Source organism: Eucalyptus grandis, chromosome 11 (assembly GCF_016545825.1).
Source record: "Eucalyptus grandis isolate ANBG69807.140 chromosome 11, ASM1654582v1, whole genome shotgun sequence".
Classification (NCBI taxonomy): Eukaryota; Viridiplantae; Streptophyta; class Magnoliopsida; order Myrtales; family Myrtaceae; genus Eucalyptus; species Eucalyptus grandis.
The window spans coordinates 27,196,968-27,269,056 of record NC_052622.1 but is presented as its reverse complement, the minus strand read 5'-3'; the positions used below and the strand labels follow the sequence as shown (position 1 = coordinate 27,269,056).

Sequence of the window (72,089 nt, the reverse complement as noted above, 5' to 3'; positions counted from 1 at the left end):
CCGCAATTTCCTCTCCGAGGAAGATCACCGAAGAGATATCTCAGAATCACCGCAATTTCATCTCCCAGGAAGATTGCCCAAGAGACATCTCTCTTGAAATCTTCACAGTGATTAATTAAATCAATCTAGGATTAGAACTGATAAACCTAAATTAGGAAAATATACTCTTTCTTTTTATTAATCATTCTTTGTATTATATATTGGTTCATTTGTACAAAGATTTACGCAGCTCTCAATATAATAAAACTTTCTCAAGGCAATATTTTGCCGAAATCCATCTCTCTTGAATTTTCACAACCGTTTGGGTGAAAGTCGAAATGATTGATGAATTACCTATAGACAATATGATCGTGGAAAACAAAACGCCTGAGAGCTTAAAAGTTAATATCTTTCTATTGAACCAAAACCAAAGGAAATAGCTGGTTGTGGGTGAGGGGGATTCAAACCCCTACACCATGGTTCATAGCCACCTATCGACTCTAGAACAAATTGTTAATAAGCACTTTCCAACCCTTGATTAGAAACCATTGAAATCAAGGTCTAAACAATCGATGAAATTACCCATAGTTATCTCGGTTTCAGTTATGCTAACTGCTTGCATATGGGTAAGGAAGAGATGTGCCAATCGCCATAGAAAGAGAGAAACTAGTGGAATAATACTTAAATAGGTCTGTCTCCTTGGTGGCTCCTTTGTAGGTATTGAACTATGCCTTCTTACTTAAAAAAAAAATTTAAAAAAAAAAACTACAGTTAGCTAATGAAACATATTGCCTTACTCAAAGGATGTGACTAATACGACTACCCAATGCAATAGATTCATAATTTTTTTATGAACTAATGCTTTGCATCTTGTTGGAAGATATGCGAATTGTCTAGAAGATATGCGGATTGTCCGATATCTTTGATGGATCACGTTTTGTGTATATATGACAATTAAATATCAGGTTTAGATCTAGATTGATACTTTAGATCATTTACTTCCTTGCATAGAATACAACTTGTATTATATATCAAGTGATTTGTACATTCAATGATAAATCGAAAGAATACAACAAAAATTCTTTCTACATCGCTCTCCCCACATCCTTCCTTCTTCTCTTTGCCTTCTTTCATGGTATCAGAGTCTCTCGGTTTCTGAACACGCTTCCACCTCAAACTGCTGCTGAAGAAAATTCCCAACCTGCAAAGGGATAAACTTTTCGGCATTAGGCATACTGTCGAAGGAAGAAGAATTTAAACTCACCATGACTTCTCAGCAGGACTCCAATCTGGCTGCCGACAATAGGACCACCGGAGAAGAAGGTAGTCCTCTGGTTCCGCAGATCCAGAATCTCCTTGCGCAAATCTCAGTATCCGACCAACTGTTAACTTAGGCCCAACCTGTGCAGTGGCGGCCCACGTAGGCTCAGATCCAGTTGGGGCAACCCACGATGGGCCAACCATATCAGTGGATCCCATATCCACTTTATTTTGGGCCAAGCCCAAGATCCTCATTGCCTGTTTTTATGGGCCACCAGAGTTACGATGAGGGCTCACCAGCCTCGAATGGGGCAAGCCCAACCATTGGGATAAAGCAGACGGGCGAGTAGAGCGAATCGGGTATGGGACATAATCCCTACCCGGGATATCTCAATGCAGGTCATTCGATCGGGTCGAGCGAATCGGGTCAAGGGACGAATCCCTACCCGAATTTCATGCCCGGTTTCTTTCCCATTCCAACGGCGGTGTTCATTAGGTGTCCAGAACTAGGCGACCCTCTGTATGTCTCTAACGCCGACGGACCGGAGCTTCGACTGATAAGCCAGCAACTGACTGGAGCAGAAACCTATTCGAAGTGGTCATAGGAGCTCCGGCAGGTGCTAGTGACAAAAGATAAAGACGGGTTCCTCGACGGAACCGTCACAATCCCCTCAGATGAATGCCTAGCCCGACACTGGCGGAAGTGTAATCAACTCGTTCGTTAACTCGTTCGAACATGGATCGGGAATTGTATATCCCCAGAAGTCGCGGCTGGGCTTCCACCCACAGAGGATGCCAAAACTATGTGAGAAAACATACGAGAAATGTATGGTAAACTAAATCAAGCAAATATTTTTAATCTCATGCAGGAGATCAGTGAGTTAAAAAAAAGAAATACGACGGTCACGACCTGCTTCAATAGGCTATCGTCTCTCTGGAATCAACTCGAAGCGGTAGAAGAAAAGCTTGAAGGGCTAGAATCTACCATTAAGCAGTATAAACAGATCAAAGAACGAGAAAAAGCCACGCGATTCCTCATGATCCTAAACGAATCATACCTCACGTTTCGGTCACAGATCCTTGCCATGGATCCCATGCCACCGATCGGGCGTATATTCCAGTTGGTGATGCAGGAAGAGAGTCAGTGACTCGCATCAACCGAACACATGAGAAACAGTGAGAGCATCGCTCTCGCCGCCCGCCGTGAACGGAGAGATGCGGCCGCCAAGACAACCCTAGCTCGCAAAAGGGAGAGAAAGAACCCCTTAGGGCTCGGCGATACCGATCCACGCTACCTTAAAAAGGAGGGGGTGAACGGCCCAAATTCCACGCGAGGATTAGAAGGTTATCAAGGGGGCAAGATCGTGGCTGGATCGGACGGTGGACATGAGATCGCGTTTAAAGGAGTGGACGGCCAGATCTTCAAAAGAGCGGGCGGCCAGATCTTTGCCACGTCATTCAGGAATTTCGCAAAGAATTTTAAAGAAAAGGGTAATTTTTTTTGCGATTGTTGCAAGCGTGCTAATCATACCATTGACAGCTTGTTGGAAATTGCACGGAAAACCAAGAGATAAGGAGAAAAAAATTTCCACAGCTTATCAGGTCACTGGACCAACTAGTCCAAAAATTGACCAACCTATTTCACATGGACAATACCAATAACTCATGCAAGCACTACAGAAGATGGACATATCTAACAAAGGGGGAAGTTTCTCAGGTATTTCACATTGCCTAATTAACTCTATTTCCAGAAAGGCATGGATTATAGACTCTGGGGCAAGTGATCATATTATATGCGACAAGGGATTTTTTTCAAATATGAATGAAAGCTTATATTCTGTTGTCTCCGTACAATTACCCAATGGCAGTATTACTCATGTCAAAGTGACAGGAATAGTGAATCTCAGTTCTCATATTGTTCTCCAGAATGTGCTCTATGTCCCAGAATTCCAATTCAACCTAATATCTGTGTCTAAAGCCTGCAAAGAAAATTCATGCTGAGTATTTTTCAATGCTGATACCTGCTTATTTCAGGTCCTTTCGACTGGCAGACTTATGGGCTTTGGTAATCTTTCTGAATGACTCTATTTCTGGACGAGTTTTCCAAGTAATTTCAATTTTTCCTGCAATTCTTTGAATAAGAAATCATTGTGTAATTCCACTACCAATGATAGAGATTTTACTATGCATATGAGATTGGGTCACAGTGCCTCCTTTCCATATCCTGAGTGTCCTATATGTCATCTTGCAAAGCAATCATGTACACCATTTCCTTCTAGTACTTCATGGACTAGTGAAATTCTTGTATTAATTCATGTGGACATTTGGGGACCCTATCATACAAATAATCATGATGGTTCTCGTCATTTTCTTACGATAGTAGATGACTATTCTCGGCAACATGGATTTTCCCGATGCAATCCAAGAATCGTGTCTTTTCTCACCTGAAAATTTCATTATGCTATCCAAGAATCAATTCACGAAATCTATTCAACGGATCCGCATCGATAACGGAGAGAATTTTTCAGTCATGAATGCTCCCTGTTATTCAATTCTCATGGTATTCAACACAAACATTCATGCGTTTACTCACCACAACAAAATGGAGTGGTTGAACGAAAGCATCGCCATCTACTTGAAGTTGCTCGTGCCTTAAAATTTCAAGCATCCATTCCGGAAAGTTTTTGGGGAGACTGTGTCACCACAACGGATTATCTTATTAATTGAATGCCTACTCGAATCCTTGATGGGCGAACACCATTTGAGCTGCTATTTGGGAAGAAGCCTGAATTGAGTCACCTCAGGATATTCGGATGTCTCTGTTATGTTGCAAGAATGGAATCTCGAGATAAATTGAGCCCATGTGCATGGCGATGCATCTTCATGGGATATCCCAATATGCAGAAAGGGTACCGAGTTCTTGAGATTTCAACAAGAGAATTCTTAGTAAGTCATGATGTAATTTTCCATGAGAATGTTTTTCCGTTTTCTGAAAGTGTATCTTTAGATGAAGGCGCAGAGACAGTCTCCAGCCATCATAATTTTCTCTCCGACGAGACATCATATCAAGATCTCTCATACATACCAGTAGCACAGCCAAGGAGTCTTGATCCTCCTCCAGCTTTGGTTCCGCTGAATTTTGATACAAACTTGAATTCTTCGGAACATATTCAAGAAGATACAATAGAAGATTCCACTGCCAATGTGGAAATTCTCAACACTACACCAACTTCCTCACCAGAGACATCGCAGTTTACAACTGGAGTTGATTATCCTAGGCGATCTGGACGGGCTACAAGACCTCCAACCTGGACGAAAGATTATGTCTGTGCTACTCACAACTCTCCAGGTATTTAGTATCCGATCTCCTCATATGTCTCTTTTCATAGACTATCTCAGGAGCATAGATGTTGTATTAGTTGTCTATCCGACGACAAGGAACCATCCAGTTATGATGAAGCCTCCACTAATCCAAAATGGCAAGAAGCCATGAAGGCATAATTGAAGGCACTCACTGATAATCATACATGGGATCTTGTCCCATTACCACCACATCGCAAACCAATTGGATGCAAATGGGTCTACAAAATCAAGTATCGTGCTGATGGCTCTATTGAACAGTACAAGGCAAGATTGGTAGCAAAAAGGTTCACCCAAAGAGAAGGTTTTGAATATCACGAAACGTTCTCTCCAGTTGCCAAAGACGTTACAGTATGTTCATTCTTAGCTGTCGCCGCCATTAAAGACTGGCATTTACACCAGATGGATGTCCGTAATGCCTTCCTCCACGGTGATTTAGATGAAGAGATCTACATGGATATTCCTCAAGGCATACAGAGATAGGGGGAGAATAAGGTAGGTCGTCTCTGTAAATCCCTTTATGGATTAAAATAGGCATCCAGATAATGGTACGCTAAATTTGCCAGCGCTCTTACAACATCAGGCTTCAAGCAATCCAAGCACGATTATGCTCTATTCTCCAGAGTTAAAGGTATGTCATCTTTCTATTTAATGATTTACATCGATGACATACTTGTTATGGGAAATGATAGAGCATCCATAGAAGATTTCAAGGAATATTTGCATGCCACCTTCCACATTAAAGACTTAGGAGCACCAAAATATTTCATTGGAATCGAAATTGCACGATCTGAGAAAGGAATTTCCCTTAGTCAGCGGAAGTTCATATTAGAGATCATATCAGAAGCAGGCCTATCAGGATGCAAGCTAGCTGTAATTCCAATAGAGCATAACACTAAGTTGACCACCGCAGACTATGATAAAGGGATATCACGAGATGATGATCGTGTTCTTAGAGATTCGACAGGCTATCAAAGACTTGTTGGGAAACTTATATACCTGACAATGACTAGACCTGATATCTCATATGCAGTTCAAACACTTAGCCAGTTCATGCACCAGCCAAAGCGTTCTCATTTGGATACAGCCTTAAAGATTGTGAAATATCTGAAGAAATGTCCAGGACTCGGGATTTTTTTATCTAAAAAATGTGACATGGGGATGACAGCATATTGTGATGCAGACTATGCAACATGTCCTATTAGTCGAAGATCTATCACTGGATATTGTATTAAATTGGGAGAATCTCTACTTTCTTAAAAGACCAAGAAACAGGCCACTGTGTCTTTATCCTCAGCCGAAGTAGAATATCGAGCTATGGCCAAGGCCAGTTGTCAAATAGTTTGGATACGAGGATTACTTAAGGATCTTGGAGTAGAAGTGCATGGATCCACGAAACTGTATTGTGATAATGATGCAGCTCTTAAACTTGCATCTAATCTTATAGTGCATGAAAGAACCAAGCATATAGAAGTGGATTGTCACTTCACACGGGAAAAGATCCAAGAAGGAGTAATTGAGACAAGAGGAATCGGGACAACGGAATAGCTAGCAAACATGTTCACCAAGACCCTATGTCAGAGACAACATGCTTATCTACTAAACAAGCTAGGCGTCTTGGACATCTATGAGCCACCAGCTTGAGGGGGAGTGTTGGAAGATATGTGGATTGTCTAGAAGATATGCGGATTGTCCGATATCTTTGATTGATCACGTTTTGTGTATATATGACAATTAATGCTCCATTTGTTTTGCGGAAAATAACTTCCGGGAAAATATTTTCCGGAATTTCCGGTGTTCGGATGGCGGAAAATAAATGGTCAAGCAAGATATTTTCTGGTCAAAGGAAAATTTGCCCATCAAATCTTGGAAAATGATTTCCTTTTTGAAAAGAGGAAATCATTTTCTGGAGGAAATCTTTTCCCGTCGCGTGCTCTCATCTTTCATTACTCATCTCGTTCCCGCCCTCTTTCTCGTTCTGCCCTCTTTCTCACAAAACCTAGGGCTTTTAATCTCGTCGCCATCCTCCTTCGACACCGACGATTAGCAGCAGCGGGGCCGGCAGTGCTGGATCTCCGCCCTCACGAAGCCTTAGGTTTCTGATCTCGTCCTCCTCCTTCGACGCCGACGATTAGCAGCAGCAGGGCCGGTGGTGCTGGATCTTCGCCCTCACAAAGCCCTGTGATCTCGTCCTCCTCCTTCGACGCCGATGATTAGCAGCAGCGAGCCTCCTCATCCAAATGCTCGATCTCCGCGACTAGCCCTACTTCCTCTTCATTGATGGTCGGCCATACTCTTCCACGCGTAGTTGTCTTCAAGCGGCATATGCACGGATTGAAGCGTCCTCATAGATCTCTCCCTCTTGTTTGCATGTATAGAGGGTTTTTGGGGAGGATTCCATCGATCCTTCGATTGAATGCGCGTTGGGGAGGAGGAGGAGGAGTAAGACGAGACCCAGCGAAGATGCAGCAGCCTCCGCAGATGATCCCCGTGTTGCCCTTGTTTCCCCCGACCAAGCTCTGAATGTATTCTTGCAAGAGAGAGGCTCTCGGATGCTCTTAAGTTTATGGTAGGTTTCATTTTCTTTTCCCTATATTCGTTATTGTATGATTTTTCTTCCATTGTGGGATGAGGCCATGGACACATCCTCATCAATGTAAAAGAGTTACGAATATGAGATCTTTGGCCTGCTCTGTGCCAAGAAAAAAATTATCAACCATATCCGCCTAACCAATTTCTGTTCTTTCTTACATCTCGCTCTACTCCAGTATAACAGGCTCTGTTGATGCTTTTTACCTCAACAGTGAGAACCTTAAATTCTTCTGGGTCAAAGCCTATCTTGTCGAGTCATTGAAGTTGAGTTGTTCTTCTGCTACCAAACGTTCTTAATATTATGCTTTCTCTTTCAATAATGCTATAGAAAAGCTTACCAATCTTGGCGATAACATTAAAGCTTGATGTAGCGAGTCCAAGTCTGATGCAGATGTAGATGAATTAGTGTATTGCCTTCTTTTGGTGGCATTCCAGTGATTCTTGATCGAGTTCTGGGTCCTGTTGGGGAGTCTCTTCGCTCTTTTGGACCATTTATTACCAATCTCCGTGTGTGCTAGAATTAGTATCTTATCCTCCTCCTCAGTCCATGTCTCTTTCTGCGGAATTCATGGATATATGCCTATATCTGTAGACTAACATATTACTGTCATAATTATGATCGGGTATATATTATGGTAAGCCGTAATGTATGATTTCTAAATAGAACTTTACAATGATTAGATGAGTAAAAATTGAAGATTTGTCGCTCTCGCCATGTATATGTACATGTCCTTCATGTGGTGTCAGCCATGTGTGGTTTTCTGATTCTTCATCAGCTTTCTTCTTTTCTGTCATTCTTTTATATGATGATGGGTCCTATAATATTATGAATAACCAGTAAGATCGTATGTCTTCTCACTTTAACATTTCAAGAAATGGTGGATATTTCAGCAACTATACTCGTTTGCATGATTAATACATAAGTTAAATCATATTTCTTTGAAGATGATATATTTCTCACTTTAAACTTGATAACATTATAGATATCTACAAAGGAAATTGATTAAGCTAGACATCCACATTGACACGGACAAAGTAAGGTAATACATTCTTACAATCATCTGTTGTCCCCTATTTTTCTGGTTCTTCTAGTATTGTTGTTCTTGTATTTCATATGAATTTGTGTTTCATGATTATTATGTTCCAATATAGATGGATAACAAAATTCAAGCAGTGGTAACGGGTGCAGTTGCAGCGGTTATGACAATTATCACATTAGTTATGGATGATTATGATCATTTGGAGAATCGCATACCGAGAGAGCCTCATGTGAATCGAGATTATGAGAGAGAGAGAGTTATATATGAATCGTGTGTTATATAGTGGTGATACTCATTGTGTAGATCAAATACGGATGACGCCGAATGCTTTTTTAGACCTTTGAAAGATACTTGGTGCAAGTAACTTGTTGCGTTCTACTGTAAATGTTTCTATTATGGAGCAAGTTATGATATTTTGTCATATCATTGGACATAATGTGAGGTTTAGAGTCATTGGGGGAAGATTTCATAGATCAATAGACACCGTTCATAGATATTTCAAAATCGTCCTGGGCAAAGCGATTTTGAAATTATACAAGCATGTGGTGAAAGAACTGGCAATTCCACTCCTCCCGAGATAAGTAATAGTCGAAGGTTTTATCCATATTTTAAGGTATGGAATTTGAAAACAAGTCTATAAATTGCTTGAGAAGTTTCATTAGTATTTGGTTGGTAACTATATTGATTATTTTAGGATTGTGTTGGAGCAATAGATGGAACTCATGTACGTGCATCGCTTCCTCTTGAAATTCAAGGAAGATTTCGTGGTCGGAAGGATGAAACAACACAAAATATATTAGCCGTTACATTTGACTTGAGATTTTCTTATGTATTAGCTGGTTGGGAAGGCACATCTCATGATTCACGTATTTTGTCTGATGCACTTTCAAGGCCGAATGGATTGAACATTCCTAGAGGTAAGAAAATTGAATCTACACACATTATGTGAATTGAGATTAGTAACTTGATAATAAACTTATTTATAACTTGTAGGAAAATATTATCTTGCTGATGCTGGTTATGGAATCCAAAATGGCATCATCTCTCCCTATCGTGGTGTTAGATACCATTTGAAGGAGTTTAGTGATCGCCCTCCTGAAAACGAGAAGGAACTATTCAATTTGCGGCATTCATCTCTAAGAACTACTATTGAGAGAGCATTTGGAGTTCTAAAGAAGCGTTTTCGAGTATTGGGTTCAGAACCTTTTTGGTCATTTAGAACACAAGTCGATGTTGTCTTAGCTTGTTGTATCATTCACAATTTTATTATGAAAGCTGATCCCAATGACTCTATCATGGAAGAGATGAATAGAGAAATGGAATCTCAAAGAGAAAATCCAAGAATCCAACTTTCTCAAAGGGAGGAAAGGGAGGAAAATAGGATATGGGCATCAAAGAGGGATAGGATTGCACATGCAATGTGGATTAGTTATCAAAATATTAGAAGAAGCCAATAGTTTTACTTTTTATTTCTTTTGAGTGCTTTATTTTGAACATGTGCTTTTCATTTCTTTAATGATAATCATCTCTAAATATTTATTATATGTCCATCTTCGTCATATTTTTCTTATTCTAATGTTTAAAGTTGTTACGTAGTTATCATGATGAGTAAAAGTAAGGCAAACGATGAGAAGGTCAAGCAATTTAGATGGTCGAAGCCTATGGAACGTGTTTTACTTGAAATTCTCGCTGATGAAGCTAGTAAAGGAAACAAGCCTTCAAGTACATTCAAACCCTCTTCAATTACTCGAGTTGTCAATACAATAAATGAGAAGTTTAGTGTTTGTTGTGAGCCCGACCATGTTGAGAACCATTTGAAGACAGTCAAAAGCGAAGACGATTCAAACTGTGCGTGGCAAGAGTGGATTCAGTTGGGAAAACAAGTTGAAAATGGTCATAGCTGGGAAAAATGAATTTGATCAATATGTGTCGGTAATTTTTCTCATCACTTGCTCAATACATTCTTTTAGCCAATGTTTCACATAAGCAGTTTTATGTGTCTTTATATATTTACTCAGCATATAAGGGATAATTTCCTAACCATCTCAGTCAAGATTTTTAAACTTTAATGCGTTTGCTAACATGCTGGACTGAAGAAGAAGAAGAAGAAGAAGAAGAAGAAGAAGAGAGCAGATTATTAACTTGTTAGTCACCCCTGTTTCACTGAAGCCATAGGTTATCGTGTTGGTGTTGTTTCTGTTTTTGTTACAAGTGTAATGCATAATTTAATATTAACTGTCATACTAGCAATTTATATGTCTGGAAATTTTCTCAATGTCTTTTGCTGCTCCGATTTTGATTGTTGGGTATATCTGGAATGTGACTAGGGTTGGTAAAGTTTGCTTCTTTTCTCTTTATCTTCTGCAATTTAGGTGGTGAGAGACTAAGAAGGCACCATGTCTTTTGCAATTTAGGTGTTCACAAATGAGGTGCTAATTCTGACATTGATAGGCGTTTTCGAAACCTCGTGCTTTAGATCTTATTGATCTTGCATCTCTTGCAAAGATGGATTGACAATGTAATTTCTATTTAGGCGTAATTGTGAAGGGAAAATGACTAAAAGAACAAACAAATGAAGGGCTTCAAATGTGTTTTTGTCATAGCTTGAAGCCGAAGTGTTGTATGCTTAATAGCTTCTTTTCATATGTAGCTGTGGAACTAATAATTGAATGAATATTTGTGCATCTACAAGTCCATCCTTCTCATGAAAAGTATCTGAATAAAATGATTGACATGTATGATGAGATGGTTGTGGTGGTTGGGAGAGATATGGCCACTAGAAGCTTTGCTAAGCAGTTCGGGGACATCGATGCAACGGAAGTTGACTGCTCACCTGTCGACTTAGGCGATGACTTCGATGAGTTGATGAAGGGCTCGAAACATGTTCCTCTACTGTGCATTTAGAAAGAGGTCTCGCAAAGGCGAAAAGGTTCCAACAATGATGACAAGTATGTTGCACTTTCAACACAACTTGGAGAGATGGCCTCGGCAATTAAGTCATTGGCTCATACGGATGTGGATCACTCTCAAGTCTATTACTCTCAACTCTACAATGAGGTGATGAAAGTGGATGGATACGATGAAATTACCCTTGGATCGGTTTTTGACCATCTAATTGAAAATGAAAAAAATTGGAAAAGCATTCATGGTGAAGAGTGCGACTCTTCGCAAGGTATGGGTTGATAAATTTCTAAGCAAATGAGATCATCATTAGTGATATACTTGTCTCTGGATGAAATTACCCTTGGATCAGTTTTTGACCATCTAATTGAAAATGAAAAAATTGGAAAAGCATTCATGGTGAAGAGTGCGACTCTTCGCAAGGTATGGGTTGATAAATTTCTAAGCAAATGAGATCATCATTAGTGATATACTTGTCTCGGGTGTATGGTTGGTGATCGTGATTGTGATGGTGATCGAGAACTGATTTTTGATGCTCGTTGACTGCATCAACAAGCATTTTTGGCTAGACAACCTACTGCAAAGTAGATGAAGAGATAGGTGTGTAGACATATTATGGCTGCCAAAATTCCACTGATGTGTAATTTTATGCAAGGTGCTCAGTAGAAGTGTCAAGGTAACAGAGGTAACACAAGAATTTTGATAGCTTGATCTGATGAGTTTGCTGGTCAAAAGAGTATGAACTAAATGAGTTGCTTAAAGCAGGGGTGCTTTTGCCTTTATGAAATCCATAGGTCAATTGGGTAGTTATTATTGTCTTTTGGATTCAGACATTTAACACCTGTAGTCAAATAACAGTGTTTTGTAATTGACCCTCTGCTTGCCTAATTTATCTATGATGCTCTTATGGATTCATATGGAGAATTCGCCACTATTTACTTGCTAATATTCCACTGATGATTACCAGGATGGGTTCCACAAATATTGTGGAAGATTTTGGAACTACTTTTTAGCATGGGTAAGAAACAGATAGTGGCAAGAAGACCAAGAAACGACTATCCATGAGAACCAAACCCACCCCCCAACTAACCCAAGTCCCCAAAAAGAAAAAGAAAAGAAAAATTATCGGTGGGCTCCGGGTGCATACAAGCCCAGTAAATCTCGAGTGCGGAATTGCATGAGTTCCCACAGCTTTGATCAGAAGAGAAACAAGATCTGGTTTGTGTCGACGGGGCATTGACATTATCTATGAGCAATGGGAACCGCCGCCCCTTAACGTGAGTATTATTGATAAATGTATTGTAATATATATCGTTCAATTTCATATAAAAATTTTCGTTCGAATGAAAAAAAAAAAAATTGTAGAGACAAACTTTCCGATTTGCTTTGAATCTATGATTTCAACCCCTAGTTTTGATTGGCACAAAGAACCCTACTTTGCAAGAGTGAAACACCGTTCCAACTTTCCGATTTGCTCAAACTCTACAAATTACCTCAAATCTGATGACATAATATTTTAATTTACAAACGGTTTGAAGTAAAATCCTACTCATCAAATCTGCAAACTCGATGTAGGGGCTGAATCCTCTTATCTAAAATGGCAATAGATGCAAAAGACTTATAACAAACCATGTTAAACTATTCCCAAGCATAATGGTTAGAAAATATTTTCTTTACTGAACGTCAGAAAACATTTTCCGAAACATTTTCAAGTTTTAACCGAACATCGGAAAATAGTCATTTTCCTGGAAAATGACTTCCAGGAAAATATTTTCCGGAATTGGCCAATTTTCCGCGAAAGGAACGGAGCCTAAATATCAGGTTTAGATCTAGATTGATACTTTAGATCATTTACTCCCTTGCACAGAATACAACTTGTATTATATATCAAGTGATTTGTACATTCAATGATATATCGAAAGCATACAACAAAAATTCTTTTTACATCGCTCTCCCCACATCCTTCCTTCTTCTCTTTGCCTTCTTTCACATCTAGTGAGGGCTCTATTCCACTTTGAAATCATTTGCAATTTTTTAATCTAATTCAACGATAACTTTTCGATAACCCCACTCTCGATTCAATCAGGGCCTTTAAAAATCAATATAGATTTTTTTATCTCATGGGGTGCTCTCTTCGGTACATCAATAAATCTCAACTATCCATAGACGAGAATGAAATTTTATCGATAGTTGAAATTTGTCAAAATATCAAGGGAAGCATTGTGCCAAGCAAAGAATCTTCACCTCTTAAAAGTGACCTAAAGTTTCGTTTTGAGAGAAGTGCAGATTCTAATACATCTAGCGGAACCCTTCAACCCAAGCCTGCGGTGATGACATATATGGAAGGTCCTTGAACTCTTATATTTTACTTAATTTGGGCCTAAAAATCTTTCAATCTTATCTCCTAACTTTCGAAGTTGAATTGATGTGATCCTTCCATCATAATAAAGCTAACACCGATTAGTTGATGTGTTTGTTGATTGTTTTTTTGTCCATGCTAGCATTCACATGAAGCTAACTTGACTTACGAACACGAACAACGACAATGGCAAGTAGTGTGGAAAAGCAGCATTGTATTCGGTCGATCTTAAGTTCAAAAATTATATTGAAAAAAAGAAATTCAGAAATCATATTGAACAATGATGGAAAGTTTAAGTAATTCCTATGTTAATAATAGCCCTTTTATTTAAGAAAGGGCCCCTACTTTTGCATTTTCCAAACTCCTTTTAGAAGATTCACTAGCATTAATCTTGATCTAACGACCTACTTCATTTTACAGCAATTTTTTCCAATCTAATTATAGGATGATGGATTAATTGAAAGGACATCGAAATTACTAAATTATAATCAAAAGATGTTCCGTCAATTATGTTAATTAAATCATAAATAACATGAGTTTGGCGAGCGATAGAGTCACAGCGCGCTACACCAGTGCGTTAGGTCACGATCCTACAATCTCGAGATGTCAGTATCATGGCCATTAATTGGCGAGCATGCTTTCTTAGGCTCTCCCCACAAAAACATCGTCTAGTCTAGGACACGATAAAGCGGCATTGGCTGGAATTCTGTACTTTCATTCGACTAGAAACATCGAAATACCTATCGGCAAGCATTAAAGAAAACAAAAGAGAGCTCTCAAGAAGATGGAGGGTGGCGATAATTTGTACGGGGATGTACGTCCTGCGTACCCGGTTGCACGTCGATGCTGATCGCTAGCCATTCTCAATTTTCCATCCACGCCCGACGTTGATGTCCGAGTCACATCGAGCTCCTTCGTCTTCAAGCCGTCTACGTGATGAATTCATAGGGCCGGCCAAGAAAAAAAATGCAAGTGTCGCGATTACTCGGATACATTCAAATTCGGCGACGGTGTTGACTGGATCTAATGGAAATCATCACATCAACACACGCAATGAACTCTAGGCTGAACATCAAAATCGTCTACTAATTCTAGAACTACGACTTTATAACCCGGACTTGGTATGATTCTGAGTTTATTAAAAAAACAATCGTAAGGAAATGGTTGGAGGCAACATGGTGACGCTTGGGATCGCCGAAGGTCAATAGCCAGCTTGAGGATGAGGCTTGAGATATCAGGATGATCCAGGGATTAGGGTTTTCCGCATCTATCTTATTACGGTAGTCTCTCTTACCCTCAAAAACTAACTTAAAGAGTGAGACTTTCTATCTTTCTTTCACACTTGAGTCTTCTTCCACAATTGGTATGGGACAGACCTCTATCAGGCCTGGTTGAGAGGCATAATAACCTTTAACTCTCCCGCGTCATTATGATAGTAGCATTTGGTGGTCTTGGACTTCTTTTATGCAAAAAGCTAGCTCAAAGAGGGAGACTTCTCTTACACTTATAAATCAACTGTCAACCCCTTCTACAGTCAATGTGAGATAGCCTTAACAATTCTAGTCATTGTAGTCATGTAGATTAGGGCCACTAAGGGCGTGTATGTTTGTATTCTTTTTTTTTTTCTGTTCATGAACAGATTTTCTGTTTTTTTTGTTCCCTGGAACAAAAAAGAATGTAAACGCGTTTGTTTGTGTTTTTGTTCAAAATCTGTTTTTTGTTTCGGGAACAAAATTATAACAGAAATAAAAAATAAAAAAAAGTTATTTTTTTTGTTCCAAAACATTTTTGAAGCACAAATTTTATCTCTCATTTCTTTTCTTCTTCTTTTTTCTTTGGTCAGTCGCCAGCCTCGGCCATGGCCGGCAACCTTGCCGGAGGGTCGCCCGGCCCCGGCGAGGCCGAGCCTCGCCGGTGGCCGGGCTAGCTCGGCCTCGCCGAGGGCCGATGAGCCTCGCCGTGGCTGGGGGCGAGGCCACCGGCCCGTTGGCCGTCGCGCCCATGGCCGAGGCCGGCGAACGGCCAAAAGAAGAAAAAAAATAAAAAATAAAAAGAAAGAAAAAAAGGAAAAATAAAATAAAAACATTAAAAAATTAAAAGAAACAAAAAAAAAATACAAATTTACCAAACGTGTTTCTATTCATTTTTATTCTCGAACAAGTTTACCAAATGCGTCTTTTTGGTCAAAAATTGTTCCCCGTAACAGAAATAGTTTTTTCTTTTCTTCGCCTCTAACAATTTTTGAACAAAACATAAACAAACGCGCCCTAACAATACTAGAAAATCTAAAAGATAGACAATTTTTTCTCCACTCCTAATTTATACTTCTCCTTGCTTGGGTGGCTGAGCTTTGGTCGTATCCTCCCGCTCCCACCACCTTCCGCAACATCGCTTTGTCTTCTTCTTCTTCGCGTGCGTTCGTCCCACTTCTTCAACTATTCTCTCTCGCCCCGACCACCTTCCGCAACCTCGCTTTGTCGTCTTCTTCTTCTTCGCGCACGTTCGTCCCACTTCTTCAACCATTCTCTCTCTCTCTCTCTCTCTCTCTCTCTCGCTACGGTGCCGGCCTTCTCGAATTATGATGGTCAGAGAGGCTCTTTCTCTTCGTTCCCAACACGTCATGGACACCTGGGGAGTTGGTGTTTCGACGATTCTTCATCAACTGAAAAAACCGAGTCGTGCATCAGCAACTTTCTCCCAATTTAACAAGTTTCTTCATTGCTGCAGTGAAGATATTGGTTGACCATGGTCAGCGCACACCCGCCGTGACCAACCGCCATTCGCAAAGTTTGGTCCAGCCGAAGACATTCTTGTTATATCTTAAACGAATATTTTAGAAAATTAGATTACGATTTAGAATTATTTTTTTTGTGGGGGAGGGGGAGGAGGAGTGGTAAGATGTTTCTTTTTATCCCAATTGAAAATATCACTCGATTGACATGTCACGTAAATTTATTGCAATATTACGATTATAAACAGTACCTTGCAGGAAGGCACGAGGACTTTTAATGATGGGATGATCGAGTTGCCAACTGAAAAAATATTGCCTTACTCAAGAATGTGATTAATATGAAGTACCTAATCTGGATTGAGTAAATTCATAATTTTCTTGGATGAATTAATGCCCAAATTTGGTGAGAGACCTAATTTTGCTCTGAAATCAGTCGCAATTTTTTAGTCAAATACCACAATGACTTCCATAAACCAATTCAGACTCAAGTAAGGCCTTAAAAAGTGGATGTAAATCATTCATCTCGTACGGTGCTTGGCTTGGCACGTCAACAAATCTTAACAATTGATTGACGGAGATAAGGATTTATCGACAATTCTCAACAATTTTTCAATTTGATACCATGAGGCAAGCGAGGGCCGTGACACCCTTGCTAAATTTGGGCTCATTTTCCTATGCCAGCGACTCGCTGGCCATCACCAAGGCCTTGGTAAAATGTAGAGGAAAATTAAGAAAATCAGAAAAAATCAGAAAATTTTAAAAAATTTGCGAAAATCTTTCATGTTAGGGCTAGCTATATCACATAAGGTGACCATTGTTAACTAAACCATTACATTACTGTTTTCCGGCTAAACGTGAACGGAATGATTATATAGGAAAACCATCAAAAGGTTTGAGACCAAATTTGCTTAACTGAAAAGTTTATCAATGAATTAACCATTGTACAATAAGTTGATGACTTTTTGAATAATTTTCTCGAATTTCAATTTACCTACTTATTTTTAAGTGTACAGTAAATTAGAGTGAATTATACTAGTGTTAACAACCCATATGTCACCCATGTTATTGTTGGGTCCAAATTTGTTAGCAACCTGAACTTTGACACCAATATAAACTGATCTTAAACTTCTCTCATCTTAAAAGTGAGTTCAAAAAGTCAGACTTTCCCTTACATTTTATAAATGACAAATTGCTGCTTTCACAATTGATATGGGGTAATCCAAAAAGAAGTATTGGCTTGTTTGGCCACAATTCTAAAATCTCGGGATGTTAGTATCATGGCGATAGATATAGGAAGGACACACTAAAGCGGCATTTGCTCTTTCATTCGACTACACATCCATATACATATCAGCAGACAATAAAAATAAAAAAAACAAAAGAGAGCTCTCGAGAAAGATGTAGGATGGCGAAAATGGGTCCGTGGACGTGGCGATGTACGTCCTCTGTACCCAATCGCACGTCGATGCCGATCTTTAGCCTGCTCAATTTTCTATCCACGCCTTACTGTTGATGTCCTAGTCACATCAGCTCCTTCCACTTCAAGCCCTCTACGTGACGGAGACGATTAGGACTCGGTGCGAGGTTTGGGCACTCCATACGTCTCCACCCCAGCAGTGTGATAAGATTAGACTGGTCAAGACAAGATGATGATGTCACATGGTTCCTTCGATCAGCTCGATTCGACGATGGTGTTTACCGGATCTAATGAAATTCTCACATCAACATACGTGAATGAACTCTAAGGAGAATTTTGAAATCATCTTCTATTTCTAAAGATGCATTTGGTAATCATTTTGTTCTTGCGAACAATTTATACATAGAAATTATCATTTTTTATTCTATTGCTAGGACGAGTCTATGAGCATTTGAAAACGTTTAATAACTATCTAAAATTTCCACCTTCAGGATAGAAATGCATTTGGTAAAATCTTAAATTCTTTTGTGAATTAGAATTTATTTTAATTTTTTAATACTTTTACTATTTTTTCCCTCTTTTTTTTTTTTTTCCAATCCTTCTCCTTGTTCTTCTAGTCTATCGTTAGCCGTAGTGGCCAACGACCACTGGGTGAGGTCTGGTGACCTGACCAAAGCCTCCCAAGGCCAGAGCAAGGTCTAACGAGGCTCACTGGAGCCTAACCTACGGCTGGGGGAGCTCGCCTAGCCACTGGCGAGGCTCAACCTCGCCCAATTGGCACCAGGATGGCCTTAGCTCCGGCTTAGCGAGGCCGAGTCTCATGGTGGCAAGCGGTGATGCCCGGCAAGGCTGGCTAGATTTAGGCGAGGTCGAGCCTAGCCAACGCAAGGCCGACCCTTGCCAGGCCAGAGTGAGGTCCAACCTCACAAATGGCCAGGCAAGCTCGCCTAGTCGATCATCGGCCATCGTCGTGACTGGCGACCTACAAGGAGGAAGAAGAAGAGAAAAGAAAAGGAAAGGAAAAGAAGAAAAGGAAAAGAAAAGGAAAAGAAAAGGAAAAGAAAAAAAAAAGAAAATTGGGCTTGATTTTGAAATTATTCCCAAGCAAAGAAGCAACATTTTTCTACTTCTTCATTATGTTTCAAATTTATTTACGGGAACAAATTTGTTTCGATGAACTATTAAGTTACAAAACGGATTTCTATTCTTTTTTATTGCTAGAATTTTTTTTTCTGAAAAAAAAAAAGAAGAAGGATCAGTCACTATTTGGCCGCTTATGTTTGGTAACACTCTAAACAAAGATTTGATTATATTCTTTTGTTCCCTAGAATTTAAAAAAAATGGTAAATTTTTTGTTCTAAGAACAAAAATTGGGTTTTTTTGTCCCCGATAATAGATCTAGAACATAGTGAAGAAGTAGAAAAAAGTTACTTTTTGTTCTAAGAATAATTTCTTTTAATCAAGTCTAACTTTTCTTTTTCTCTTTTCTTTTTTTCTTCTCTCTTTGTTCTTCCTCCCAATTGGTCACTAGCCACGGCCGCGACCGTCAATGATGGCTAACAATCAACTAGGCGAGATCTGACAAGCTTGCTAGAGGCTCACTTGGCCACTGCGAACTTTAGCCTTGCAGATCTAGACAAGCCTCACCAATGGCTAGGCAAGGCTCTCCTTACCGATCGATGTGAGGCTGAGCCTCAATAGGCCAAGGCAAGGTTGAGCTCATGCCGCTTGGGCGAGGTCGAGCCTTGCTAATGGCCAAGCGAGGCTCAGCCTCTCCCAAATCTGCAAGGCCGAGGCTCACAAAGTGGCTAAGCGGGCTCACTAGACCTCACCAAACCGGTTACCACCACAAAGGAAGAAGGAGGAAGAAGAAGAGAAATTGAAAAAGAAAAAGAAAAATAAGAGAGGGAAATAAGAAAATATGACGAAAGTATTAAAAAATTAAAAGAAACAAAAAAAATTAAAAGTCCTATCAAATACATTTCTATTCCGAGGATAAAAATTTTGGGCAATTACCAAGCGTTTTCAAAAATTCAGAAATTGTTCCCGTGAATATAATAAAAAAATCATTTCTAATTAATAATTGTTTCCAAAAACAAATTGGTTACAAATAGGCCCTAAATCTACAACTTTGTAGTTTGGTTTATACATCTACTTACAAGATGGCCACTTCTCTTTCCGGAAAAATCCTGCCCTTTTTCTCACCCTCATCCCAAAAATTGTTTGAATATTTAAATATTAAGCCAGGTGTTTCTCTTATAGGTTAAACTTTAATAACTATAGGAAGCAGTCTTAGAATTTTTTTGTGGTATCTGAGCTTGAGGTTGTGTGTTTAAATCTCAACAAATCATTTATTGGCCCTTCTAATTATATTATTTCTATCATAGATTTAGGTCAAAGTCTAGTTTACACGAGAGGGGAAGTGCTAGATTTTGAATATTAAACAATATATTTACCTGATAACTTAAGTTTTTAGAATAATTGATAATGATTTCACAAAGTTTTTTTAAAATGACCCTTGACTCACATAACCATACCACTAGCCCCAATCTAACTCCACGGCAACTCCTCATGGTCATCGTTTTTGTTGCCTTTAAATCTTTCAAAAATGACCTTTGACTCACATAACCCTAACACTAGCCCTATCAGACACCACAACACCTACTCCTCCTCGTCATCGCCTTTGCCCCCGACCAATGTCTCCCCACCCCATTTCCGGGATTCATGATCATGTAATGAAGCTGTGTAATGAAGCTGTGACAAGTGACAACCATGACGGCTTTGTCGAGCTTGGGCGTGCGCGCTCACATACACTCACAACCATGCTGCCAAAGGCTGCGGCTCGAGGCAATGCGGCAGTGCTTGGGAGCGTCCAAGTTTAGTAGCAAGCTTAGAATAAGTTTAGAATTTAGGGTTCGGGGTTTTGAACGTCATTTTTTTAAGGAAGGTGTTTTAGTCATTTTAATCAAGTAGATTAGGGTTGCAGATATAACGTAATACTAGTAGAATTGAAGATCAAACGATGCAAAGTGAAGAGGGCAGAATTACTTCTTCCTCGCCTTTTCATTTATATTTTCCTTTTCTTGGGTGACCAAGTTTCGCTTTGGTCGTATCGCCCTCTGTCCACGCCACCTAATGGCTGCTTCTCCAACCTCACCTTGTCTTCTTCTTCCTGTACGTTCGTCCCCCTTCTTACGACTATACTCTCTCTCTCTCTCTCTCTCTACAGTGCCGACCTTCTCGAATTATTATGGAGAGAGATGCTCTTTCTCTTCGTTCCTAACACGTTGCGGACTCTTAGGGAGTTGGGGGTGTTGACGATTCTTCATCAACTGGAAACTGAGTCTAAATGATGGGTCAGCACTAGCTTGCGGGAAAAATGTTTCTTAATTGTTGCAGATATCGATGGAATATGATAAGCGCACACCCACCGTGACCAAAACCATTCAAAATTTTTTGTCCGGCCCGAGGCATTTTCGTCGTGTATTAACTATATGGTTTAGAAAATTAGACCCAGCTGCAGCTCTAGGTTAAGGAATATTCTTCTGGTGAGACCCAAAGATGTGATATTCTTTTTGACCGTATCAACTTGGGCAGAAAATTTCAGTAGCAGCCTGTATTATTTTGACAAATTTGATTCCCAAACCGATGTCCCCGTAACGATTTCAGCGCGAATTTCGTAATTTGTATGTAAATGCAAAAGAAAATTATTGATTAAGAGCAATAAATTAACATATGGCACTTAGAGGTCAGCACCGATTCAAGGTAAATCTTGGAAGTGGACTAGACCGGCCCTACAAAACCTGATTGTTTTTGGTCCGATTCAAATTTTTGGTACCAGCTATAACCGGTTCAGTGCCCGAATTTGAGTGCTGAACTGGACCGAACTGGAGAACTAGACCAATGATCCCTAATTCTGTCCTTTTAGTTTTACCTTGCATCATGTATCCCTGCTTTGCTTCGCCCACTTTTTCACAGTTCCTCGATGTAAATTTCTTGCTTGAACTTTCGTTTTGCTTGACTATGAGTTGAGTTGGACACTTCTTAATTGTTATATATATATATTGGTAAATTTCTTAATTGTTTTATATTTATGTTTGTTTTGTACAATACTTCTCGTTGTTTTGTTATTCTACTATTTTGTTGTAATTGTCATTTGTATGAACTATAAATAGGAGGATAAAGTTTGTCCTCTCAAGAAATAAGAAAAGAAAAAGAAAGAAAAAAAAAAAAGGGAATTGGCCAGACCGAACCAATAGGATCGGTTCCAAGATCTACTACAAGATAGGTTCTAAGTTTCAAAAATTGAGAACCAATGATAGGTTTCAAGTACTAAATCAAGGACCTTCCCACTTTGGAATTTACTCACCCTCATGTGACTGGGAGAGCAAGTTCTACAGCCATTGTCAATCAATGGCGTGCTTTTGATGTTGAGGGTGTCAAGAGCTGCTTCAACGGCGTGGAGGAGCAAAACTCGGTTCAATTGTCTAGGGGGGAGATAGAATTGGCCGACCATGGGCGTTGGTGTTCAGGGCGATGCTGTCACATGAAGATGAGACAAGCAAAACTCAGCTCGGGCAAAACCCTACTATCAATTGAGGATTGTTTAGGAACTAGATCACCACTATTAACGAATAAATTCGAGTTTGCATGGACTCTAAGACCATTAGTATCGGCTCTCATACCCATAAAGTTCATCCCAAAAGTTTTAGCCATTAAAAGACGCGCGAATGTGGTCTTAACAACAATTTGTCTATTCTGTTACATTAAAAAACTACAACACATCTTTAAAAAAAATTAATCATGATGCCGATCAGATCTTCGTTTACCCTTACAAGTTACATCGGTAGGATGTATTCAAAGCTCGAGAGAGAACTTCGAGGCCTACCAACATAGCATCATCGCACAATAATGCGGTATAAACAAACCCCTTGTTTTCTGATTTCTTGCCCCCGTCACTATCATCATCTATTATATTTTTTGATGTCAATTTGTAACATTTTTTTTTTAATGCTCTCAATCCTATATAATAATCCAAATCAGAACAACCTAATAAAAACAAAGAAAACTGACTGATCTTCCATCCCTAAAGAATCAATCATACGTTCCGTACCATTTTAAAGTGAAAAAGGCCGAAATCAAAACTCATCTCATCATTAATTTCGAAGATATACCCTCATCATGCAAGAACATATCCTACAAATCCTCCCCCAAACCGCCATTTGTGCCCCTCCAAGCACTCCACTGAAAGTCACCAATGTAGCATCGATCTTCCTGGCTTCTAATTTCTCTCCATCTTCATCTTTCTCATCTCCAATTCCTCTCGAACATTAGAAATCAAGCACATCATGGGGAAGAAGATAGTTTCGCACATCATGGGAAAGAAGATAGTTTCTTTGAAGAAGCTAGCGAAGAGGGCGAAGGAGAGAGCCCTATCGGCCGATCAGGACCACCAGTCGCAAGAGGTGTTGCTTAGGGAGCGCTACAGCGGGGAATGCTTGCCATCTTCCCCATCGTTGACGACCCCGACGGGTGCTTCGCAGTCTACGTCGGGGAAGAGAGGCAACGGTTCCTCGTGCCGACCGAGTTCCTGTGTCACCCGCTCTTCAAGATGCTGCTCGAGAAGGCGCGCAAGGAGTTCGGGTTCGAGCAAAGGAACGGCCTCACGGTACCGTGCAGCGTGCCGGCTTTCCGGGAGGTGTTGAACGCCGTGGAGTGCTGCAATGGGAAATTTGAGTTTGGTGAGTTGGTAGAGGAGTTTGTCTAGGTGATCTTTTTAGGGTTGATTGTAGCAAACGGGAAGATGTTTTGTTGGCCTTCTGTAGCTCATCTCCTGTCCCGTAAATTTACTTATTATAAAGCATTGTAACATTGTAGCTTCTTGACCAATTGCAATGGCAAATGGCTAATGACTTGGGTGAGGTACTAATGCCTAATCTAATCTTTCTCCTCTCTTGTTGCTGAAATTAATTCCGTCATTCATATCTTTAAGCCAATCTCCAATTCACTATAATTAATTATATTGAAAGGAGAAGAAAACGTACTTTGACAAGTAATTCGTTTATTATTTAGTGTTCTTAGTTTTTAGTCCATTTCGATTTCGATATGCACGATGTTAATGCACTTGGGAGGACCAGCTGTGAAATGCTCACTACCTCTTCTAACCGGACACGTCGTGCTTGTTTCCTCTCTCTCTCTCTCTCTCTCTCTCTCTCTCTCTCTCTCTCTCAACCACCAATCACCTACGTGTGTTTCTTTGACATCGTTCGAAAGGTCGTGTCATTGTAAGGTTCTGTTATTTTGTCTTGGATGCAAAAGTTGGGCTTCTGCCAGATTTCACCAATGATTTAATGCATTGATAGTTGCTATGTCATTTAGAAAGGAAATTTTGGTAAGAATTCTTAGGAAACATGGCATTCTCTTGTATATTTGCAGCCAAATGCTAAATGTGCAAATAATGACCAGAAAAAAAATGTCCATACCGGGCTTTTCGGTGCACTGAAATGAGTTATTTTGATTGATTTAAGGTTATCGGCGATCCCTCGATTTTTGACACAGAAACTCAAATTCGTCCTACCCTTTTTTTTACAAAAAAATATCCCCATACTTTTTAAAAAGTGTTGTCGTTAGTGATTCGATTATGCCTCTTCTTTTGTAGTTAAATTTGTACTGACATGAATGTTAGAATACACATATCATGTTGCGATTGCCCATCACCGCTACCATGGCTGTGAGCTCAAGCCCTAAGCTCACGGCAACTAGGCCATTGGAACTTGAGCTTGTGGCTTCCATTGCTAAATTTGGAGCTTGTCAATGTCGAGTTCGTGGTCGCGGTTCAAGTCATTAGAGCTCAGGGCTCGCAGCCATAGACATGAGATCTGGAGCACACGACCATGAACACTTGAACTTTGAGTTCGTTGTGGTCATGGTTACCGATTCTCGAGCTTATAGCGATAGTGGCTGCTGAAGCTCAAGCCTGGGGTTCACAGTCACAATATCCACTTGAGCTTGATGCTCATGATCATGACCACTTGAGTTATAGAGCTCACAACCATGGCCATGAGTGGGTGGTCGTGCACAATAACATGTCGGCGTTAGTATCACTTGAAATAATTAATCAATAGAAAATATTTTATTATCAGTAGCAATTTACATTTAATTTTTTTGTCAATGATAAAAATACTTTTCATTAATTCATTTTTGGAAGTAATTCAAATTATTATTTTTTGAAAAAAAAATTAAATCATTCGATCTGCGAAATAAACGTATCTTTTGTTACCGGACCAATCTAGGAAAATTAAGTAGCACTATTTTTGAATAGTTGAAGAACTCCTTTGAATAAAAATAAAAGAGGGGTAATTTTAATTGTCGAATAAAAAGCATTGAGATCAATGAACCTTTTGGATGAATAAGGTCCGTGCATCCGCAATTAGGTGTGATCATCTTGTCCAAGTTCACCTAAAACCTAATCCCATGGTCATCTTTAGTGAACCACATTTAAGTTGACTCAATCGAGTCCTAAGCCTTCGTCAAAAAGTGCAACTAGTTGTTTACATAAATGGTACCTAAAATTGTCCTCGCGGCACACAATTTGGTTATGACATTGGACTTTGATAGCATTTTTTATGGAATGCCTAGGACTCGATTGCAAAAGTTCAATAGTTTAGAACCCGATCTGCACTTTTCAATAAAGGTTCCGTACGAATTTAGAACAATCAAAAGGTTTGGGTATTTTAATTTTATTTGGTTTAGGTATTTTAATTTTATTTAAATGAACATTGATACCTATTTCATCAAATCCCATGATTATAGGTGATCGGTTCCCAATATAGTCTGATTCCAAGGTAGAACCGGGAACTAAGGATCGGATTGGACTATCGGTTCCAGTCCGGTTCAATGGAACCGGCCATTTTTTTGCCCCACTAAAGGGTCGTACATAATGAGAGAGAGTGTGACAAATCTTAAGGTATTAACGAAAATAACGATGAGTGAAAATTATTATGTTGTAGTTTGTGGTACTATCGATGAGATAGGATTCAATTTACATCTTACTAATTTTTTTAAAGAAATAATAAAAAGAGTATTTGTAATCGGTCTGGTTTAGTTTCCTCTTGGAATCGGAACCAAACAACTCAAACACTAGTTCCAATTTTAGGAACCAGGAACCGGATTGACTCTCCCAAGAACTAGACCAAACCACCAGTCTGGTTTGCTCCAGGTGGTTCTTGGTTTGGGTAGTTCGTTTTGTACACTTTACCCATGGTCAGGCCAGGCTTTATAGTAGCTTGGTACAGGCCCAACCCGAATTAAAAGGGCCTAGTAAAAGGAGTCAAGCCCGCACATTTAAACGGATGGGCTAGGCAGGCCCGTCAAATGGCTAAGCCCATTATTTTATCGTAGACATCTCCACAAATTGTTGAGTAACTGATAATTGTAGATTACAAATTTACAGTCGAACTAATAAATAGAGATGAATTTACAATTAGTTAAGATGATTTTTTTATTCATAATTTGAATAACCTCGTTTTTTTTATTATCTTTTTTTTACAATTGATTTGCAAGTTAGATTACGAATTGAATATATTTATGAGGTATAATCTCTAAAATAAGCAATGCATTTTTTTTTCATGAACGTTGAATTTCATGCTGGAACTCTAGCAAATGTGGGGCGAAAGAAAATGAACAGATACTTAAGGAGGCTGATGGAGTAGGGAGATATTGACGATCCGATGTCATCTATGTCTTTCTACGATTTGATTTGAAGGTAATTCTAAAAAATAAAAATAAAAAAGTGAGTAGAAAAAGATACATTTTTATTGAATATGTATGAGTAGATAGATAGGGTCAGCTCAAAGAAATAACGAAATCTTGTTCCATTCTAAAATTATACGGACCAACTTAAATAATTAAAATTCGAGGATGAAATTAAACATTGACTAGAAGCATAGAGGCCATTGAGGCATTATCCCAATTATAAACTATCAAACCAGTAGTGAATGATAACAAACCAATTATGAATGTAAAATGATTATATCAATAATGGGTATTCAATAAAAAAATTAACTTACCATAGAGTTGACATAATTGTGGATGTTCATGCCTAAGATAATTACAGTAGGTTATTGTTAATATAATATGATAATATATACCAAATGTAAAAAATTAATAAAAATTCGTTAGAAATTCTTAAGATTTTTACGAATAGCATTTATCATGATTGTACTTTGTAATCAAACTATTGTTTCAACCTTGTCGCAGAATAGCATCTCTGCCCGTAAGAATGCTCTGCCATCCCCAGATGGCCGAGTCCCTCTAACTGCAGATAGGAAATCCGTCGAATGAAAATACGGACCCTTGAATATTTGACCCCATAAAGAGTGAGGCTGACTTATCAATCTCTATGCTTGCTTTCCAAGCATTGCTCTATTAAATGCAGTAAGATCTCGAAAGCCCAACCCACCGTTATCCTTACTCTCTTTGAAAACTTTCCATTTTTGCCAATGGATACCTGCTCTATTTTGATCATTTCTCCACCAAAATCTAGCTATGCTTTTTTCAATAGATTTACAGACAGAAAGAGGCAATTTGAATATAGACATAGCATAGTGGGGAATTGCCTGAACAACAGATTTGATGAGAATTTCTTTACCTCCTTTAGAAATGTATTTCTCTTTCCATCCATCCAACTTAAGCATTAACTCTTCCTAGTATCCAAGAAAACATTTCCCTCTTTGAGTGACCCCAGTATCCCCAAATACTTACCACACTTCTGCAACACAGGTATTCAAAGTTCTCGAGACATGTTTTCCTGTAGGGAAAGAGGGCAATGCTTATTGAATATCAACCCTGACTTGTTACGATTTATTTGCTGCCCTGTAGCCATACAATATTTGATTTAAAAAATTGGCTAAGTTTTGGCATTCATGCACGTTACTGGCTAGGAAGAAGATCGCATCATCAGCAAAATATAAATGGGACAAAGTAGGGCACCATCTATTTAACTTAATACCCTTGATATGTCTCATACTAACGGCTTGAGTAATAATAGTGGATAATAGATTTGCCATCATAATAAAAATATATGGAGATAATGGTCCCCTTGCCGGAGTCCCCGAGATGGATAGAAATAAGGTAGTCAAGCTCTCCATTAAACTTTACATTGAAAGATGCGGTTGTGACACACTGCATTATCCACCAAACCCATTTAGGATGGAACCCTAGTTTTAGAAGGTAGTCATGAAGAAAATCACATTCTACTCTATCATACGCTTTTTTCATGTCTGTTTTTAGAATAGCATAGAACTTGCTTGTCCTGTTTCTAGTTCTAAACTAGTGAAGAACTTCTTGGACAATTAGAATATTATCCTGAATTTGTCGTCCACTCACAAAAGCCGACTGTTCCTTAGAGATTAGAAAATTCAAATAGGGTTTCAGACGGTTAGTAAGCACCTTAGAGATGATTTTGTATGCAAAGTTGCATAGGCTGATTGGGCGAAATTGGTCCAGCTTCTTTGGTTGAGATATTTTGGGGATCGGTGTGATAATTGTCTAATTGAGACCTGTAGGCATTATTCCCAACATCAAGAAATTCTACACTGAACAAAAAAGATCATTTTTGATTATGTCTCGGTGTTTTTGATAAAATAATCCATTTAAACCATCCGGCCCCGGGGGCTTTAGTGGTTCCCAACTGAAAGGTGGCCTGCCAAACCTCCTCGATAGTAAGCAAAGCAGTCAATTGGTCATTGATGTCACTAGTGACAATCTCATGGCATTGATCAAGTAGCGGTCCATATTCCCTTACCCCTTCAATTGTGTATAACTGAGTAAAATAGGTAGACGTCATATCTTTAAGAGTTGGAATATCACAAACCCATTGCTGATTATCATGCAGTAACATGGTTATTCGGTTTCTCTGCCTTCACTGAACTATGGATGCATGGAAAAAGCGTGTATTCTTATCGCCCCATTTCAAGCATTGAATTCTAGATCGTAAGGCCCAGTACTGCTCTTCTTGTTGCCATGCCCGACAAATTTCCTCTCTCAATTTTGCTGCCTCTACTCAATCATAGTGATAATGTTGCTGGTTGATTAGGTCTTGTAACTGTTGTTGTAAGGTCAGCACCGTTGTATATCCATTTGAGAACTTTGTTCTACTCCATTTAGTTAGCGCTGCTGTGACATTCTTCACTTTTGGAATAAAACCAAAACCTGATATACTTAAAGAATTCCATGCATTAGCGATAACTTCGCGACATTTGTCATCCTCAACCCAGTAAGCCTAAAAAATAAACGGCTTCTTTCTTTTTTGAGAAGTTGTTTCAGTGTGAATCAAGAGAGGGCTATGGTCGGAGCCCATAGCCGGGAGTGAATAAACCTCTGCCTCAGGAAAAACTAAGTGCCAATCCATAGTACATGTCACCCGATCTAATTTTTCCTTTACTAGCTCATCCCCGTCTCTGTTGTTCATCCACGTGTACTTACAACCCTTGCTTCCTAACTCCGTAAGAGCACAATCATTTAGGACAGTTCGGAAAGACATCATCCTAGACGGGTTAGCTGGTCGCTTTCCCACCTTTCCCAAGGATAAAGTATCTCATTGAAGTCTCCAGCACATAGCCAAGGTAAAGTGTTCATAGAATTTATATGCAGAAGCTCATCCCATATAGACTGACGCTGTTGATAATTAGTAGGAGCATGAACAAAAGTTATGCGCATAGGTCTGTCGACCTGCCCACCTCTACAAGTTACATCAAAAAAGTGAGGTGTTGAGCAAATCACTTGTATAAAAAACCTGGTCGTTCCAAAACAGTGCTAATCCTCCAGCAAATCCAGCAGGGTTCATAATAGATAAATGTCTGAACTGCAAACGGTGTTGGATGTTTTGCGGCCATTCGTCAGTGTTCTTGGTCTCCAATAAGAATACAATATCGGGCTTTTCTTTGGCCTTCATGGCCTTAAGAGCTTGAACTGTCAGGGGATTGCCAAAATCCTGACAATTCCAGCATATCATCCTCATTTGTCAGTGGGTGGCTGTTTAGGGTCAGCCACCAAAACCCAAGCTCCTACTTCATGTGCTTCATAGATAGGTGTTTCCATGAGACTTGACTCATCATGTTCCTCTATACTCACTCCCTTAGTTTTGTACGGGTTGTATTGTTTTAATTTTTTGGCAGTTCAACTATTGTTTCAAGATTGAAATAGATGGAAGTGTGTCATAAATTCTTCTATGCTGGTTTTCCAATGAAGGCATTTAAGGATGCAAATGATAGTCATTTTATTTTTTTGACATAAATTATAATTAGAAATAGATTATTCTATTTATTCAATGAATGAATTTTTAAACAAAATTACACATTTGATAATGATACAAAATTTATATTTTCATAATAGAAATAAAATTTCTCCCTCTCAAGTGACAGCGGGAGGTGATGAGTGGCAAAAGGTGAAGGATTGTTGGCGGGAGATTAACAACTATGGTGGATGGATAGGCGGACGATTGGCTAGTAGGGAGGGCAAGTAATGAGAAAAGTTCATGTTTCTGATTTTCGCTATAGAAATATAAAAGTAGAAACTTTTTATCTTTGATTTCTGTTTCAAATTTATTTTTAGACTAAAAATTTGTGCTAGAAATAGAAAAATGAAATCAAATCACCAAATGAATTTCTTTTTCAAATCAATTTCTGAGAACAGAAAAATAAATCTGGTCATAAAGAATACTTATCATGCATGCCAGAAAATTCCCAATTTCAAAAAAAAATAAAAATTGCAACCTTTAAGACAAGAACATTAATTTTTTTTTTTAAAAAAGAGCAAAGATAGCTAGCCGCAATTGAAAAACAACAGAGGCACGACGCACAGGACTCGCTCGAGGGCCGCAGAGAGGAGCCTCGCGATTCTCATCAAACGCGACGCGGGCCGTCCGATCAGGCCGCATCGGCCGTCGGATGAAACCCCAGGGGCGAGGGCGCTTTTCAAAATTCAAAAACCGGCCCCGTCCCGCTCCTCCCCCTCGCATTTCACACCCCGAAAACAAGCACAAACTCTCTCTCTCTGCATTTCGCGTATCCGCCCGCGTCGAAGAGAGAGAGAGAGAAAGTAGAGAGAGAAAGTGTCTGTGTGCAGCAGATCCGGAGAGGTTGAAGACGACCGAGAGAGCAGAGTAGCAACCATAGGTTCGTTCGATTCCCCCTCGCGCGTCCGCTTCAAGATGTCCGGCCGCCACGAGAAGGAGAAGGGCGTCAACGTCCAGGTCCTCCTCCGCTGCAGGTACGCCCCCGGGGGCTTCCCGTCCCGAGATCCGGATTCCGTCGGGGCTCCGTTTTCGGTTCGATTTTAGGGCCGCGCTCTCGTTCGAGCAGTTCGCTTCGTTTTTCCGATCGCGCTGAGCCCCCTCTTTTTTTTTTTTGTATTTTTTTTTTTTTTTTTTTTTGCGTGCTCTGTGTTTTTAGGCCCTTCAGCGATGACGAGTTGCGGAACAACGCGCCCCAGGTGGTGACTTGCAATGAGTACCAGAGAGAGGTCGCCGTCTCGCAGAGCATCGCGGGCAAGCACATCGATCGGGTCTTCACCTTTGACAAGGTTCCTTCTTCCTTCCTCGCTTTCTCTTTTAGGTTTTCTCGGGTTTCCCTGGCTAATAATCGAGCTGATTTTGTCCCGGTTCCTTAATTAGCTATGTCGTTGTGACATCGGGTTGTGGTCGGGTCGGTCCGAGGTGGTGTCATCGATGTAGTGTTAGTGCAACAAAGTATGAAGCTTCTGGTAGACCTCCCCTTCTAGGCTTGACAAGGGTGTTTCCTTTGCAGTCGCTGGCATTAGATTTACAATTGTTTGTAATTTCTTAATTTGACTGCTTATCTGATCTAATTACGCGTTAAGAAGACTCTAGTATTTGGTACGGAAAGGCCTTTTTCATGAGTGGATTATTGTCAAATTTTTAAGTGAGTCCTAACTATTAGCTATTTCCTGGTTGTTCATAAATGTGTGGAAGAAGTGGCATCATCCTTCGTCCTTTTCCTTTCAGAAACTGGGGTGTTTAAAAAAACAAATATTGGTTTAATCTCTGTTGACCGATTGCTGTGAAGATCACATTTAACAGACGATACATTAGATTTCGCTTTGTATGAATCGAAGTCTCAAGAAAATGGCGCTAGAGTTTCATCATTTTCTGCATCTTCTGAAAACTCGGCTTTTAGTTCATCTTTATCACGATCAATTAATAATTATCAGTTCAAGTATTTTTTCGTTCCCTGCTTGTGTGGAACAGGTATATCGGTAGGTATTGTCTTTTACTTGATGGTCACGTGCTTCATCTTGCTTCTTGCATGCAGGTTTTTGGTCCATCTGCACAGCAGAGAGATCTTTATGACCAAGCAGTAATTCCAATTGTAAATGAAGTTCTTGAAGGCTTCAACTGTACCATTTTTGCATATGGCCAAACGGGTACTGGAAAAACATACACAATGGAGGGTGAATGCAAGAGAGCGAAGGTATTACACTTTTGTGTTTTCCTCTATTATGAAGTTTCTGCTTTCTGCAAAAATTGGAATCCTAATCTGTCTCTATTGTGAAACATGGCAGAGTGGACCCAATGGAGAATTACCTCCAGAAGCAGGAGTCATACCTAGAGCAGTGAAGCAAATTTTTGATACTCTGGAGAGCCAAAATGCTGAATACAGTGTGAAGGTGACATTTATAGAGTTGTACAATGAAGAAATAACTGATCTTCTAGCACCTGAGGAGCTTTCCAGAGTCGCTTGTGATGATAAGCAGAGAAAGCAGCTGCCCTTGATGGAGGATGGAAAAGGGGGTGTTCTTGTTAGAGGTATAGAGGAGGAAATTGTGACAAGTGCTACCGAGATCTTTACTTTGCTTGAAAGGGGATCCTCAAAGCGTCGTACTGCTGAAACACTGCTAAATAAACAATCAAGGTAAAAATAAAATTCTTTTCTCTGACTATGTTGTCTTGGTTCTTCAATTATACAATAAAACGTTGATTTTGATTTTGATGTAGTCGGTCACACTCTTTGTTTTCCATCACAATACACATCAAAGAAGCAACACCAGAAGGAGAAGAGCTTATTAAATGTGGCAAACTGAACTTGGTTGATCTGGCTGGATCTGAAAACATATCCCGTTCTGGTGCTAGGGAGGTAATGCTCCATACATTCTGCACATGATTTGACTGATGTGCAATATTTGTCATATGACTCATCTGTTAAAATATCGTGCATCATTTGACAGGGTCGTGCGAGAGAAGCTGGAGAAATTAACAAAAGTTTGCTTACGTTGGGAAGAGTCATTAATGCTCTTGTGGAGCATCTCGGTCATATTCCATATAGGTACAAAGTGATTCCAAAATAATATAAAATCTGACGTGTTACACTTGTTCCTGTCAAATGTGGCTGATTGAGATTACCTTTTCTCAGGGATAGCAAACTCACTAGGTTACTTCGGGATTCTCTTGGAGGAAGAACTAAGACCTGTATTATTGCAACAGTTTCACCCGCAGTCCACTGTTTGGAGGAGACCTTGAGTACCCTAGATTACGCGCACAGGGCAAAGAACATTAAAAATAAGCCTGAGGTCTGTTTACTGTCACCCTTATTTCATGATTAGAAAATTTTTCTCGCAGGTCAATTTTTTTTGTTCTTTTCATAGTCTACCTTTTGAGTTGCTTGGATGATCCATGCTGACCCTTTTCCCCTTTTTTGCTGTTGTTGAGTCAGCTTCTGGATGAAATCAACATAATTGCACCTAGATTATCTTCTCCTCATTTTTTTTTTCAGATGAAGTTGACAATTTTAGCTGTTTTTTGTTCTGGTTTGTCTCCCTTTAGTCTATAGGCATGATATTCTAGCCTGCAATATTCATATTGTTTGAGCAAGTATGAGCTTCTATTGCACCAGTGTTCTTGATTTGTTGAATAAGGAGCACCTCACATAGTTTTGAGGAGTTTCAACACCGTGAAGATGGTTTGCATGTGAATAGGCACAATAGCTTGAACTAGATGAATATTTAATTTGAATAGGATGCATATCTGCTATTCTTGCTTGGCATTTTCAAACCTTTACCAAGAACTTTATTGAAACAACCATAAGAATATTTCATGTTTTTTTTTTTTTTTTGACCGCCCTATTGTCAAAAGGCAATTATACACATTGTGATGCTTGATTTGAAGGTTCTATTTCCAAGTCGCTAGTCATGCTTGCACTGAGGATGACCAATTGTGCTGTGTAGGTAAACCAAAAGATGATGAAATCCACTCTTATTAAGGATCTCTATGGTGAAATTGATCGACTCAAGGCTGGTGAGAATCTTTCCCAGATCCATTCATGCTGGCATTTGTCCTGGGATGCAAGTTGTTGATTACAGCAATAGCATATTGTGAGTTGAGTTAGTGTTGGTTGATGAGATGCTTATATCTTGTAGAGGTTTATGCTGCACGAGAGAAAAATGGTGTTTATATTCCTAAGGAGAGGTATTATCAGGAGGAGAGTGAAAGAAAGGTATTTTTTTTTTTTTGCTTCCTTATCTTGACTTTTTCATGCTTGGATTTCAGAATATTTTATTCAGTGATGCTATACAAGCTAAATGTCTATCCCTTTTTAATAGAATATTCATTTCAAGAGCACTATTGTAATTTTCATGTTGGCTTGGTTCAGGCTATGGCTGACCAGATCGAACAAATGGGGGTTACTATAGAGAACCATCAAAAGGTTAGTAATTTCTTGATAATAGTTTGACCTCTCATCTTGTGTGATGTTATCCTCATTCACCATCTATTGTGACAGCAATTTGAGGAATTGCAAGAGAAATATGATTCTCAGGTTCAACAATGTTTTGAATTGAGTAGCAAGCTCAATGCAACTGAGGTTAGTGATGTTTAAGAGTTATGGTTATGGATAGTGTTTGAACCTTGTGCTTGTATTCTCATTCAGCTGATCAAATATTGCAGAAAGATTTGGACCATACAAGTAAAGTGCTGGCTAACACCAAAGAGGAGCTTAAGAAATGTCAGTATTCTATAACAGAGAGGGATTTCATAATTTCAGAACAAAGAAAAGCAGGTATGCTTCAATTTTTAAGTGGGTCTTGTATTCAAAGAGCATTATCTTACCGATTTGATGATTTAACAGAAAATGCTCTGGCCCATCAAGCATGTGTTTTGAGAGCTGATTTGGAGAAATCTCTACAAGAAAATGCTCTATTATTTTCTAAAATTGGTAAGCACTCTTTAAATGGAATAGAGTTTTTTGAATTTGGAAGGCAACATATGTGTTGCATTGAACTGATGCTTCTGGACATGAACTTGTAGATAGAGAAGATAAACTCAATGCGGATAACAAATCTGTTGTAAACAACTTTCTAACTGAATTGGCGAGACAAGTTGCTTCACTTCGCACCGTGGTGGATGGATCACTTTCTCAGCAAAATGAGCACCTTGATCGTGTGGAGAAATTCTGCCATTCATTTGAACAGGCACATGAAAGAGTAGGGAATTTTTTTTTTTTTTTTTCAACTGCTTCATCTGTTTTATAGTCAGGTTCTATATGTGGGCAAGACTAGTAATGACTCTCAGGCTTCTTTTTGTTAAAAGTGCTTTGTTTCTCACAAGAGTACTTTTTATAGGCGGTTTTGAATATGAAGAATAAAGTTACGGCTTCAAGGGCCATGTACATCTCTCACATTGAGGCGCTACAAAATGTTGTACGTTTACACAAGGCTAGCTGTAATGCAGGGTTGGACAATATCTTATCCTTGGCTTCTTCCAGTGTGCAATCTACAGAAGAGGTTTGCAGTGAAGTTTGAATGTCCCCACCCTATTATGGTTTTATGCTGTCTATAATTCTACTGGTACTTTATCAAGCTTGTGGATCTTTCAATGTTCTGCAATGTACTAAACTGTTTCTCATGCTCGTAGCAGTTTCTGACATCAAAAGATGTAGAAGCAAAAGCTCTATTTGATGATCTCCAAAGCACTCTCTCAACACATGCAGGAGAAATGGCACACTTTACCAGGGAACTGCGGCAGGTGTGTGCCTTTAGATTTGTCTGCTCTGTTTCTGCTTTGGTGTATTAAATGGAAACTGTGCATTCCCCTTGACTTATCTAATTGAGGTGGTCCATTGAATCCTGCCCCTTTGTGTTTAATTCATCAGAGATTTAATGTCAGCATCGAGCACACCAAGGACATTTCTGAGTACACTAGTGGATTTCTTGGGAATCTTGTTGAAGAATCTAAAACCTTGAGGGCCATGCAAAACATATTGAGGAAATTCAAATGAAAAGTATTGCTGAGTTTCAGAAGGCTTATGAAGTAAGGGAACTGCTACACCTGTGAATGATCAGGCACTATTGAATAAATCATTGACTGAATTGTCCAATCATTATTATGCAGGTACAGTCAAAATCTGAAGAAGAAAAGCTTCTAGCAGATATGACAAATCTAGTTTGTAATCACTTGCGTCGTCAGAAAGAAATGGTTTGTCTTAGGAATTGCTTTATATCTGGATAAATTACTTCTCTGGTGCTCCCAATCAAGGTGGATTGATAGTTAAAAATTGTAGGTGGATACAAGGCTTGTTAGCCTGAGGGAAACTGCTGCTCAGAACAAGACATTTTTGGATGGGCATGTTTCTTCACTGGAGGGTATTACTACAGATGCCAAAAGAAAGTGGCAGGAATTTTCTTCTCAAGCAGAAAATGATGCTAAGGATACTGCTGATTATTCTGCTGCCAAACATTGCCGTATGGAGTTACTTTTACAGCAATGGTAATGTGCTTGCTATGCATATACCGTCTTAATATCAGTACCTCATTCAGTCTTTGACTTTATTTCAATATGGTTAGTGTAAGCACTGCAGAATCAGCTTCCAAACATTGGGATGGCACACGTGAGGCCATTTGCGAGATGGGTAATAATCACGTTTCCTCGATGAGTTCACTCATAAGGTTAGTTTAGGTGCTTGTTAGCTCCTTGTTTTGTGAAGAGCTTTTACGTGTCTCCGTTGTAACCAGTCTAAGACATTTGTAAAATTGCCTTGGCAGGGATGTTTCTGATAGTAACGAGCAACATGATGTAGAGATTGGTGTTGCGAGGGATACAGCTCAGCAAGATGTAGTCAAGTGTAGTGAAGATTTCATTAAGCATGTTGATGGTGAGTATAAGTTTGCTATATATTAGTAATCTGGGACACAGAGTCTTCCCTTTTAATCCGTTTGTTAAATTTCTCATTTGCCACCAATCTTGAAATTACAACTGCATTTGTGATTTGATTCTCTTACGTGTCTGAATTAAAATTTTGAAATCACCAAAAGCTGGTAATTGCTGCAAACATTTGTATGCAAGAGATAAGTTTAACAAGTTTTAAAGGGGAAATTATAAGTTAATGGAATTGCTCTATAAATTTCTCTTTAGTTGATTGAATTTGGTTTCTAATGACATTGATTTAACCCTCAAGTTTATGTAAATGTGGATTGCTGTGGCATAGTTGCACGTTTGGGGACTGATGACTGAATGCAATCCATCCAAAAGTGCAGTTATGGCTACAATTATTACAGTTTTATATAATCGTTTTTGTTATGATTATCACAGGAGTGTCAGAGCAGGAGCGAGAATCTATATCGGGTATTCTAGAAACGGTCCAGGCACACATACAGTTGTTGGAAAGTTTCCATGAGGACCACTCTAGCAAAGCTTCAAGTGTCAGGGAGAAGGCAGAAGAAACTTTTCAACATCGCTATATGGTAATATTGCCTCTCTATCCCTGATATGACTGTCAGTTTGCCGTCACTTTCTGTGATAACATGAACACTTTTGCTTAAGGTACGGTACATAAATTGGTTACTATACCTGAAGTTGTTCTCAAACATGGGGTCTAATTGGTAATGTATCGCATTCCATGACCAGACAATTTATTCATTATGGTTATGCAAGTTTAAGTTTTCCTCATGGGAAACACCTGGCAAATCCATTAACTATTTCGCAAGTTTTTGCACCTGGAAAAATCAGGTTTGATACAATAATGACACATCGAGTTTAATTCTGAAAATAAAGTAGTGGTGTGAGTGTGTTGACCTAGTACATATTATGAGAGCTCTTATTTGTCGTGGTCACACTCTTGCATTTTAATTGGTAAATTTTATTGTCAATATAAGCCTGCACTACAATTCATTTCTTGGTTTCGCAATCAAGCCTTGTAAGAAGCTTAGTTCCCCAACCTGGACTGCATATGATGGATGATGATTCAATTTATGCATTTCATATACAGGACTATGAGCCAAGTGGGACAACGCCAATTAAATGTGATCCAGAAGTTCCGACAAAAGGAACTATTGAGTCTCTTCGGGCCATGCCGATGGAATCTCTTGTTGAGGAGTTTCGTGAAAACAATTCATATGAATCATTTGATGGGAAAGACTTGAAGCCATCTCTAATACCACGCTCACCCTTGACACAGATCAATTGAACGTGTGATCTTCTCATCTCATTTTTACGGAAGCTAGTTGGCAGCCACATGAGGATCTGTACTGTTGGTGTACATTAAATATCTGTCACTCGAGGATTGTAAGGATGCAAGATAGGCCACTGGAGCAGAATGTTAATGCAGCGGGGCTATGAATAATTACATTATTAGGATATAGAATCTTGTCTCTTCATGAAGTAATCTGGCAGTTTCAAGTGTAGGCTTCTCGCTTATGCTTAAACAATTTATATGTAAAGCTCCTCTAGAGTCGTATATTCCTTCTCTGTAATGTAACATTTTTTTGGTTAGTGAAACTGGAGGCGCATAAAAACTCTGTCGTGAGTTGCTTCAACTCAATTAATGTCATTTAAATGAATTTCTCCACCAGTGGAAGAAGTATGGGAATATGGTTTCATGTTGGAAACCAGAAGTGAATTTTGTTTTGGGGCCTGAGAGATTGTGTTATAATTAGATGACACTTTTCTCTGACCTGGAGTTAAGTACTTAAGATCATTGTAATATGTCCATGAGTTTTAAGTTATTTCTTTATGTTCTCACATGATAGAGTTGATGCCAGACTTCATAAGAGTATCCTCATTTCGTTCTGTCTCTACCCTACTAGAAATCTGGAGAGCATGAAGAAGCATTTTAGCTTAAATTGCATCCCAATTATGCCAGTGATCAAGACACTGATTTCTGTTCAGTTGCTTCACTTTGAGTTACTTAAGAAACAGACGGGTAACAAAAGACCATGTTCTTAGAAATTCTTTCATAACATCTCAAATGTAACCTGAACATTTCTGTGACATGATAATCAAACAGCCAAGTGGAAACCGTGATTGTCATCTTTTGTAGTAGCATGCTTTGACTTGGTTCACTAAAATTAATCGCTTAGCTTCTTTGACCTCAACGATACTATATTTGTATCCTCTTCAGTAGAAGAATGCCCTTTCAACCTTATTTAAAATTTCTAAACCACTTTCTGCAGTACAGATAATGACGAGACTGCATTTTTGATGAAACACATTAGGATTGGTCAACTCACTGACTTCTATTGACACCTCAAATTTGAATATAAAGATGTCTTGAGAAGATTTTTAGGTTTCGTTATGTCATGTGGACAAACTACCAGTCCAAACAGAAATTAACCATCGATGCCAACAAGCCTTACTAATAATGTCTTTTCACTCACTGACTCTAATATAGTGAGTGAAAACTGAGAGTCCGCAAAGATTCTTTCGTGCAATTGTAGAGAATGGGGTAATTAATATTCCAAAATATCATGCGACGATCCTTATATTGTCAGAAACTAACGTAGAAAAAAAACTCGAGAGGTCTGGAGAAACCTGCCTCTTGATAAGGTGATATACTTGCCTATTGATGCCTAGGCAAGCGGTATCTGGGTCCTGTGGAGAGATGGTTCGATTGCCATAAACCTCCTTCCTCAAACCGAACACATAATCCACTTGAGGGTTCAAATACGCGTTGATAAAACCTGTCTTAGATAGCTGGGGAAAATGGGTGGTATGGGATAGATATTCATAGAGCTAGCTGGTGCTTTCAAGGATCATATGAAATATTGCTTGGTATTAATATGAGCTTCATCAAATCAAAATTTTCTTTGGTCCAGGCTCCAAAACTACAGAGCCATCAGTGCTTGGTGCAACCACAAGCGGAGGGTCCACTTTGCTCGAAGCGACTCTTTTTCCACTTTACTAGCATCTGCCCGGATCACCTTCCTATTTTGCTGAACTTGAAACCTGGTGCTACCGAGTCATTGCCCTGGGCTGTTCTGTTTTGAACCTATGAGACTTTATAAGAGTGGTGGAAATTTGAAGAGCCATGAAGACTAACCCGAAGAATGTCCCGATAAATCTTGAGAGGGAACTTAGAGAAAAATATCAATTTATGTTGGAGCAGGAAGTTCTGTGGGACATGAAATCTAAGACCGATGGGTCATGGATGGTGACCATAATACGAACTACTACCATCATTTTATGGATAATAACCGGAACACGAAGCTTAGAGAATTTGAGACTTCCCCCACAGTTTCAAGAGAAGGAGATGAAGAAGTACATAGAATGCAGCACGCCAGTTTGGATACAGTACTCAGCTAAATGCTGCCATACTTTTCAGGCGCTCGACATGTGAATAGCTGCAACTAGCACTGAAAATAACGGCAATTGGGTGCAAAAATATCCCAGTTAGCTGAGAGCAACTGTCTCTAAGAGTGTGTTTTGAATCTTAATTGTCTTCAAGAAGTTTCTGACAATGAAATGAATTAAGGATTATGGGGCCTTAAGCCTCTTAAGAACCCCAGAATGCTGTCTTTTCAAAAACAATGGAATGTGGCTGTAAATCCGGTCTGATGGGCTAGGGAGATATTTGTTCGCATAAGCCTCCTTAGCGATTCCCTCTTCGTTCTAATCAGGCAGGAGTGTGAAATTCTTACACCAGCTTAGCCCTATATGCTTGTGCGTTCACCCTTTTTCTAATTAAGTTCCTGCACGTTCAATTTTTCTACCAAAGTCCTTTTACTTACACAAATTGGTCCCTCCGGACGCTACATTTGACCAAATTTAACTGACGTGGTAGTTTGTAATGCCTAAGTGTGAAGTAGACAACAATTTGCTGACATGGACACTAGGGTTAGAAAACAAACAACAGAAAAAAGTTGCTCTTCCACCCCCAACATACTCTGTTTTTCAGCATGCTTGCAAAATATTATGCGTGTTGCAATCTAATGTCGTTCAATAGCTTCGTCAGGTTAATTTGGCCAAGATGGCAACAGAAGGATTTGATTGGACAATTTGTGCAAGTGAAAGGACTTGATTAGAGTAGTAAGAAGTAGAGAGTTTTGATGAGAAAATGCGTTAAAGTTAAGGGTTGCAAAGTAAAATTTCTAAATAAAATTAGCGTAGAACGTTTTGTTAGGAGACTCAGAAGAACACTCTGTGGATGGTTTGATCAGGCTTCAGCCAGTTTTAGTCCGGAATGCCTGATGCGGTCATCCTCACCAGAGAAATTTTGCATTGCATGAAGAATAACAAAGAGCGCAAGGTGTTCTTCCTAATATAAGTATATTTAGAAAAAAAATAAAAATTACGGCACATTCAGATATGATTTTCGATTAAGGGTCCTTGGACTGTTTGGTTTTCCTCGATTCCAGTTTGATCTCATCTTGAATTGTATTGGTAATTTTAATGCTTTCATCATTTAAAGATGGAAATATACTCGGAGCCTTCTAACCATTGCAGCAAAACAAGGAGACCCCTTCTGCCTTTTCAGACTCTGCACGAAAGCTTAGAGATTCCGACCTTATGGCTAAGAAATAAGAGTTGATCCGTCATGGGTTTCAGACCAAATCTAGTGAAGGAAGCTTCCTAGCCATGAGTGCAGATTGAGGACTTCCCTATGAAATCTTGGGAAGCAGGACATGATTTAGATGAACTCGGGCGATACGGACTCTGCTTACTGTCTATCCTTTTGGGGAAGGAAACAGGTTCACTGGTCAGAGAATAGGGACAACGACAGTGGGGAAGTCGGGAAATTGATTTGGGCTGCTTCCGAGGGAAACCATGTACAGTCCAAGTATTGCAGATTTTCGTAATGTTTACTAAAAATATGTGCATACATCAATTCAGATTAGAGTAGCGACGGCAGATGTTCAACGCACTTCTCAAAAGCCATTGTCCTAAGGCTTGACCCGCTTCTTGGTTTTCATCCACTGTTGTTACTCACATCGGGCTTTTTGCTATTTTTATTGAGAAATGTTAACCGAGTGCAAAAAGCACGTTCCTTTTCTTTTTCGCGGAGGAGAGCGGGTATCCACTCTTTATCTCAGGGATTCAACCAAGGGAGAATCACTTTCTACCATTACAAAGGTCAAAAACAACATCATCTGCTCAGCCCCAAAGGGAAAAAGCAAAAACATGCCCAAATGAATTCTTCTCGGTCGAAACAATGAAAGGAGTCAACTAGTCATCCATACAAGCACGCTTCAATGTAAAAACAAATGCTCTGCAACAGTAAGGACTAAGTAACCGCCTAAAGTTTACTTGATCTTCTTCTTAGGCCTCAGCTGCAAGACAAAAAGTTTTGATCACTTCCATGGTAGAATGTGATATTCAATAATGGAAAGAAAGCATACATGACAAGAAACAAGGAAATGTGATGTTTAGCCCAATGGGGAGAGAGAAGAAAAGACCGAAATTCCTTTAGAGAAACAAGCTAACCTGATTGCTGTGACCACATTTCTTCTTGCGGCAGTTGACAGCTCTTGGATGCAGGCGGGCATAACATCTGGTGATTTATAAGATGTAAATGTCGCAGGAAATAAATCAATAATAGCAGCAGCGGCATTACATAAAGAGGGTACAGATGTACAGAAATTAATGCAAGACATTTTAACATCACATACAGAAGACAGATAAAGCAGCTATCACCTTGAGGCATCCATGGGATTGCAATTACCCTCAAATTGATGGTGAAGGACAAGTATGGGAATGGTATTTAACACGGTTAACTAAATAAAATGAGCATACACAATCATGTGGGCTTCACAGGAATTGACATTAATGTCCTAAAATTGCAGATACAAGGTGTAACAACAGGCAGCAAAGAAAGGATGGGATATTTCAGCATTTTGTCACATGTCCATCCAACTGAAATCCAGCGTGCAGAGGTCAAATTTGACACAAGTTTTTATGACTATCAATGAATATGAACACCCTCAATGACAAATAAAATTGCCGAATGCTGTTAGCTACACAGTAGCAAACTCCCCAAACCTCAGATGGATATGTCTACTATGAAGCCCACATGAATGAAATTCCCCATCTCTATCTAAGCTGTCCATCTTGATCTTCCTCGTCTCTAATATGTCCTCTAGCTTTAAAAACAGGCCTAGGACAGGTTTCACTTTTAAAAAATGTGTTTCCATGATAAAATAGATGTATCATTTGATGACATTAGTTATTTTGAAGAAAAAAAAGACAAGACTTCATTAACGATTAAACTACAAATATACCATCAATGAAAATCAACTGAATATATAGTCAAAGCCCAGCTGACAAAGATTAAATGGAAATCACTTTTGGGAACTAAGATGCCCTCCATTGCACTTAAACAGCAAGTGAGGGTTCAACTGATAGTCCCATATAAAGCAGCAGAAAATTCGAAACTGACAGCAGCAAAGCAGCATCAAATGTCACAACAAATCCAAGATTTGATGACAATCCAATCGTCAAACTTTAGAATGCAGAATAGGAGAAGGAAGGAAGTTCTAAAAGCAGTTCTGTGGAAAAAATCTAGCAGATACAGTAGTAGAATGAATTTTGACTATAATAATAGTAAACAGACGATAGTAGAAGGAAAAAAGGCATGTAAGAAGTTCGGTAAGCAGAATTGTCGACAGAGTTGGACAACAACCGGCCAGTTAACTTCTCAGCTATTGGATCTGGCTACAGCCACTTTGGCAAATTCAAGATCGAGGACACTGATTAAATCAATCACACGCCCTCACCTTGGTACATGTAGCCTCAGATCTCAGATAAATCAAAGCAATAGCATTTCAAAGGAACAAAACCCTTTCTTTAATGGAAACATCAGAATAAGGCAAAATAATTGAGAGAGAAAAAGGAATAGAAGAAGGTCCAAAAGCAGTTCCGTGGAAAAGCTCTAGCAGATAGGGCAGTAGAGAGTTTGATAGAACATGTCCTGATGACTAACAAGAAATCTAGTCTAACAACATCATACAGGCCAAACAATATCCACGATTAAGATTTAAAAACACCATTAAGATTTAAAATAAAAATAAAAATAAAAAATAGAACGGCCAACCGACTCAATGATAAACCACACAAAGGACTGACAATTAAAATTGTCGACCAGAAAGAGAAAAAATTCACCCCCGGAGAAAATCATCTGGAACTGATCGAAACCAGACAAGAAAGCAGTAAAGATCGACAATTGTTATTGGAAACTAGCACAACCTTTTCTGCACTAGTTCCAGCTTAGACGCTAAGTATAGTCCCGCCGTCATGCTCAAAGCTCATCATCCAATACATCAGCTCAACTCTATTTCAACATTTCTAGCGTTTCAATGATTCAATTCCACTACGAACAACCTCAGATAACATCGGGCACCACAAAGCAAAAGAGCGAACAACTCACTTGCGGCAGATCATCTTGTCCTGATTGTACTTGCGAGCCAAAGCCATCAGAGAAGGCTCGATGATCCCTCCGCGGAGCCTCAGGACGAGATGGAGCGTGGACTCTGAATCAAGAACAACAAGCAGAAACATATTAGCGCCTCCATCTCAGAGCACGGCGATTCGCTTCGTACGAAGCCGAGCAAACGAAAGCGAAGCGGAGCGCACCTTTCTGGATGTTGTAGTCCGCCAGAGTCCGGCCATCCTCGAGCTGCTTCCCGGCAAAGATCAGCCGCTGCTGGTCCGGCGGGATTCCTGCACAACGGACATCGAAAAACGAACAAAAAAGCAAACGCATCAAGACGCGGAACCTCGGCGCGAAAAACCAAGCCGATCAGAGGCGATCAGAGGCAAAAGGAAGCGGAAACTCCGGTGGAGGCGGCGACGGACCTTCCTTGTCTTGGATCTTGGCCTTGACGTTGTCGATGGTGTCGCTGCTCTCGACCTCGAGGGTGATGGTCTTGCCGGTTAGGGTTTTCACGAAGATCTGCATCTTCGCTCTCTCTCTCGATTCTCTCTCTGCGCGTCTCGGCGGTGCGACGAGGGGGAGAGGGAGGGAGGAAGAGAACTCTGAGGCTTTTATAGGGCTTCTGCTCAGCTAGGGCTTTGACTCTCGAGTCCCTCCCTCAAGCCTTGACCCCACATTTTCTTTTGGGCTTGTTGGGCCGAGCGGGGTCCATAATGCAATTTCTCTATTCTTGCGTATTTTCGCTTATGGCCCCGAAAACTAGCACCGAAAAATGATTTTTCATTTTGGCCCCTTGACTATCAAATTTCGACCACGTTTGGTTCGGCTTTTGGAACGGGTTTTGGGATTCTAAAGTCCCTTGACCAAATGCAAACAGGTTTAGTTCGTGGTTTTGCTCAACTTTGGGAAAATATAATTATATCTTTAAAGGATTTTAAAGGCCCTTAGTCCAAAACAAGTCTAAAGGTCCTTTGGAAACTTGCATTTTTAGAATGCAAGTTCCGGTTACTATTCATCTTCTTTAAGAAAAGCTGATCAAAAGACCACAATCACCTACCAAGGGGTTGTGCACGCCGGCGACGGCCGCTTGAGGGTCGCCCAACCTTGGCAACCGTCGCCGGACCTTAGGCTACGCGTGGGTCACGCGACCCAAGCAACTAATGGCTTGAATCACATGACTTAGGTGGCCGCCTGAGGTTGCGCACCCTAGGCGGCCACGCGAACCTAGGCAGCCAATGCCTGGGGTCGCGCAACCTTAGGCGGCCTCGTCTAAGGTGGGCAACCTTAGGTGACGGCGTTCGAGGGCTAGATCTGGTCGTTCGGCGGCTAGATTCGATGGTTCGGTTGCCAGAATTTGCCGATTAGTAGCTAAACTTCAAAAAATAAACTACAAATGTTTTTTTTTAAATTTAATAAAAGTCATTTATAAATGCAAATTTTATCAAACGGTATTTTAGCCAAAATTGTTTCTCAATACACGTTAGAATTACAATTCACCAAATGCTATTTGCATTTCGAAAACCTTTTTCACCCAAAAGTATTTGCATTTCGCAAATATATTCCCCAAAATCAAACCAAATGGGGCCTTCATTGGATTGCCGCCCTTCGGGAAGTTGTAAAAGCATCGAGGCATTAAGTATGTCACAAAGCATCAATTTAAGATTTTTTGTTATATGAAAATTAATTTAAAATAAATATATCATATATATATATTAATTTAAAATTTTCTATAATACGAAAATTCGTTTGAGATACATAGAAGGATATTAATATTCTCAATTGGGAATTTTTTTATGATATATATAAAGTGTTCGTTTTGTGAAAAATGAATGATTTGAAAAATATTTTTAAAAAAATGATTATTTATATTATTTGGAAAAATTAATCAATGAAAATATTTTTGTTATTGATAATAATCTATGTCTAACTATTTTCATTAAAAAATGAAAAAAAAATCCATTCATTCTTTTTTAAGGCAATATAAGCTATCATTTCCAAATCGCTCATCTTCCGGTGAAACTAATCCATCCTAAGTGGAAAAAAAAAAAAAAAACCTGCAACATCATTAAGAGCAATCACCATAAGACCTGGCATTGAGAATAAATGAAAATATAAGCATTCGCCGAATCCAAATGACCGATTATGTGAATCAAAGAAAGGTCATTGAACCTGAACTGCGCCTTCTACATGAAAAGAGGATAAATAAGGCACGCTATCTGCAAGGCACGCTATCTATCGCGCCGAGATAACGTCAGGACAGATTTTATTCGCATCAAAGCAGAGCTTCCCAATTTCAATAGTTACAGGCAAGAATGAAAAGCCACTAGCTCGGCACTGGCGGGCACCTAGGAAATCAGAATTCCGGTAGGGCAAGGCTAGATGGACATGAACTTTGGAGCCACAATCTCGAGAAGTCCCTTCGGATTGTCCACATGAACCCAGTGGCCAGAATTAGGAAGAACATGAACCGAAACCTTCCCTTCGGATCGGTCCCTTCCCAAACTAGGAAGTCTTTCGAGCCGTTGTATCACGTCCGGGTCCCATCGATCGCTCTTCTCTGCACGTACAATTGCTATTTCCATGGCTTTCGGCGGTTCCTCCAACAAAGACCAATAGGATGTCTCCCTGTACGAATCGAACATCTGAATGGCGCCCTCCAGATTAAAAGCCCACGTTTCATGATCTCCAGATTTCTTGAGGTTGCTCCCTATCCACTCTGCTAAGGACTTTGAGAAACCGAGTTCTAGCACGTGGTTCACCAGCCACCTGAGAACAAGAACATCAAACACAAAGTTCTTAGCAACCCTTACGTAGTGTCGGACTCTGCATCTTCAGATGCACACTGTGATAAGAGAAATCCTGCGTGATGATTGGGATTATACCCAAACAGAAGTTATGACGACTCTGGACAAATTGAGACAGACAATCAACTTAGAGTCCTGATAAGAAGCGTTCAGATATGTCTCTTCTTCAAATGGAGCAGCCCTTTGGGGTTAAATTCTGCAATATACTGCTTACATGTCTAATACTGGACTATCCAACATAAATGACAGTAAGGAAGATGCACACGGCCCTTCTCAAGATGTTGTGGACTTAGAAAAAGCCTTTCTAAGGGGTATTGAAGTACCCAGAACAACTTTCTAAACACTTCTTTCTGCAGAATGTCTTCATTTGCATTATTAATTTGCATGATTAACAAAGAGAGAATATTGCTGAGACATGAAAACTGTAGCTATAACATGCTAGCAAAGGACGAAGGATAATCCTACTTTCTTGATGGGATTGTTGAAGGTAAACTCTGCAATGTTTCCAAAACTTTTTCTACTTCTCCGTCACTATTATCCGGCTTTACTTCTCCTGGGACAGAATCCAGCACCCCCAGCTGCTCTGCATCAGGAAATAGAAATAACTAAATTGCTTTCCCAGGACATTAGGTGCCATAACATGCAGAGACACGTATATCATAATTACGATCGCTCAAACAAAAATTTCCAGTGCCATTGACATCACTTAATAACCTGATTGGAAAAAGTTAATTACCAATATGGCTTGAATTTCAATAGTACATCATGTTCATATTATAGGACAGCATGGCCAGCATAACAAATCATGCAAGAGCAGAAAACAGAAAAGGAACAAAATAAAATGCCACAGGCCTGTCCACTATATTAATTTCACTCCCAGGTGTTAAACAGACGATTTAAAAGCTTAGGCTAATTGGAAACGAATATACCATGCATATCAAGCATATCTCTTAACATTTTTTACTGGGTGAAAGCAAGACCTTACACATGAAGCACAGGATGTGGATGTGACAGCATCAGATAGAACATCAGAGACACCTAAAACAAGAAGATTATACCAGGGAAACTTGCACGAGGGAGTGCTAGGATTTAAATTCTTGCAGCAGCTCAAGACAAACAAATTCTCCCATCAACTTAAGTATCAGAAAATTGAACCCTAGCTTATCAAGCATATCTTTTCATGCCAGACATCCTGTAAAGCATCATATATACTTTCTCTCGTATTCAATTGCTAGAACTACTTTGAAAATGAAACACGTACAAGCAGTACCACCTTGGCACCGTTTCAAAGAAAAAAAGTCTCAAACTCTGTAAACCCTACCCAACAGCATGACTGAAAGAATAAGACCCTGGGGAAGAGTCACCTCATTTGTGGCTATGGAGCCAATGGTACATGCTTTGGGGGTGATGAAACATATTCTATCCATATTGTTAAGCAAACAACAGTGAATTCCATATTGCAAAAAAATTTGTAGAATGGAGCTAAACTATGCTTTGACTTCTACAATGAGGTAAGCAATTCCTAGACAAAACCCATGGAATAGCACGCTTGCTAGCAAGTATCGGATTAATGGAAGAACCTCCACTACCATTCACCATCAAGTGTATAGGGACATCATGTATTCTGCTCACTTACAAATGAAAGTCGAGGATTCCAGCTTAAGAAATATATCACCAGAGTTTGGACACATCAAAGACAAATACGAGCAAGACCAGGAAAGGATTGACAGAGCCTTGTGTCGAAGCTCAGTTTACTACCATATCAAGAAATGGCAAGTGCTCTACAACAATGAACTTCGGCAGGAATTTAACTCATGGACTTGTCAAGTTGCACTTTTGGACCCTCATTACTCAAAATATCATTTTTGCTTCTTTAAGCATAATGGGTTTCCTGCCCTCAATGAATCACATCGTACAGCAATTAAGCATTTTCTGCAGAAAATGACTGGCAATAAGTTCAAGAATCTAAGGGACTAAACTAACCAGTAATCAAGCACGTCCAATAAATTATCGCTCGCTAAGGGCAAATTACTGAGCTGCGAAGCTAGACAAATCACGACATTTCGAGAAACGACGAGGAAACACGCCTACCAGTCTGGGACACGCGGCGGATTCACCGTAGTCCCCGCGAGCACAGCTCTGCGCGAACTGCAAGGCCACCTTGCCGCCCATGGAGTGGCCGATCACGGCGTCCGGCCAAGCCCAGCCTCGAGACTTCACCAGATCGGCCAGATCCTTGGCGGCGCTGAACATGTCGTGAGGCGGGCCGAAGCCCCCCAGCTCGGCCGATCTCCCGTGGTTCCTCAAATCCACCAGGACCATCCTCCAATCTGCAAGCACCCCCCAAGAGCATTGGGCAAAAGAAAAAAGAAAAGAAAGACTCCAGTCCTCCACGAAACATTCACAGAAGGGGAGAGAGAGAGGGTACCGGAGGGAGGGGAGGCGGCGGAGAGAGTGGAGGCCAAGGAGCGAGAGAAAGACCTCCAGTTCCTGCCGGAGCCCAGGAGGCCGTGGAGCACGAATGCCGTCGGGGCGTCGCCGGAGGGAGGAGGGGGTACCTCTTCGTAAGCTAGGGTTTGCAGGGATCGGGCGGAGGAGGAGCTGGTTAGCAGGTAACGGTGGCGACTCGGTGAGTCGAGGAACCGAGTCAGGAGGCGGAGGGGCCGTTTGTTTCCGAGACTTCTGGCCATGGATGATGATCCCCCCTCCTTCGTGCTCGAGTCCTGATGCTTCAGGCTTGATTAGAGCTGTTGTGTATTTATGAATTGTAATTTAATTAAAGGGAAAGAAAATTGCCCAGCTAGGCTGTTGAGAAAACAATTCAACAAATTCAAAGACACCACCTCAGCAGGTGACGTGGCGTGTATTTCTTTTACTCACATCCACTTGCAAATTGACAAATGTCCATAATGCCATATCATTAGTTGATATGGAGTCAATGAAAAAAATTTCAAAATCTCGATTCTCTCCATTTCTCATCCATTCCTCTGCTCACGCATGACTAGCTAGCTGAGCCGTGGTCGCCTGTTTAAGGATGAGCCCACCTTGCCAGTCATTGACAAGCAAGGTTCACGGCCGTCAAAGAGGCCAAATTTGGACAAGCAATGATGGGACCGAAATGTGTTCCATAGATGTTGCGGGAAGTTTGCAGATGTAAAGAAGCTTCTCTATTTGATTTTTCGAGAGGTGCCAAGGTTAGGATGAAGCAAAGAATTTGTTTGAAAACCTCATGTGATATTTCAAAATTGACAAAACCATTTATTTATATCAAATGTTAGATAAATTGGTCTTATCTCAAGTTACACAAATGCAAGGACTCCATCACCACTGATAGATTATGAAGTATGGAGTGAAAGACTAAATAAGAGTAGAAGAACCTTAATGGAGTTGAACAAGTCAAAGAATGGGAAGTTCATTAAGATTTGGAGGCACCATGACCAGGTAAATAGCTCATGCGGTTGTGATCATACTTATGAAGATAAAGTGGAAGGTGGTATGTAAGCCAACTGTTGGCAGTAAGCTTTGTTAGACCGACACGTCCCTGATAAAAGTGGTTTGCTATATCACTTGAGCAATTCGGTTTTATTGAGAGTGATTGTAATTTCTTTTGAGAAGTGTATGAGTATTGTAGTAGTGCTTAGGATTAGTAGTGTGATCTTTTGACTTTAGGTAGAAGTAGCACGAGTTACATTGTAACCTCTCAAAGAATTGTTAGTGAAATCCAGCTTGTTGGTGCCTATTAGTCTAGGAGAATGGAATGGATTTGGTCTCAGCCAAATAACTATAAGACTAGCATGCAACTTTTCTATCTTTCTCTATTTATTTTCAAATTTATTTGATAAGGGCATGCTATATTTGATATCATCTGTTTACTCTCACATATATGAAACTACTCTTATATGCATTAAACACGACTTTAAATAATTTCAACAAGTTTTTAAGTTTAGTTTATCAATCTATTCACTCCATACTAGGTTGCATATTTAGCTATAAGAGAGGCTTCCATGGATGAACCGTCATCTGTGGGTGGCGCCTTACTTGTCCATGGTGCCAAATCTGGCATGGGAGCCATCCACACTCGTGGCCATCACTCCAAATCTAGCCAAATACAAGATGATGACCCAACATGACGTTGCAATAATAGGGGGAGGTGCGAAGGTTGGTTCCACTGAAACACACAGACAAAATCGTTGAAATGTCATTTGAAAATGTTACATCATGGACAAACGAGACGGATGATGGCCATGGACGAGCAACGAACGGATCTTTCTGGGCAACAAAGCAAAGATGCTCCAAATTTCTCGGAGAGAATTTTCATTTTTTATTTATTTAATTTTCAAGTCAATTCACATGTGTCAATCATGATGGGATGTAAGTTTAAAGTACACACTACATTAGTCACTCATGTGGCTTTGAAACCACTCAATATTTTTTTCATAAGTACTCTCGTGAGGATTAACTAGTTGGGAAGCTCCATAATACCTATATATATCTAAGTATGTGGATATCTTTGTAACTATGAGAGCATGAGTATAATTTGTTTTGTGAAAAATTTACTATCTAAAAATATTTTTCTTAATTTTCAATGTTCTAAGGCAAGCAGGTCAAATGGAGAATTTTTTTACATAGCTAGCAGAAAACTTTTGCTTAAATTTAGGAAAATTATTTTGTCTTTTAAAAAAAAATCAAAAATCACTTTTCAAAATGTGATTAGAATTGATGTTAGAGTATGGCAACTCACACCCATGCTTCGGCCCACCGAGGTTGAGCCTAGTGTCTCAATGCTCGTGCTCGAGAAACCCCTACTCCCTTGCTCAAAACCTTGATGGTCAATTGTGGGCTTAGTCTCCAGCGCTCGAGCCAAGGTCCTTGGCACTTGGGCCTTGGACCTGGTGGTTGGGCTTAGGCCCCTTGAGGTTAGACCAAAGACTTTGGCCCTATTTTTGGGTCTTCAGCAATTGTATTAGATATAACATGTGTAAAATTCAATGATGTAGCATTTCTTATCCCTTTTCAATAGACTAATGATTGGTGAATTTCTTGCCTATTTTCAAATAGTTTTGTAACTTTTTACTGCACAGCTTCTTTTATGGAACACATATAAGATGAAGCAATTTGAGTATGTTTCTCTTGGGCAAAAGAACATTTCAAGTGTTAAAACTTGGCACAAATGGACATTTAAGTACCAAAAGTTACGAAAGTGACATTTAAGTGCCACATTATTTGAAAAATGCAACACCTAAGTGCCACATCCGGCAAAGCCGGCCGAAAATCATACGTGGCGATTAAATATTAATATTGCTCGCCTACGTGATTTGCTGGAGAGCTGACTCAGCTCTGATTCACCCAAAATGATGTCGTTTCTATAGTTGGCCAAAATAAAGCCCTTAAATTGGCCAAAACGACGTCGTCACCCTAATTGCCCTAAATCTAAAACCTCAAATTGGGTAAAATCCCATTGAAGCGCTAGAGCTCTAATCCCAAACCCTAATTCGATTTGCCCAAAATTCTATAGTCAAATATTGGAAATGGAGAGTAGGATTTTCAGCAGTGGCTTAAATTCCTCTCGCCGAAGCAAAGAAGAAGGCGAGCGTTTATGTTTTTGTGGGTTACCAAGTCCAAGAAAAACATCATGGACTCGAATGAATCTCAGGAGAAAATTTTATGGATGTACCCGATACAGAGAATGGTCGAAGTGCAAATATTTCAAATGAGTCGATGCGGAATTTTCTCACCGAGCCACATAGATGATATTGGACCTACTTGATGGATGTCATCAACCTCCATCTACGCTTTGAACTACTTGGACGATGTTGACTCAATGTAAGCTCAAGCATCTTTTGCTAACCATTTGAAAAATGAAATTTTAAAGATGAAAATTGAACATAAGTGTTATCGAGTGTTTATCGTGTTGCTATTTTTTTTTTTTTTTTTGTCTATCCTACTTTATAATGAAATGTAAAGTATTGGAAGATGAGAAGAAATTTCTTTGACTGCCATAATTGTAAATGAGTGGACAAATGTACTTGTTTTGAATGAAATGTAATTTTTTTTTTTGGAAGATAAGAAAAAGTTTTGTGTTATCTACAAGATCGTTGTGGCTTTTTTTTTTTTTTTTTTTTTTTGGTATCGTCATATGTATTATGTGTTACTTTTTGTACTTGTGGGGAGGTCAAGGAAATAAAATGAATGAATGAATGAAATACTATTTGTACTATGTTTTTGCTTGTTCTTGAATATAAATCGGTAAGGATGGAATGTATATTGGGTCAATGCGTTGTGGTAACTTTTTTACTTGAACTGAATTTAAACTAGCAGCAAATATTGAATTGAATGGAGTTGCCATAAGTTGAACTGTATATACAAACCATCAACTTCTTTTGTTTGCTGCAAACCAACATATACATAAGATAGACACGAGTTATTACTCGAGTGTTATAAGTTGTATTTAGTGATCACTTAAATGCCGGTCGTGATAAAAAAAAATCATTTAAGTGTCAAGTTATTATTAAAAGTGATCACTTAAGTGCCAAGTTTTTTAAGAATGTGATCGGTTAAGTACCAATTTTTTTGTACATTTCCTCTATAAATTGCACTAGCCATCAGTTACCACCGGCCACTACCATCGCCCACCATTGGCCACCATCGACTTCCAGCCATCATCACCAGCCACACCAGGCATCCCAAGCACCCACTTGAGCCACCACCAGCTTGCACCAGCACTACCTAGTGCAAGATGTGCATATTGCACACTTGCATCTTGCACCAGGTGCCGCACAAGCCCCCAACCCATCCCTTATAATAGACCCACTATCACTAGGCATCAGCAGCCACCATTATCCATCACCACTAGCAATACTAGCATCCTAGCTACCACACCAACACGTAGCCACCGCCATAGACCCACCATTAGCAGCCACTATTGGTGGTAGGTCTGTTACAAAAGGGGCTCGTGCAATCTAAGCTATGCACACTACATACTTGCATCAGTACTAGGTGTAGCAAGAGCTCCCAACCTAACCCCCACATGAACCCACCGCCATTAGGCTTCACCAACCGCCACCATTAGCCACACGAGCACCCTAACCACCACCACAGATCCACCACCAGAAGCAGAAAGTAAAAGTAAAAACAAAATCAAAAAAATGAAAAAGGCAAAATGACAAGTAACAAGATCGTTCCATTGATATTGAAATTAAGTCTTACAAACTCAATGACAAACTATTGAAAAAAGAAAAAGAAAAGAAAAGAAAACATTTACAATAAAACAACTTACTTCTCAGCCCCATAAACCATATCTCGTCCCATTTCATAAATCAATATGCACAATGCCTCATGTTCGTGCTTCTTTTGATGGACATTTTACTTAATTCATAATCCTTACACTTTTTCTAACTTGACGTGCAACTTATTCTTCAACTGTCTCGGGATGCATTGATTCTGATGGAGCTGAAATTGTCCTAGGCTGAACTGATTCAGAAGGAGCTGCAACTGTCATAGGCTGAACTAATTTAGATAAACCTGCAACTAGGTTCTTCTTACTCTTCTTTCTTGTTGGCCCAGCCAATGTCTTCTTCTTTGTTGGCGTAGTTGTTGATTCTTGAGTTGGGTCTTGAGAAATAAGAACCTCCGAACTTCTCCCAAGCTTTAAAAAGAAAACTCAATTATCAACAAAAGTTTGCACCATAAATTAAATTAAATGCAGCCTATAAAACTTACATTAAAAATGACTATTCCAATACGCTCATCTGTATAAATGCCATAACCATATTGTTTTAACCTCTTCCCAAGAGCCCCTCTTGTTTGAAGGGGAATGTCACTTTCAAGTACTTGTGATTGGTTGGCCCTTCTTCTTGCCTATGATTTCTTGGGCTCTTGTTGTGGCTATTTAGTTACAGCATAGGCTTTTTCGACCAATTCTTCAACTATGTGTCTTCTAGATGGCCTTCTTATAATTGGCCCTTAATTTGGCTTTCTTCTGGTTATTTTTCTATTTAGCCCTTTAGCTTTAATGACACATTCTATTGACTTTTGTGGTGGCCCTTATGATGACCCTTCTAGTGGCCTTTGTGATAACCTTAGTGATGGATCTTGTGATGGCCCTTCAGTTGGGCCCTCTATTGGCAGATGAACTCTAACTTGCCTTCTTCGAATCTGAGAAAGAGGCAAAGAACACCGTAAATATAACATCAGACCATATAACAACGTAAATGAAAACTAAACACAAATTGTTGAACTTACTGGGTATTTTTTTCTTTGCTGCTGCTGAAGAATAGTTGACTTAATTGGCCCTTCAGCTGCTTCGGCCAATCCTTCAGTTGGCTATCTTTTACCTTGCCTTCTTCAAACAGGCCTTTTGGTTTCAGGTACAGTAGGGGCTTCGACTAATCCTTCAAGTGTCATTCTCGTGACCTGACAGAGAAAAAAACAAAAAAACTATAAAGCAACATAAACACAAATGTCATGACTTACTAGGTTTATTGTCATCGACTGAAGAACAGTCGACTCAATTCGCTTTTCTATTTGTTATTTTCCAATTGTCCCTTCACTAGGCCCTTTGATTGGCCTCAACTATTCTTGTTGCTTCATTAATTGACAACATTTAGTATTGTGCCCTGCTATGTGGTAATAAGAGCATGCCATCTTTACACCTGTCCTACTCATCCTATGCCGACATGAGACCTCTCCCTCCATCATTCTTTGTTTTTACTTTGGTTTTCCAATTTTCTTCTTTAGTGGCAAATGTTGAGGTGCTTCGCGATCTGTTGGCTCCTAGAAGTTGTTATTTCTGATTGGCTGCATCATAAATTGGTATGAAGCAAGATATTTCGGTTTCTTGTACCAATCATCAATGTTGTCTTCTATGTTGTGGCTCTTCAATTGGATGGTACATATGGCATGTGTAACACTTTTTTGTCATACTTTACATGAACACTTTTTTGTACCTAAATTGACAACATGCTTATCGGAATAATTCATTATCTCATATCATTTATCCCCATTCCAAATGGGATGACAATATCTACTTGCAGCCAAGTTCTCATCCAATTTCTTAGCAATCTTAGGACCACATTGCCTAGTCCACTTTGCAGCCTCGTTTCTAAGTCTATGCAGCCGAGTCATGACCATAACTCGTATGTCTTTAAGTATCGAGATGATTGGTTTGCATCTGGCATCTAGTATCCTCCCATTGAATGCTTTGCAAATGTTGTTATCGATGTCATCGCATTTGAATTTCTCGTTGAAGAATGCCCTACACCAATACTTCGATTCTATTTAGAATAGTGCATCATAACCTTCCTTTGTCAATTGAAGCAGTTATTCTTTGGCCATCCTAAAATCAGTCATATTCGTGCTCTTTGCTAGCTGCCAAAATTACGACTGCAACTTGTCCTCTTTATAGGTCTTTTGCCCAATTTGTATATGTGCCGTGCACACATTCGATGTTCAGCATAAGGCAACAACTCAGTTATTGCCGGAACCAGTCCCTGCAATAATTCAATAAAAAGAAATGTAAGCAAATGGCATGTTGATATCAAAAAACAAACAATTGTCCTTGTTCTCTACCCTCACAACAGCCCAAACCAGTGGAAACATTTGGTTATTCACATCTCTTCTAATTGCGGCTAGCAATTCTCTCTTGCACAAGTCCTTCAAAAAATAACCGTCCAATCCTATAATCTGTCTACAATCAAATAAAAATCCTCGTTTGCATGCATCGAAGCAAACATAGAATTTATCAAACTTAGTCCCACTATCAAGAAGTGGTATATTCACGACATCTACATACACTCTACTTGAAGGATTTTGCAGCCTACACTCCTAAGCATAATCCCATAACTGTTCATATTCGTTGTTGTACTACTAATATATATCTTCATCACCTTTTACTTTGATCTTTTGCATTGATTCCTGGATATATTTATGCCTACACGCTCCTTCACCAGCATCTTGAACTCAGTACTATTCACATGGGGCATCAGCTTAATCAGATCAAAGAAGTGCTTAGACAACCATGCACTTGTTACCCTTTTATTTTCAAAATTAATGGAACAAATATGTTTTTCTTGGTGGGCTTTAATATAAAAGGATCCACTTCTCTTAACAAATGCGTCATAGATCTTCCATGGACAATTTTGTTGCGAACACCTAGCTCTTACAAAGGTTTTAGTGTTTCTAATGAAGTTAATATTCCTTTGTACAGCAATGGAGTTCTTCAATATAGCTTCCCTAAATTGTTTCACATCTTGAAATTTCATACCTATCGACAAAATAGGAGAGGCAATGGATGGATCATACGAAGAACTTACATTTCTTTCTATGCATAGCTCATTGATTTTCTTCAAGCTCATCTTGGGAAGTAACATTCTTGATGGTTTCTTCATAATCAGTCTCCTCACCAGTAGCACCAGCATCTGCAGGGCCTTCAGCCCTATTTGGAATTTATCAGCTACCTGTAAAGTTGAAAACTTATCTGTCACAAAATCCCTTTGCTTTTTTCTTAACTGTACAAGCTCCTCGTTGTCGTCGTCACTTACGGAATTTTCAGCAGGCAACCCTTCATTGTCATCATCACTTGATTTAGTTACTTTCTAATCTAATCCAGTGATTATGACATCACCTATGTCATCATCATTTTGGTGAACTGCATCTGCGCCCCTCTCCTCTCCATGATGTCTATCCTACCCTCTTTCATTCCTAACCTCAGTATTACCTTGAATACCATCTCCTTTTTCTCCTACTTGGGCGCTCTCTCCATCACCATCTTCGTCCTCACTTTCACTATCATACTCAACGTATACTTTTACCTCTTTGTCATGAAGATAATGGTATAAAACATCCCTAAACCATTATTATCTTCTAAACTTCTCAAATCATCTCTTAATCCTTTCCTATGAACACAATACAACAACTTCTGAACTTTACAAGGCAAATAAGTCACTATATTCCTAACAAATCCTATATAATGTGCATTCTTTATATCGACAAAGACGGTACCCTTATTTCCACCCTCATACTCCCACTGTCACGCCCCAAATCCCGAGACATGTGAACAACCCGCCATGGTCATGTAAATGCGACATTCCCAGGTAGTGTGGCCGACCCCATTTAAATTATTATGCGCATGCGGAACGTGCTAAGAAACCACTGACAAAAACTTACGAGATAGGACAGCAGGAAAATCAATTAAAAATCAAACAAACATACTTTCATACATCATCATCATCATTCCAGGGTTTACATACACCAACGGGATCCAGAGACTATATGCACCTAAAATAGGTCAGAGTTTATGTGCATAAAAATGGTCAGTCTACAAAACATGGATCGGTCCACCAAAAAGAGAAACAGTCCTATAACTACTAATCAGACTAGTTCATCGATCCCACATCTTCCACATCTGACTGCCCTGGGTCCGGAGACGATGAGTTGTCCACCCTACCATCAGGAAGGTCAGCTACACCCTCACCCAGAATAGCATCCATCACGGCCAGTGGAATATCAAAACTGTCAAGTGGATCAATCCTAAAGCCATTGGCCCCAAAACGGAACCAAGCCCTAAACCTATGGGGTACCCTAACATCTTCGGTCTCCTGAATCCATACGATAGTCCTGATCAGCTCGTAAACCCAATGGCTCCTAGGATCAGGGAAGTTGTGCACCTGCTCGATGATCTGCACTGGCATGCCATTCTTCTCCGGAGGTCCCGCCATCTATGGTCCCGTAATATTTTCCCCAAACCGGGATGAGACGTTGTCTCAGCAAGTTCACCCCTCCTAAACCCCTATTAGAAAGAAAATACGCCTCATAGTGGTCTAGCCACACAAAGCCTGAAGACTTACCTCGCCTTCTTGCCTTCCTACGATTAGTACAATTCATATCACTCAATCACGGGTAACAACAAGGGACTTAAGCCATTGGAACACAATCAATTTCAATTAATTCGCAATCACAGCAAGCGTTCCAATCATTATTCACTGCCACACAAGGGCATAGCCTACTCGTAGTTCGGCTATCTATTGACATATAGCCAGGCATCGCCTCCCCACTTTGGAGCACGGCTTCGTCAGTACATCGACAGCGTTCCCGAAGGAGCATGGGCCCAGAATCAACTGCGACCCGCATCCGTTGTATGGGGCATCCCATATAGGGGCAATTCCAACTCAATAGCTTAAGGCAATTCCTCTTAATTATTATACAATAACTCATAATCAACCCAAGGCACTTTGCACATCACTCACATACTCTAATTACAATATTAATCTTTAAAAATCCAATTTCAATGCCAAACTCGACATTTGAAATTTTCTAAATAAAATCCATATTTTCCACAATCAACACTCAATTTGCATTAACCATTCATCAATTTCAAATTATAAATATACAGTAGCGGCGATCGGCACGAAATTCTGAACAATTAGGATCAAAAATAATTTTTCGAGTTTTTTTTAATATAATAATATTTTAATGATTTTCGGAATATAATATATTATTAAATAATCTAATAATTTTGAAACATTTATTTAAATCATAAATAAATTCCTTTAAGTCACATCAAGGCTTATATTAAAATAAACCTACTTAACTTTTAAACTAAACATACTTTACCTTAATTAATCACATTAATCTAATCCACATCTAAATAAATTAATTTAACAACCTAATCTCAATCAACCTAAGCTAAACACACTTAAGGCATCATTAACCCACTAATCAAGGTTTGGTGAGCTAAACTCACCGGAATCACTTTCCGACGAGTCTCCGACGAAGAGCACGACGACGCCGACGACAAACTTACATAGATCAACACCAAATGAGAACTAAAAGGCGGCCAAATCGAGCTTGAAAGGGCCGAAGCTTTCTGGAATTTCCAGCCATTGACTGAGCTTGGAGGGAGGCGGCATGGCGGCTGAACGGGCGGAGGAACGGTGAAGGAGGACCGATGCTAGCTCGAGCAACGACCGGCGGTGACTGGCGAACGACGAGCAGCTGCTGGCAAGGAAGGACGATGATGATGAAGGCTCGGCGGAGGCGGAGCAGAAAAACGCGAGCGGGATGGTGACGGTGCGAGCTCCAGCGAACGGCGAGCGATGAGGAACGCGGGTGAAGGGCGGCCGGCCAAGCGAGCAACCATGTGGGTGAAGAGGGGGCGGACGAAGGGGGGTGGTCGCTAGTTTTGCTTCAGCTTTTCCCTCCCTCTCTCTCTCTCTCTTCCCAAGCTTGAAGATGATGGAGGCAAGGGGGAAGTGACATCCCACCTTTCCAAGAGCTCATCCCCACCATTCACTTGTCATCATCCTAGCCATCTTGCCTCCCCATGACATCACATGTGATGTCACCATACACTAAGTCCAACCTTCCACAACTTTAGTCCAATAGGTTCAATTTCATTTTCCGCTGTGCATAAAATTTTGTGAGCAAAATTCTTCAATTTCCATTCAATTCTCTTCCAATTGAGTCCAATTAAAGTCCATAAATTAATCCAATGATCCTAATGAGATTTGTGACACACCATAACTTCCAATTTCAGGATTTGATCTTAATTTCACGGTTAATTCCACTTTGGCACAATACTAGTGCGTTATGATCTACCGGGTCGCTTATAGAAATTTTTATGCATTTGACCTATGGTTGATCAACTCAAGCCACAATGTACATCTTTGACACATTGGCAACTTTCGGTTGTCGGGGTAATCTCAAGGTTTCAAACACGGGCACAGGGTATCCAATCGATAGAAAAGTCGGTCCAGTGTCGATCGACAAGAATTGTGCCATCCGGTGGAATCACCCACACCTGATCACATGTCTCTGTCGAGCCGACCTATCTCCGATCTCTAATCGATTTTTATTTGTGCCGCAATGACCCTTGCAGATTATCTCGGTCGAAAGGTCGCTTCCTGATCAAATTCTCGAATCTAATGCATTAGAATTTCTTAACGGTTTCACTTAATAGATTAGTTTTCACATGAGTGGCCGACTCAAGGAAATGAACTATATGCGTGCCAACGAAATGCCCATCTCAATTTAATGAAATTAGAATTGGAAAATCGGGATGTCACAACTCTTCCCCTCTTATAAAAATTTCGTCATCGAAATTTAAATTATTACACATCTGAAGCAAAAAGGTGAGGGTACAATTCTCTCATCGAATCTTCGGTTTCCCAAGTTGCTCCTTCAATACCGTGGTGTTGCAAGACCACTTTGACTAACGGGATGGTCTTGGTGCGCAAAACTTGCTCCTTGATGTCCACGATCTGAACTAGGCTTTCAACGTACGACACCCTGTCATCCACGTTTAATTCCTCAAAATTTAGAACGTATGTCAGATCAGGTTCATACTTCCTTAACATCGACACGTGAAAGACGTCATGCACTTGTGCTAACCTCGGCGGTAGTGCAAGACGATACGCCAGAGTCCCTATTCTTTCCAAAATCTCAAAGGGATCTATGTACCTCGGACTCAGTTTCCCCCTTTTGCCAAAGCGGGAAGTACCTCTCATTGGTGACACCTTCAGAAAGACATGCTCACCAACTTGGAACTCCAATAGCCTTCGACGCTTATCGGCATAACTTTTCTAACGGCTCTGAGTGGTCTTTAATCTGTTTATGATAACTGCAACTGCCTCCACTGACTGCTGAACTAACTCTAGACCGGTGATCTTTCTCTCCGACTTCATCCCAACACACTGGCGTTCTGCACGCTCTGCCCTACAATGCTTCAAAAGGAGCCATCTGAATATTCTGTTGATAACTATTGTTGTAGGCAAACTCCACCAGATGAAGCTGTTCTTCCCAACTTCCTTTGCAGTCTATTACACAAGCTCTCAGCATGTCCTCAAGAGTCTAAATCGTCCTCTCGGACTAGCCATCCGTTTGAGGATGATATGCCGTACTGTACTGAAGCTTTGTACCAAGAGCACTTTGCAAGCTCTTCCAAAAAGCGGCGGTGAACCTCGGGTCTCTATCTGAAGTAATTGTAACTGGCACTCCATGCATACGGACTATCTGATGTACATACAGATCTGCGAGTATATCCAAACTCAAGTCCCTTCGAACTGCAATGAAGTGAGCCGACTTTGTCAACCTGTCAACTACTACCCAAATCGAATCATTCCCTCTCTAGCTCCTCGGTAGTCCCGTCACGAAGTCCATCATGATATGCTCCCACTTCCATTCTGGGATCTCAAGGGGTTGCAGAAGTCCTCCCGGTTTGCAATGCTGAGCTTTCACTTGCTGACACATCAAACACTTGGCGACATGCTTGGCGATGTCCGCCTTCATGCCACGCCATTAGTAGTGTTGACGCAGATTCTGATATATCTTGGTACTACTAGGATGAATGCTGTAACTACTACGATGCGCTTCTGATAAAATCTCCCCTCTAAGCTCCATATCATCAGGTACAACCAATCGTCCTTGGAACCTCAATGTCCCATCCTCAGAAATCTGAAAGTCAGCCCTCATTTTCTCTGCATCCTCTTGCAAGATTCTCTTAACATCTGGATCTGTCTGCTGAAGCGTTCTGATTCTGACCTGCACTTCCGGCTCAATTCTGAGAGTGGCCATAAGATTTGAAAGGTGGCCTACTTCAAATTTGAAATCTGAATCTCGTGCCCTCTCAATTAGACCCCATTCCTTGAGTACCATCAGAGCAATTGAAGACTTCCTACTCAGTGCATTGGCGACCTTGTTCGCCTTTCTAAGGTGATACAAAATCTCACAGTCATAGTCCTTCAAGAACTCCATCCATCAACGTTGTCTCATATTCAACTCCTTCTGAGAGAATAAATACTTGAGACTATGATGGTCAGTGAAGGTCTGGAATCTTTCTCCGCACAAATAATGCCTCCAAATCTTCAGGGCAAAGATGATCGTTGCAAGCTCCAAGTCATGCATCGGATAATTCAACTCATGAGGTCTCAACTGACGGGACGCATATGCAACAACCCTACCATGTTGCATCAACACGCAACCCAATCCTTTAAACAACGCATCACTATAGATCTCAAACCCTCCCGGACCAAGATGGAATAGTAAGCACTAGTGCGGTAGTTAGCTTCTGCTTAAGCTCTTGGAAACTACTCTCGCACTTATCTGTCCACACAAATTTTTCTTCCTTCTTCAGCAGTCTTGTCATCGGTGATGCTAACCCTGAAAACCCTTCCACAAACCGTCTGTAATACCCTGCTAAACCCAGAAAACTTCTGATCTCTGTCACTGTCGTCGGTCTCGGCCAGTTGATCACTGCTTCAATCTTGGCTGGATCTACTGAGATCCCTTCTCTAGAGATGACATGACCTAGGAAAGCCACACGAGTTAGCCAAAACTTGCACTTACTAAACTTGGCGTACAGCTCGTGATCTCTCAAAGCCTGAAGCACTATCCTTAAGTGCCTTTCATGATCCTCAGTACTCCTTGAATACACCAGGATGTCGTCGATGAAAACAATTACAAACTGATCTAAGTACTCTCTGAACATCCGATTCATCAAATCCATGAAAGCAACTGGGGTGTTTGTCAACCCAAATGGCATCACAGTAAACTCATAATGACCGTATCGGGTGCGAAACGCCGACTTTGGTATGTCTTCCTTCTTGATCCTTAACTGATGATACCCTGTCCTCAAGTCTATCTTAGAAAATATCGACACTCCTTGAAGCTGATCAAACAAGTCATCAATCCTCGGCAATAGATACTTATTCTTAATCGTCACCTGATTGAGTTGACGATAGTCGATGCACAAGCGCAAGGAACCATCCTTCTTCTTTACGAACAGAATTGGCGCTCCCCAAGGTGATGCACTAGGATGAATAAATCCTTTATCCAACAACTCTTGCATCTATACCTTCAGTTCCTTAAGTTCTGATAAGGCCATCCGATAAGGAGCTTTAGAGATCGACTTTGTCCCGGGGGCTAACTCAATCACAAACTCTATCTCTCTCTCTGGCGGTAAACCCGATAACTCTTTCGGGAACACGTCTGGGAACTCTTGTACTACTATGATATCTTCAATCTTTAACTCCTCCACTATCATGTCCACAATAGTCGCCAGGTAACCTTGGCAACCCTTGCCTAGCAAGCGAGTTGCTTCGAGCGATGAGATTAAGGAAACTGAGGGTCCTCCTCGACTCCCGATAAATTTGAAACTCTCACCCCTTAATGGGTTAAACTGAATTGCCTTGCGATAACAATCCATTTTAGCTCGTTACTTGGTGAGCTAGTTCATGCCAATTATCACATCAAAATCAAACATTGCTAGGACTATCAAATCTATCCTCCCCTCTCGCTCACCAATCACTAACTTGCAACCAAGACAACCCACTGTAGCTAATACCTTATCCTTCAACGGCGTAAATACGCTAATCACAGACTCCAACAACTCAGGAATTAATTCTACCAACTTAACATATCTTTCAGCTATAAATAAATGAGAAGCTCTAGGATCAAATAAAGCATAAGCAGGTTGGTCGTTCAGTAAGACCATACCTGTGATCACGTTAGGCGCATCCTTCGCCTGTCCTCTGGTGATCGCATAAGCCCTTCCTTGAGTTGGAAGTCGGTTCAATCCACCCTGCGGCATGATCAGCGGCGCGACTCCTCTATTCTTATCCAACGGCGGCGGCGGCGGCAACTGACGCTATCCCATCTGATTCCTGGGGCAATTCCTGGATATATAACCCTGCTGGCCACACTCATAACAAGCACCTATCCTAGAGGGACATGGGGCCGAATCATGTTGTCTTCCACATGAACGACACACTCCATGATGGTTCGGTGATGGTTTCCCTATCCCACCCTTCATGTTGAGTGGAACAGGATATCTTCCTCCAAACATCGGCCTCTTCCCAAACCGATTACCTTCTCTGTTCGAATTAAACTGCAATCCAGATGCAACAGCTCTCTCATTCTGGTCTTTCTCAATCAGCTGGGCCCGCTTATAAAGGTCCTTGTACTCCTTCAGATCTAATGGTACCAAAAAGCTCCTCACCTCCGGCCGAAGCCCGTCTCTAAACCTTCGAGCTCGGTCTGCCGGTTTCTGAACTAACTCAGGGGCATACTGCGACAGTTCAACGAACTTAGCTTCATACTCATCGACTGTCATCATACCTTGACGAAGGCGCTGGAACTCCGCCATCTTCAACTCTCTAGCACAATCAGAAAAGTACTTCTCATTAAAGACCTCCAGAAACGCATTCCACTCTGGAGCCACACCCTCAGGAAACACTATCCCTTTATTAGCCTTCCACCATGTGGCTGCGATCCCCCTCAACTGATAGGCTGCCAGTACGACCTTCTCTGCTTTAGTGCACATCAGTAACTCAAAGGCATTCTCTAGTTTCTAGATCCATAGTGCTACAGCTTCGGGATCTCTCGCTCCCGTGAACGTCGGCAGATTCAACCTCAGAAAATGCTGTACCAACTTCTGCCTCGACCTCCTAGCGGCCACATTCTCAGGTGGAATTTCATCAGGTTCCACTTCAGGTTCGACGACTGGTACGGTGGCAGCAACAGCTGCAGCGGCAGCAGCATTAGCAGCATTGGTGGCAGCGGCGATAGCGGCGGCTGAAGCGGTGGCCTGCTGGTCTAGTTTGTCACCCATCATCTCAAGCATCTGCACGATTCCAACAAACCTCGGATCCTCGGACTACCGCATCCTCCGAAGGCAACGCTGCACCACTTGCATTAGCCTCAGCTTGCGCTCTCCCCAGGGCACCTCGAGCACCGACCCTTATCGGTGACCCACCCTGAAACACAGAGCCTGCTGCTCTCTTCCTAGCAACTCTCGGCACTCGGTCACTCATGCTACAGGCTCAATATAGATGCTTATTTGCAAATTCCAATACCACATTAGAATCTGAGTGACATCACAACAAGTTAATAAACAACTAACAATCACTTGCATCAGTATAATAAAAGCATTTCCTACCAACTATCCCATGACTCCCACGCACCTTATCACTCCATACATGAACCGTGCTCTGATGCCACTTAAACGGGGTTGTCACACCCCGAACCCCGAGACACGTGAACAACCCGCCATGGTCATGTAAATGCGACATTCCCAGGTAGTGTCGCCGACCCCATTTAAATTATTATGCGCATGCGGAACGTGCTAAGAAACCCCTGACAAAAACTTACGGGATAGGACATCAGGAAAATCAATTAAAAATCAAACAAACATACTTTCATACATCATCATCATCATTCCAGGGTTTACATACACCAACAGAATCCAGAGACTATATGCACTAAAAATGGGTCAAAGTTTATGTGCATAAAAAAAGGTCAGTCTACGCAACATGGATCGGTCCACCAAAAAGAAGAACAGTCCTATAACTACTAATCGGACTCGTTTGTTGATCCCACATCTTCCACATCTGACTGCCCTGGGTCCGGAGACAATAGGTTGTCCACCCTACCATCAGGAAGGTCAACTACACCCTCACCCAAAATAGCATCCATCACGGCCAGTGGAATATCAAAACTGTCAAGTTGACCAATCCTAAAGCCATTGGCCCAAAAACAGAACCAAGCCCTAAACTTATGGGGTACCCTAACATCTTCGGTCTCCTGAATCCATACGGTAGTCCTGATTAGCTCGTAAACCCAATGGCTCCCAGGATCAGGGAAGTTGTGCACCTGCTCGATGATCTGCACTGAGATGCCATTCTTCTCCGAGGGTCCCGCCATCTACGGTCCTATAATATTTTCCCCAAATCGGGATGAGATGTTGTCTCGACAAGTTCACCCCTCCTAAACCCCCATTAGAAAGAAAATACGCCCTAGAGTGGTCTAGCCACACGGCATAGAAGACTTACCCCGCCTTCTTGCCTTCCTGCAGATTAGTACAATTCATATCACTCAATCACAGGATTGGAAAATCGGGATGTCCGTCTCAATTTAATGAAATTAGAATTGGAAAATCGGGATGTCACACCCACTCATCCTCCTCAATCACAAAATCTCCACCGTAGCAAACTATGACAGCGACATAATCCTTGTCATAAACCATTTCTGCACCAAGAAAAAGAATAATTAGTTTTTAGGACTACATCCACAAAGAACAACAGACAATTGCACATGAAATCCCCCAACTCTCATAGACTTTATTAAAGAAAATGGAAGGGGGAAGAGGCTGCGTTTGGGAAAGCTTTTGGGAAAAGTCTTTAAGGAAATGCAAAGGCCTTTGGTCTAAAGGGTTTTGATGAAATGCAAAAACTATTTGGTAAAGTATAATTGAAAAGCGCCTTGAGATGCAACTTTGGGGAAATGTTGTTTGGTAAACACATATATTTGGGAAATCCTTTAGCGAAACCAATTTAAGTTTTTAATTTTATTTTTTTAAATTGAAAACAAAAATAATGACTTTTTTTTTTTTTGTTTGCATTGAGATGTATATATAAAAGAGATATATTAACAAATTCTATATATGCACTGAGATGTATATATAAAAGAGATATATTAATAAATTCATAAGTTAAAAGATACATCAAAGTGGACTTTTTCTCAATTAAAAAGAAAGAGTAATTTCATTATAATAAACATGATTACATATGCATTGAAGAAAGAAATAGGTTTATATTGAAAATTACAAACATCCTTAAGTATTTACTAAACTCATTGCTATTTGATCGCGTAAACGCGCCATATCATAAGATAAATTGTCATTTGAAGTACCGGCCCCCTCATTTGGATCATCAAGGTCAACTGAATATCCATAATTGGGATTCAAATCTGCTCTTGCAAAATGTCTATCATTGGCGGCGTTTCGTCGTATATAATTATGCAAAGTCATTGATGCTATAACAATTTTTACTTGCTTCTCAAATGAAAATTTTGGCATATGCTTTAGAATTTTTCACTTCTTCTTCAAGACACCAAAAGCTCGCTCAATTTCCGATCGCAACGAGGAATGAGCACGATTGAATACCTCTTAATAGCCTGTAGAGGCAGGACCTTGTTGAAATTCTGGCAAATGATATCTAACTTCTTTGTACGGTCCCAAATAACCCGTCGGATTTGGATATCCAGCATCTTCTAAATAATATTTACCTACACTAATATAATATAAATTTAATCAACATAGACTACATTAATACATATTAATGTACAAAAACCATTAATTAACAAACCTAGAGGAGGATGAGGAAATTGCACATCACGTCTACCTAAAGCTTCATAGAAAATACGAGTATCATGGGCTTGACCCTTCCAACCAGCCCAAACATAAGTGAATTCCATATTAAAATTACACACCGCTAAGATATTTTGAGTCGGTGTACCTTTTCGACCAATAAAATGAATCTGATCTTGTACAGGTATTATCGCTGGGATATGAGTGCCATCAATAGCTCCAATACAACCCTAAAACAAAAACGCAAATATTATTGTATAATCAAAATTTGCTTTTAATTCCTTCTTCATATTGTATAATAAAAACATACCTTAAAATATGGAAAAAAAATCTTCGATTATTTTTTATTTTCTCTGGAACATCCCTAAATTGTCAATCAGCTGGTTGGATCAAATATTTTCCTTTCACATACTTTATGTAATACTAAGCCAAAGTATCTGCTTATGGTTTCCCCAGAACGCTGAAAACGCTCTTGTGTTAACCTATTACCTATACCATGTCCTAAAATATGAAGAAATATTCCAAGCATTTCTGTAACATCAATATTCTTAGTTCCTTTAAGACCATAATGTGTTACTAAATCATGCATTAAATTATTCAATACAATCTTATCCATTCTAAACATTTGATAACACCTTATCAGATTAGCATCTTCGTCCATTAACTCTCGTACCCATGCATTTCCTGTATATGATGATGTCCTACAAGGTTTTTTCTCATTGTATATTGCTTGATAAGCGATTGCGGCTTGAGTAATTTCCACAAGTTGCCAATATTCTTCATCCTCTTTTTCATGAAATTCTCTTTCAGGAGAGTCGTCCATATTTGTTTAAAATAACAAAACAATAAGGAAAGTGATGGGTAATCATCAATCAATGAAACAATTATCATCCATAATATATATGCAAACTCCATCCAATCAAAAGAACACAAGACTAAAAAACATAATTAAAAAGAGAGTTCACAAGTAGTGCAAATCACCAATCCAAAATAAGTTTCACGTTACAACATAGATTAATATGAAAAGCTCAAACAAGTAACTAGCATCCTAGCGATGACTATTATGCTCCTCCAACTTATACTTCAGCCACGCGACTTTCTCTTCATCTTCATCCAAGTTCATAAAAATTTGCCTATTGTTTTTCTTTTCAGAAAGATGAGAGAGTGTAAAGAAGAACAACTTTCTGTCTTCCTTAATCTCAGGAATGGCTTTTAATGTTTGCATAATCTCTTTGTAAGGGTCAAATTCCCTTGCAATCGATGTTGCATTGCTCCTACTTTCAACTGCTGAACAAAGTCTGTCGATTTGCGATGCTAACTTAGCAGGTCCGGTCCATTTTTTTTCTCTCTTTCCTTGAGCTTCCTTCGTGGAACTTTGGACCGTTCTTTTATGGCTCTTACTTTGACTTCGTTGGACATTCATTTCACCTACATTACACTCTAAAGCATCATCAGTAGATTATGTACAATCACCAATATCAACTTGTGTGGCCTTAGGATTCTCAGTATTGCATAAATCTTGTGTAGGATTCCAAGTAACACTTCCAGTGGCAACCGTACCCTGGAACATTCTGTCCAACATAACTTCCATATCCGAATGTATGTCTTTCGTTCGAAAGACTTTAAGTTTAGGATTGACCTGTTATAACAAGATATTTTCATGAGTTATATCAAAAAGATGAACTTATAAAAAAAAATGTGGCAAAAAAAAGATAAATACCTAAATCTTTCTCTCCCACCATTCATCACTCGCATCAATCGTTTTCTTCCTTGGATCCCATCCTAGTCCTATTTCCTTTTGAATCAATTGTTTTCATATTTTCCATTCTTCCTTTAGATTATCCTACTTACTCTTCATTTGATTTTTATCGTATTTTTTGCCCCTAAGCTCTTCAAACTTGGTAATTATAGCTGTCCATCCATCTCTTTTGTTGCTCGCAGGACGATTGCCTTTTTCAATTTGTTCAATGCACAATTGACAAAATGTTTCTACATCTTCCGGGCTCCAAAGAGCCTTTTCTTTTGATGAACTCGCCATCTTCTAATAGAATAAACACAAACATATTTGAAAAATGAAAACAAATGAGATTAACTACGACCCAATTCCCTATAGATGAATGAACACATATATAGATAGAACTATGCATAGCACAGAAGGTTGACTTTAGGACGTTCATTCTCCATTTTTAGCTAATTTCCTCTTTTAGATGGAAATGATCCTTACAACTATGGATGCATTTAGTCTCCTATAAGATTTCGCAAATTCACGATCTATTGAGCACATACCTGAAAATCACATGGGTGACAGGAAAAACATTGCAAAAAAGGGGTAGAATCAAGGTTGTTAATTGCATTAAACAAAAAAGAGGCGAAAAAGCTTCACGGCGAGGGATAGACAACATAGATACCAAACGAGACGTTAACAGGAATTTCGATTACGATATCTAGTGCTAAGCATGCCTTGCTCACACGCAACAATCTCAATGATCTCAAACACAAGTGTTCCATAAGATTCAGACTTTACAAGCAGAAACAAAGACTCCCTCGTACTAACCGAACCAACGACACATCACGAACCTAAACAGCCCAAGAAAATGAACTCGAGAGCAATTCTACAACTGAAAAACTCTATGCTGCAATCTCACACCAATTTCTAGACATCATCATATCATTGAATTCACAGAGTTACAGCTACATATTCACATGGAAGAAAAGAAAGCGAAAGAGTAAAAAGGACTGACCCGCCTCAAACAAAAGAACAAAGGAGCCTGCGAAAAGATGGGAACTTTGGAGAGACCCAGAACAAAAAAGATCCTGATTTGCCCAAAAGAGCAGCATCGGAGTTTTCCTAGAGACGTTCTCGATCACGCCGTCCAATCTTTCTTCCACCCTTGATTTGCCCACAAGGTACCATGCAGAGCAACCAGTCCCCGACAGGAGTTTTGACTCAAAATTGTTGTTACATACTGAAAATAGAAACATGACAAGAAAGTCAATATGAAAAGCTCAACAATGTGAACAATCGAGATGGAACATCGAGAGGAGGAAAATACACCAAGAGCAAGGTAACGATCTGATTTCCAGATTTTCTTTCCTTTCGAAGAATCATGGTAAATCGATTCTTGGAAAATTGCTTAGTAGGAGAACCACACCCCACCCGTGGTTTAGCACTTTCGGATAAGTCAATAACACAAGAAGAGTTTTCAGAACCACTATAATAACTATGTTCAAGTAGCATCATCATTCTATCACGTTGTAAATATTACTTCTGGTCCCAAAAGACAAAAAATTGCAGCTAGTGTTCGAGGAAAATCCAATTACACGTGTTCACTCCTATGTAAATACCTCCAAGCAGAGAAATGTACATTATTGAAAATGCCTGTAAAAGGATTATCTTGAATAAGAAAGGTTCAAATGAGTGATTTGCACACCAAACAGATGGAAAGATGCACCAAAACAGATACATGTAGATATCTTGTATAATGCATCAATGAGAGTTTAACAAGAAGAAACTGAAGCATGCACTCTTCTACACGACATGAATTATAGGCATATTGATATGATGTTATAAACTTCACTTCCCTAATTTGTTTTGTAGCTCTCTCTCTCTCTCTCTCTCTCTCTCTCTCTTCTCGACAAGGCGTCTTATTGTCAACGAACTTTCAAGAGTGTGCGAGAAAGTTAGCTGCTGGGGAGATCAGAAAGCAGCCATGCACGAACAAGAAAGGCAGGTGAAATATGCAATCTTTTAATCTCATTGAGATTTCGTTAATGGGTATTCTCCGTAAGTCAAAATATATAATGCTCATAATATAATTCCCGTAGATGAAGTGAAGATTTAGGCATGCCATGCGTACAGTTT

At 39.9% G+C, this 72,089-nt stretch overlaps 4 protein-coding genes and 1 non-coding gene across 5 annotated transcripts; 1 reads left to right on the top strand and 4 right to left on the bottom strand.

The window, feature by feature from the left end:
• The first annotated feature begins 30,662 nt into the window (after nt 1-30,662).
• On the top strand, nt 30,663-38,550 carry LOC104425628 (kinesin-like protein KIN-5C). Its single transcript, XM_010038364.3, is given in 24 exon segments — nt 30,663-30,908; nt 31,091-31,220; nt 31,970-32,128; nt 32,220-32,569; nt 32,653-32,791; nt 32,883-32,980; nt 33,068-33,224; nt 33,879-33,948; nt 34,071-34,147; nt 34,304-34,357; nt 34,433-34,513; nt 34,597-34,708; nt 34,778-34,864; nt 34,957-35,132; nt 35,271-35,432; nt 35,566-35,673; nt 35,801-35,879; nt 35,882-35,958; nt 36,040-36,123; nt 36,209-36,414; nt 36,492-36,593; nt 36,690-36,799; nt 37,237-37,388; nt 37,913-38,550. Coding segments are annotated over 24 exon segments (3,027 nt in total). The 5' UTR covers nt 30,663-30,849; the 3' UTR covers nt 38,111-38,550.
• Nucleotides 38,551-41,954: 3,404 nt separating this feature from the next.
• On the bottom strand, nt 41,955-44,892 carry LOC104425627 (ubiquitin-60S ribosomal protein L40). The gene is made up of 5 exons (XM_039304779.1): nt 44,710-44,892; nt 44,488-44,574; nt 44,282-44,384; nt 42,343-42,409; nt 41,955-42,188 (listed from the first exon to the last, which is right to left on the bottom strand). The coding sequence occupies exons 1-5, from the start codon at nt 44,810-44,812 to the stop codon at nt 42,162-42,164; spliced, it is 387 nt and encodes a 128-aa protein (XP_039160713.1). The 5' UTR covers nt 44,813-44,892; the 3' UTR covers nt 41,955-42,161.
• Nucleotides 43,488-43,578, bottom strand: LOC120290085. Its single transcript, XR_005547959.1, has one exon. It is a non-coding gene; the product is annotated as a small nucleolar RNA snoR109 (small nucleolar RNA).
• Nucleotides 44,893-46,380: 1,488 nt separating the features above from the next.
• On the bottom strand, nt 46,381-49,835 carry LOC104427741 (protein ABHD11). Its single transcript, XM_039304236.1, has 4 exons — nt 49,520-49,835; nt 49,183-49,421; nt 47,557-47,669; nt 46,381-47,053 (listed from the first exon to the last, which is right to left on the bottom strand). Exons 1-4 carry the CDS (start codon nt 49,779-49,781, stop codon nt 46,663-46,665), a joined length of 1,005 nt encoding a protein of 334 aa, XP_039160170.1. The 5' UTR covers nt 49,782-49,835; the 3' UTR covers nt 46,381-46,662.
• A 14,894-nt stretch (nt 49,836-64,729) lies between these two features.
• Nucleotides 64,730-65,404, bottom strand: LOC120289858 (zinc finger CCHC domain-containing protein 9-like). The gene has a single exon (XM_039305237.1). The coding sequence runs from the start codon at nt 65,402-65,404 to the stop codon at nt 64,730-64,732; it is 675 nt and encodes a 224-aa protein (XP_039161171.1).
• Nucleotides 65,405-72,089: the final 6,685 nt, after the last annotated feature.

Coding starts and splice junctions, on each gene's coding strand:
- LOC120289858 (XM_039305237.1), bottom strand. CDS start 65,404: ATGTGCACTAAAGCAGAGAAGGTCGTACTGGCAGCCTATCAGTTGAGG.
- LOC104425627 (XM_039304779.1), bottom strand. CDS start 44,812: ATGCAGATCTTCGTGAAAACCCTAACCGGCAAGACCATCACCCTCGAG. Junction 42,410..44,281: donor GACAAGATGATCTGCCGCAA/GTGAGTTGTTCG, acceptor ATAAATCACCAG/ATGTTATGCCCGCCTGCATC. Junction 42,189..42,342: donor AATGTGGTCACAGCAATCAG/GTTAGCTTGTTT, acceptor TTTGTCTTGCAG/CTGAGGCCTAAGAAGAAGAT.
- LOC104427741 (XM_039304236.1), bottom strand. CDS start 49,781: ATGGCCAGAAGTCTCGGAAACAAACGGCCCCTCCGCCTCCTGACTCGG. Junction 49,422..49,519: donor CGCCGCCTCCCCTCCCTCCG/GTACCCTCTCTC, acceptor GGGTGCTTGCAG/ATTGGAGGATGGTCCTGGTG. Junction 47,670..49,182: donor CCGCCGCGTGTCCCAGACTG/GTAGGCGTGTTT, acceptor GATGCAGAGCAG/CTGGGGGTGCTGGATTCTGT.